Here is a 72,089-nt window from a genome sequence, read left to right as displayed (position 1 = left end):
ACCCCAAATCTGTAAATCGTCGGCCGAAAAAAGGTAAAAACTTCGAGCCTTTCTCTTTTTGTTTTGTTTTTTTAATAAAAAAAATAGAACGAGTAATATAATATAAAAAAAAAACCTTTTGAATCTGGATCCTTTTGTTTTCAACACTTTTTTTTTATTCCATTTCTCTTTCAAAAACCCCCATTTACAAATCTGTTCTATGGCTTTTATAACCATTTCATACATTTTTTTATATTAATTTCTACTGTTCTTGCATTTCTTGCATGTTCTTTGCTGTCCTTTTTCCTTTTTTCTTGCAGGCAGTGGTTGAGGGTGGCGGTTAGCGTTGGGGACCTCGGGATTTGAGCATCTTGACATGGTGAGGCGCAACGTATTAGGGTTTCTAGTTTACTAAAAATAGTTTAGGTTGTGGGCCATTTGGCATTAGGGTTTTAAATTATTTTGGGCTGTTTTGAGGTTCTGTTTTTTTGTTGTTTTTTTGGGCTTGTAATGGATTGTTTTTTTTTATTTAAAGCCCAGGAAAAATTGGGCTATTACAACATCTATTATAGTTTACAATATCGTATAATTTTAAGTTGTGATGTTATGGAATCATGCATACTTTAGTAACTTAAAGTAGGTACAATATATAAATTGTGAAGAGCATATTCATTAAGAAGTGATATTCTAATATCTTGTGATCACATAAAGGAAAATGACATCAAATTGTAATTAACCATATTAAGATAGCCATTTTATCCATAAGGAATACTTATAGTTTATTGATTAATAAGGATGAAATGAATGTTACTTTATTTTCCTAATTTTTCCACAAGGATTATGAAATTTGAGTAATATATAGTTTCATCAAAAGAGAAAAATGGATCATATTACGCGATATTTTTGCCCATGAAGAGATACTATATGTAGGTTCATTTTGTTGGAAAATTTTGGTTTAGAAATCGATTTTGTTGCATAGTGGAAATTTAATTTTTTTTTCTAAAACTGAGTCGTGTTATTTATAACAATAAACCCTTTACCAAATTAGTACATGTGCTTTAGGTTAGGTGGTCTAAGTCATTTCTAGAATTTCTACCAATACAATTTTCTCTACTATTCTTGAACTCTTGCCTTGCTTAAAGTGTGGGCTCTAAATTCATGAACTAATTAACACAATAAAAACTTTATTGATGTTCTAGTGAGGAACATCAATATCACTTTATGGGCCAGAAACCAAAGTTGCACTTTCTCGAAAAATAGAAATTTTTTGTAGAATAAACCTCTTTATAATTGGACAGAGTAACAACATTCAATGTCATTTTTTTTTACCTAGCCCATAGCCTTTATTTATAGAGAAAATCACAAAAGTTTTAGTTGAACAAGAGGTAACAAATAATAATAATTTAATAGAAAATACATAATTCCACTAGAAGTACACATGCTGGCTAACGCCATCCTCTTCTGGGACCAGGTTTGCTATCCATCATGTATTAGATGGGCTTGTTGGGCTTATTCATGTATTAGATAAGTTTCTTGAGATCATTCATGTATTAGATAGGTCAAGATTCCCTTTTGGATGGAGACACTCAAAATTGTTTGGCTTCTTCGTAAATAAGCTAAGGATTCATGGATTGTAGGCAAGAAGTTGGGCTTAATAATGTCACGTGATGATGAAACCATTATTCAAAAATTGATGGAATTAGAAGGTGGAATCTAAAAGAAGACTTGACATCTAGGTACATGAGTCAGAGCTTTAATGTAACACCCCAAAATCGGTCTAGATGTTATGACCGAATCTAGTGGTGTCACATGATAGGGTGTTTGAAGACTAAGTTTCTACTATAAATCCTTTTCCGTTTCATTACTCTTGTCGACTCCAAAATCACTTACTTATTTACTCAATTGTTTGAAAACACAATTCATTGTGGAAGCTTTAGAAATCATTTAATTTATAAAAAACTGAGTTAATTAGGTAAATCTGTTCATCTTAGAAAAACTCCTTTGTTTTAATGAAAACCATTTGTTCGTTGAGTTCGCGAAAACAGCCTAAAATCCAAAATAAAAGCAAACAGTCCAAAAATTCTATTTTATATAAAAAATAACCAAGAAAATAATTAAAAAATAAATACCAAGACTGAAATTAAAACAGTTTAAAATACGTGTGGCCACCGTCGAGTCTTCCACTGCACCAATCCGTCAAGTCTGCAGATTACCTGCACACATTAAACAGAAGGGCTGAGTTTACGTAAACTCAGTATGTAATCCCCACAGAAAACATGTATTCAGTCACATAGCAGTAAACAGTCAAATGTAGTCTGGGCCTAAGCCCATTATAGTTCTAGTGATTATTTGGGCCTTAGCCCATTTTGGTTTCAATATCAAATATGCACTAGGGCCTAAGCCCATCATAGAATCAGTAACAGATATAAAGTATTTAGTAACAAAGTCCTACCCAACCAGCTTCTACACACCATCTCCGTCCAACCCTACACTCCATGTAGGGATTAAATCAACTCACCCATCCCTTCACTGCAGATAGTACCGAATGCGGCACATAAACAGTAATTTGTAGCTGAGCTGCTAGATATTAGACTTAAAGCCTTTCAGTACACTTCCTCCAAATATCATCATCCCAACCCAATACAATGCAAACATACAATATGTCATACGTATACATGCATATATCAGTAATCATGCATAATTCATCATGCATCATATAAACTCAGATCATACATTTAGGGGACCCTACAATAGGTTCACAGTCGACTTGGGTGACCCATGCAACCTTAGGAATCATTTTAGATAAATGGGCTCACATGCCCATGTGGTTTGCACGTGTGAGCCCACACGTGTGGCCCATACGATCCAAATTTTCCTTGGCCGTGTGATCCCATAATCCCACACGCCCTTGTGGGCCACACAGTCAGTCGAGCCCGTGTGTCGCATACGGCTTACCTGGCCATCACACGGCCATGTCTTGTGCGCACGGCCTGGCCTCGTCAATCACACACCCGTGTTGTGTCACACACCCGTGTGGCATTGACAGTGGGGTTTTTATTTTTCGTCGAAACCTCATTTTCTGTGTAATCGAGTACACACTTGTATCGTCTTTGATGCCTACACACTTCCGAGCACTCCAGTACCTATAATTAACCAATATTTCACTCAATTATCACTTAACCAACTGAACTAAACTAATCTTGAAACGAGATAAACATCTTTCAAACAACGATAAATAACATGAATTTCACGCCCTTAGAACGTCGATGAACTATAAACAACCCTTTGATAAGCCCCTAATCACCAAGCAAATCCTTATTAACACTTGTCTAAATCACAATTATAGTTTGATCAAAAACTAGACTTACCAAAAGAGCGACGAGGACGTTGTGCAGGAAGGAAGTAAAAGAGAGGTCAAAACAAGAAAAATAGCAGCAAGAGAAAGGAAGAAAAAGGTGGCTTAGCAATAGGAAGGCAAAAATCGGCAGCAATGGGGGAAAGGTGAAGAAAACGACAGAGAGTTTTTGAGAGAAAAGAAGAACCGAATTTTTAGAAAAAATGAAAAACTACCAAATATTCCCTAATCCCCTAAATCACTCCACTACTTCCCACTACATCCAACTACTCAGTTTTTTAATCCAACACAAACTCTTCTAGATAAGTAAGCAAAAATAATGTTCTTGCCCAGACTCGAACACAAGACCTCCTTCACACTAACACTCCACTCAACCACCAGACTAGTAGGCCCATTCTGTTAATTACTTACCATCTTTTATTTAAAAGCTTATCAACCAAAGATTGGACCTTATTCATAAAATACCAAACTTTGCCCAAGTTATGGCTTGAAATTAGGACCTGCCACACACACCTAGAACATATAACCACTGAAGTAAATACACATTTAAGTCAATATTTACAAGAACAAGAATAAAAAATTTGGGGCGTTACAGCTTTATGGACTTTTCATTAGCTTGTGGTGATGTTGCGCTATTTTCTTACAAATATGAAGATTTGGTACTGGAGGAAGAGTTTGAGAAGCATGGTAATATTTCATTATGGAAGGTTTGGTGTTTGCCTATGGTTCCAAGCATGGTCTTTTGGTTCAAACTTGGATTTTAAAACTTATAATTTTAATTGTAGTGTGTCTTATGCTAGATACAGCAACTTGCTATCTTTTCTTGTAGTTGAATTTTTATTTCTTGGATGCTTCTTACCGAGTTTAATTATGGAGTGTAACAACCTTGTTTCCAGTAGTGCTAGAAATTACAGTTTTGGGATCCTGTTTCTATAAACCGAGTCTGTAAATATTAAATAAAGATATTTATGAAGTTATTATCTATGTGAGTTGAAATTAGGATAGTTAATTTAATCGAAATTGTAATTAATTAAGGCTCAAGGACTAAATTGTAAAGTCCAATTGCTATAGATTTTTAACTAGAAATAGCTTGGGGACTTAAATTACAATTAACTAAAGGTTCCAAACAACAATTAAACAATGGAAAAGTAAGTGTTAGCGGAAAATATAATCATAGGGCCATTAACTTAATTAATTAAAGATTTATTTAACTAAATTAAGGTTAGTTAACTTAATTAAGAAATTAATTTCACTATATAAGTGAAATTTCGATAGAAAGAGAGACAAAACTCATCTTCCCGAATTGAATTAAAAGAAAAGAAGAAGGCTTGATGTCATTGTTTAGTTTTGGAAGCTTTTGGTCCTTAATTTAAGTAAGTCCCTAACCATTTTTCTTTGGTTTTTTAGATTTTTTTTTATCTTGAAAGCTTGATTAAGCTAACCCAAGGATCAGTTTGATCAATTAGTGAAGTTTTGATGAGATGTCATGGTTTAAAATTGAAAGTTTTAGTTGTTAAATTGATAGAAATTAAGCTTAGTTTAAGAAAGTGACTAAATTATAAAGCTTAGTTGTTAGTTTTATACATTACGAACCAAATTGAATAAAATATAAAATTGAAAGTAGGAATAATAATAGGAGGTCCCTAATGAGTAATTGTGAAATCAAATTTCAACCTGAAGCTTTAAATTGAAAGTTATGTCTACTTCAGGTTTAGGGACTAAATTGAATAAATTGTAAAATATGATTAATTTTGTGATTGGCCCTAATTTGAATGGAATTTGATAATATTATATAATTTATGATTTTATTTAGCTAATGTTGACATAGAATCATTGAGAAGGAAAGGAAAATCAAAAGTCGACGACGAATAGCTCGAAATTTTGGTTTGTATTTTTATGATTTGGGACCCATTTAATCACTGCATATCTATGTTATTTTGCATCATATATTATCAAGGTGAGTCATTATTGGATTACTGAATTGAATTGTTATGGTTTAGATTGAATACATAAGTAGGGACTCAATTGAATAGAATGGAAAGTTGTATGAATTGATTGATATGTGATAATTGGTATGAAATTTAGTTTATATATGCTCTATATATGATGAATTGGTGAATTGATGGATTATTTGTACATGATTAAATATAATTTGAAGTATGTTTATAATGAATCAAAAATTTGGTTACCTTGTTAGCTATTCGAATCGTGTCAGATATAGTTGGCATATCATAGGGTCAGATTATTGATTGAAAACCATAGTTTTTAGGCAAACCAAGGTAGTAGATTAATCAAATTGAGAAAGCCATTGTTGCCGGGCAATCTAGGATTGTATTATGTATATGTATAGCATCATCGTTGTTGGGCAACTTGGGATGACGGGTCTGCGTATCTGTACTGAGTTCGTGTCTAGTTAATAGGGTTATAAACATAAGAATCGATAAATAATATGCAAATGAGTAAATGAAATTGTAATTAATATGTGATAATATTTGAAATGAGCTAAAACGAGTCTTAAGGGTAGATCTAGTAATAATGAGCCAAAAGGGCTTGGGAATGATTGAAATGTGGTATTAATTGTGACATATTCTATACATGCTAAAAGTGATAAAATGAATAAGTATGAATCAAACTAGAGATGGTAAGTGGAAAAAAACCAAATGGTATTTGTAAATGGTAGGTGATCGATAAGCTTGTGTATATATGCTCAAATGAATTGGTTATAAGTTTGGCTATATATATACATATTTATGGTGCTTTGGAAATGAAAGTGTTTTGGCATGATACTTGGTTTTGGATTGAATTGATATGAATGTATGAATATGTTTAATTTGTTCATATTGTCTTGAATCATGGAAATACCATTGAGCTTATTTGCTTCGTGTACGATTTGTTTTTTCCATGCGTAGGTTTAGGAATTTCCGGTAGTTCAAACGATTATCTCGACATCTAGCAATTGATCCCCAACTTAGCAAAGTTCATATATTACTGTTTTGTTAAAGTGTGGCATGTACCTAGTTGTGTCAATTTTTGGTATATCATTATGTCTATGTAAACTTTTAAGTAGAAATTGATATATATATATATATATATATATATATATTGAGTATTTGAATTTCTATATGTACATAAGTAAATCAAATGATTTGGAATGTGTTATATGTTGCAATGTAAATGGTTTTGGTGAATTTGGTATGGATTGATAACTAACTTGTAGGTGTTAAGACTTTAGTATATTGATAAATAAGGTAATGTAGCTCATAATCATTGTTTGGGAATTTCATAGGTTAGCTGGTCATTGAGGTGAATATATATAATCGTTGATTGGAAAAAGAAATTACATGTCATAGTTCTTTAGAAATTGCAGAAACAATATGTGACGTTGCGACATCGTGAAAGTGTTGTTGCTATGAGATCATGACTCCAAGCCACAGTGCGATGTTGTGCATGGACGAGACCAGACAGTATGTTGCGTTTTGATGAAGAACCACTGACGTCGCAACATCAACTTGAAGTTTTGCCAACATTACAATTAGCCTTGTTTCAATCTCGAGTTAGCTTTAGAGCTTTCGTAAGCTCGTAAAAGACCCAAAGAATGATTATATGTCGTATTATATACTTATATTAATTTTATTTACATTTTAATCGGTGTTAATTGAATATAATTTGATCGTAGTTGCTTTGGCAACGAATAGGGCACCTTGTAGCTCAGACCCGATGATCAGGTCATGTATAGGGTGTTACATGAAGTGTCATATGCTTTATGTTTTGTTGGTGTTTTACCTTCGTGGGCTTCTTTTGCTACTATGGTGAACTTTGTTCGAATCTTCTCTTTATTTTTGATCGAAAGGTGGTTTCAAGTTGAAGGTGTTTATCTGGTTTAGTTTATTGAATTGACAACTTAAGATTAGTTCAGCAGGTTCTTTTTAGCTAAAAGATGGGATTCTAGCAATGCTTTTCCTAGTTTTAGTTACATCAAGGAGAATCGTATAAGTTTTTTAAGGGGTTCTTTCAATGGGGTAAGCCTATCAGCTAATCAAAGGACTAGCTCGAGAGGTTGTTTTGGGACTATGCTCACAAGAAGGTTAATGGTGATCTTGGGTATGGAGGTAATTAGGAGTGTAGGTTTATATTTGCTTGCTAGATCTAGGTGCTATGGTCTTTTTTGCATGGCCTATTCAATTTAATTTGTTTTTGGTATTCTTCTATTTGTTATTGAGTCTTCTTTTGTCTTATGCTATCCGGTGACTATGAGAGTTGGGTTGATGTTTTAGGTATGTTTTGATTTGGGGTTTTTAAGAGCTTGTTTGAGATTTTCTCTTCTTTTTTCTTTTGACATCCCCAACATTGTAATCTTATTTTCGACATTGATTATTAATGAAAATTTTATCGTTTTAGCAAAAAAAAAAATACATATTATTTTTCTTCTTACTTTACATCGTATTGTCTCGTTAAAAATATGTTCTATTCTAATAGAAAATTGAACGAAATAAAAGAATATAAACCGGGTTTTAAAAAAAAAATTCCTTTAATTTTCCGAAACAAAGTCTTAAATTTTGGTCTAGGTGAACACAAACGCAAAGTGTTTTTTGCAGTCAAGTTTGAAAAACTAGTAAAACCAAACATGTTAATTAATTTTTAAGAAAAATCCAAAACAAAAGAAGACGATGTATAAATTACAAAAAAACAGTCGTGGAGCTCAAACATAGGGTTCACAAGTTGCAATTCTTTTTTTTCTTTTTATAAAGTTTATTCTAGTTAATCACATGTTCTTTTATATTGAAAACAATTAGAACATAAAATACTCGTTCCTATTGGTTTAAACAAAAATACTTTGATAGGTTTAATTTATATTAATTTACAATTTTACGGACATTTTCACAAATTAACTCAATCAATGTATTAATAGAAAACTTAAATTATGAATTGAAAATATATAATTATAAAGAGATTAATATATTTTACTTTTCTTAAAATTAAAAATAGCTCTTTTCATAAATACTGCACTATATTTTCTATTCCCCATCGATGCTTTTTCTTAATTTTTACCCATATAATAACTATATCATAGTTTTAATTAGAATATATATATCATAAATTAAACCTTATAAATATCAAAATAGAGTTCATGCATGCTAGTAATTAACGTACGTATGATCAACCGACCAACCAATAGAATCTCATTCGCAAGCAAATTCTGTCATTGTAATAAAATATCATATAATTAACTAAACAATCAAATCACTAGGGTTTATGGTTTACAAGTTTGGTGATAAGATAATGATAAAATATTGATAAATGCTTATCTATTTGTCATCGTGTGTTATGTACTGTTGACAGAAGCGTGTGGGAAATACTATATATAAAATTGTGAATTGGAAATCAAGTTTTTAATTCGTCGACGGATGATAAGATGTAGAGATACGCCATGGACATCATAACTAAGTTATTGTTGATCCAAATGTTGATAATGAAAGTAAATAAAATAAGAAAATGGATATTTTTATTTTAATATATGAAAATTAAATCCATACATAATTTGTATGAAATAAAAATTCAACCTTTGCTAACAACGCCAAGGCGCCTTTGGCAAATAAAAAAGATAAGTATGCATATTTATAAGATTATGTACTTTTTAAAGTTTTTTTTCTCTAATTTTTTAACTATTCCAAGAAAGGAAAAATATTTTTCTTGTATAAAAAAATTAGATATTATCATATAGTTTTATTTTGGACTTTCAACTAAATTCATAGGTTGAAAATAAATAGACTCGAACTATTAACATCAGTCACAAGATAAACCACCGTCTCTCAAACTCCTAACTGAATCTACTATAAAAGTCAATAATAGATAATAATTTCCCCTGAATACAACTTACAATTTTCATTGTACCTGCTATCTAAAAAACAACTCTTCTCAAAATCTCAAAAAAATGTTGAGATGGAATCCCATTTGTTTAACAAAGGGTTATTATGCTTCCGGAAGACCCGGCTAGAAGACAAGAAGGAACGATGGAGAATTTTGCCCCCTTCAACTTTTTTTTTTTTAATACATAAAAGTAATAGAAAAACCAGACTATTAAATAGTGGCTATTTCCATATCCTTCCTCAATAGTTTTCGTACTTCGTCCAAAGGCCTTGTATACTCCTGGAGGCCTAGTGCCTGATGTCTTGTTGTTTTAGCCCTATAGTCTGCACCTGAATTTACTTCTCGATTAACATGTTGAACTCGAACATGAACAAACGTACACATTAACTTTTGAATTCTTCGGACCAAAGGAAAATTTTGAGCATCATTATTTTCCTTTAACAACATATTTACTACCTACAAATTATCACACTCAACTATTACTCGTCTGAAGTCATATTTTTTTACTAGCATAAGTCCATCAAACACTGCCCACACCTCTAAAATTAAAAGCAAACAGCACCCTATATTCCTTTCAAACTCGTTTTTTTTTCTTTTTTGCCAAGTACATTAATATTAATAAAAAGAGAATAAATACTCTAAAATTATTGTAGGACAAATTGAATCTTACCATATACCTACAAAAACATTAATAATTTAAAAAGTCATATAAGATGCAAACTAAATTCAAAAATATTAAAAGCAAGGACTAAATCATAAATAAAAGAAAACTACGAATTTAGGTTGGAATTAAAATAAAATTTAAAAATGAAAGACCTACATAACAATATCTCAAAACACAATAGTTGTTTCCCTCCCACTCTCGTGAATTGAAAGGTTTGCAAGGTGTAGTGTGTTGTTTGTGCAACACCTACCTTTTTATTTTATTTTATTATTTTAATAATAACTAAGGATGGTGTCCCCCAAACATGTGCGATACCCAAAATTACTGCAACTTTCTTATTATTTTGGTAAATAATTTATAATTTATTTTATTTTTCATATTATTTTAATAAAACCCAAGGTTTTGTTATGGTATTGATGGATATACTTTACTTTTTAGTGTTAGCAAGCACTAATATTAGTGCGCTTTGATGTATAATCAAACGTAATTATATACAAAAGTATCCTTCAATTGTATATGTATAAATATAAAATTATTAATTATTAATTAAAGTTTGCATAATTTAATTTCATAATTACATTTTATTTTAAATATAATTATAAGAAAATTGAATATTTATTTGGACTGATATGCATCAATACTTACTAATTTTAATGAATTCAATTGAATCACACCAAACCATTCAAACAAACTGAAAATTTTAATTAAAAGGGAATTTATGATAGCCACAACCATGATTAGAAGATGACATTCATCATTTTAGAATTCAATTTTAGTAACATTCTTTTAATTAACTGCATTGGTATATATATTACATTTTTAATGAGAGAATATAATTTTGTATCTTAGAGACAACATTGTTTGTATCTTAGAGATGAAGATACCAAAAAAAATTCTGTGTTGGTTTTCCTGTTAATTAAGGACTGAACATGCAAGCAAACAATGAGTTGGCCAGTTGGGAATGAATGACAGTAGTGCGGGTTTTATTCATGAAAAACAGACAGTACAGGTGCCAGCTTGCGTAGTCTTTTACATCTGCATAATAATGGCCTCTACAGTATAGTCTAAATGGTTCAAGTTAAAAGTATACAATGGAATAAAGAGAAACTAAATGTAGTATATTTGAGAAGTTCTAGCGTAGGTTGCGGGTGGCAAAAGGGGATCAATCAAAGGGTATATGTTTACTTTGTTTCCCTCTCAAAACCCAAGCTTGCCAAAATCCAGTATAATAGACCTGCAGAGAAGAAGCTGAAAAACCAAGCATTGTTGTATATGACAACAAAAGCATCTGAAACTGATGATAGAATCCCCACTTTTTGCAAGAATCCTGGGATTACTGGCAAAATCCCAATTACTAGAGCTGCCAATGCTGCCAAATTGAAGCCTCCACAATAGTAATAAGCCCCCTCGGGACTTAAAGAATACAAGTCCTTGAGGCTTAATTTGGTTTGCCGAATAAGATAATAATCTGCTAAGACAATGCCACCGATTGGACCCAACAACGCTGAGTATCCCACTAGCCATGTATATACAAAGCTTTCACTAGATTTTAGCAGTCTCCATGGCTGAAACGCAACGCAAAACAATGCTGACAGCAGAGCACCTGTTCTGTATGTGAGCTTGGAAGGGTAGAGATTGACCAATGCATTTGCTGGCGCAACGACATTGGCCGCAATGTTGGTTGCCATTGTGGCTAGGCTTATTCCTAGAATGGCTAGTATCATTGTTGTCAATCCTCCAATTTGGCCAAGAAGGTGAATTGGATTAGAGATAACATGGCCGAAAATAATTTGAGTAGAAGATGTTACAGCTAGGCCAACAAAAGTAAATAATCCCATGAAGATAGGAAGGCCGGCCTGACCAATAATTTGATCCCTCTGAGTCTTGGCAAACCGAGTAAAATCTGGAATGTTGAGTGCTATAGTAGTCCAGAAGCTTATATTAGCGGTGAGGGAAGGGAAAAACAAAGACCAAAACTCCGAGGAGGATAGCCTAGAGGACATGTTTAGTAAGTGGCCCAAACCAGCAGCCTTGACATAAGCCCAAATGAGAAGAAATGATGTGAGCATGATCAGTGTGGGAGCTGCGTACTTTTGGAAGGCTTTAACCCCTTCCATACCCTTCAAAACTGCGACCAGCTGGACCAACGAAAAGGCAATAAAACAAGCGAATTCAAGAGGGGAAGTGCCAAGCCATGGTAAGGGTTGAGAAAACGAAGATTGTTTAATGGAGTTTGGGAGAAAAAGGTAGATAGCCTCACCTCCAATCCAACTCTCTATCCCATACCACCCACAACAAACCAAAGCACTAAGCGAAGTAGGAACATGTGCACCACGAATGCCAAAAGATGATCTCGCCAGGACAGGGAAAGAGATTCCATATTTGGTGCCAGGGTGACCCGTGAGGACTAACGGCACTAACAAAATCATGTTGGCAGCAACAACAGTGGCAATCCCTTGCCACCAAGCCATCCCCAGCTCAACAAGACTACCTGCCATGTAATATGCTGGAACACCAACAACAAGACCAACCCAATGTCTGGCCATTTGCTTCCAGTGGTAGTTCCTTTGACTTGGTCTTGTCGGCTTGAGGTCATCATTGGTGAGAGTTGGATGAGGATCAAATTCATAAACCTTTTTTCCAACACTGGATTGACCTGAAGACGATGATGATGCCCTGGGGACTAAAATGATACATCTTTTCGTAAACGAGGCCTTAAATTTGACTGGTAAGGATAAGTTAGTGGGAGGAAGGCGTGAGAAGTTGGGATGTTGATGAGGTATAGCAGAGTGAAGAGAAAGGTGGGGATACAAATGGAGATGGGAGACGATGCATTTGGAAGCCATGACTCAAAACTAATTCCTAGAAGTTTGAGGCTGAAACCGTGGGGTATAAGTCGTTTCCAGATAAATAAGATGAGTGGTTAATAGAAATATTCTATGATAAGTGATTTAGTATAAGCATCTTATAATCATACACAATTTGTAACCGTTAGATCAAATATGTTCATGTGAACCACTTAAACAAAATTAAATTGATAAATATAATTAACCGGTGAATTACTAAACGGCAGCCAGAAACCAAAATGACCGTATTTGGAATTTTTGCTTTCTCTCTTATAATATTCTTTTTCTTTTATTTCTGGTCACTTCTTTTTCTACTTTTGATATTACTTAACAATTTAAGCTGTGATGATATGATATGTTTGGAGTTCAGATTTTGAAACTACAGTGAAATATATTAGCACCCTGACATGCTTATCATTGCCTCTCGGCATTGGGGTTATAGCTACCTTTGACACATAAAAAGCTAGTTTGTAATTTGATTATTGCAGAGCAGGACAAGAATTGATAAGCCATTAACCGTTCGCCACCTGCTAGAATGCGTGTCATGCCGTCATTGATTGCACCAGATATTGTGGACAAAATGTTTGATAAGCTTCAGATGTGATGGACGTGATGAAGTTATTTGCTTGGTGGAAAGACGCTTTTAATTAGAATCAGATGCTAAAGACGTCAATGTACTGACCTGGACTGATCAATCTTTTTCTTTCAATAAGAACATATTCATTTTAAAAAAATAAAGCCAGCTACGGAAAAAAAAAAAAGGGAAAAAAGTCCGAAAGGAAAAAAGATACGACAAAGTTTAAGGCTTGGTTCAACCAAAAACCAGTCTTAAAGAAAACCTTAGTTGTCGTCAGCTATTGTCATCACCACAGTACAAAGAGGAGAGGGTGGGGGCTTCAAGAGAGACTGAGGATGAGAGAGTTCTTTAATTATTGAGGATTAAGAACGGTATTTTAACTTAGGGGGAAGCGAGAAATTTTTTGCTAAGGAAGATTGAAATTAAATTTTAATTTTTATTAGTCTATATTTTTATAATTTTTAAAAGATTAAATTAAATTTTTATTATTTTTTAGGTGACAAAATTCAATTTTACCTAAATGGACAATTTTCTATTTTAGAGGGGACCGGGGCCTCTGCTACCCCTCTAGATATGTCACTACTCTAATTCTCAAAGAGTTGAATACATATCACTAGCTCTAATTCTCAAAGGGTTGAATACATATCACTAGCTCCAATTCTCAAAGGGGTCACGAACGTATAATGATGCAATTTATTTACTTCTATATTCCTGGAGGGTGAGAGACTTCTCTAATTCTCAAAATATCGAGAACAATACTCTGATTCTTGGAGGGTTGAGTAAATATTACTAGCTCTAATTTTTGGAGGGGTTGCGAGCGTATGTTGATGCATTTTATTTACTCCTGTATTATCGAGAATTCTCTAATTCCCTGAAGGGTTGAGAACGGTACTTAATTCCAGGAGGGTCAAGTAAACATTACTAGCTCCAAATCTTAGAGTCTTCGCAAGCGTATATTAATTCATTTTATTTACTCCCATATCCCCGAAGGGTGGGAGAGTTCTTTAATTCCCAAAGGGTCGAGTATATGACACTAGCTTCAATTCTCAAACCGGTTGTAAGCGTACATTAATGATAATATATGTATTCGTCCTTGAGTCTGCATTTGATTAACATAGACTAAATAATAAAAATGAAATGGGATCAATATCTTGATAATGAAATGTGGTAACATGACACAATTCATTAATACCATGGTTATTGCATTAAAATGTATATTGCCAATGAGATTTGATGCTTATAGACAAGCTCATTAATGATATTGTATAAATACCTTGAGGGTGGATTGATATATAGACTTGTGGATATATGCTCATTATTATACAAGTGGAAACTTAATTTATATAAATTTATATATACATCTTGATGCTAAATTAGTACATTTCCTTTCTCAATGCATTTATGAATTGAATTCAAATTGTATTAGCGTCACTGAGCTTTTCATGCTCAACGTGCGGACATGTTTATTTATGTGTACAAGTATCAAATGGCGTTCATTTGTGCCTGTATAGTTCGTTGGCACCCAAAGCCATATATTTCAAATCACTAAAATCTTCCTAAGATTTATGGAATGTTTGATAAGTAATGACATGTACCTAAGTTTAGGAGATCTTATGAGGCTTACATGATGTTTAGAGTACTTGATTAACATGTTCAAAGGTTGTAAATAATGGTTATGTTTGTGTACATTAATGATTGGGATAATGCACTAGTTTACATAAGTTTCTTGTAAGTTTCATGTAGGTATTCACTTGTAAGCGATTGTAGCATGTTTATGCCCGCTATGTTTGGAAATGTTTTGGTGTGTATTTTTTATGTTTTAAACTTGAATTATGAGTTTCCTAGGTCCATGATTTGATACTAAGCTTGTAGGTGCCAAAACAAGTAAGTGTTGAAGTGATTTTTAGATCACAACATAGTTGTATTAGTATTGGGGCCCAGTTGTATCGCGACAAGTGTAATAAAATGCAAAAAGCTATAATAACAAGGAGATGTATCGATACATTTCCCCACTTGTACCGATAGTGGAGTGCACCTACAAAGTGTCTTTTTAAGCTCCAAAATCAATCGAAGATTCATGGCTTCTTTCGTGGGCATGACTTGAGCCAATACATGTCATAAAAATCATTATAATATAATTTTAAATTCTTATAATTGTATTTATTTTCATAACATTATAAAAATGTTTTAAAATTTAATCTCTTGACTTGACTAATGAGATGAATGATTGTTGTTCGAGTTGTTCCGGCAATGGATGCTACATCTGGCATTCGAATTCACCATTCAAGACGGGTGTGTTGGAAAAATTGGTTAAGAAAATGGTTTTACAGTTACAACGAAAGATTTAAAAAGTTTCAAAACCGAGCCACTTTGTGATTTAGGTAAGTCACACCATGAACGTCACAAGTAAATTAATTCACAAACGGATCCAGAATTAATTCAACTTGTGTAATGGCCTAAATTCAAGGTTATCGGAACAATGGTTTCGTAACCATAGATCCGATTTAAAGAAAAATTTATTTTAATATTTTTGCTTGAAAATTTATATGATAGGAAAATCGTATGAAAATATTGATAGGAAAATTTTATCGATTTAGTGATTAGTTCGAAAAAGAAATTATTGAAGAAATTGGGTAAAATAAGGTATCGGGACCTCTATCTCGTAAAACCGAGTCAAAAATAATTTTATAAATATTTATGAAATGTTATTAATGTGGTATTAAAATTTAGTTAGGAAATTTTAATGTTTGGGTAGTCAATTAAATGAAAAGGACTGAATTGTAATAGGTGTAAAAGTTGCTAGAGTGATTAAATAGCTTATTAGTCTAATGAGAAAGGATTTAAAAGGTAATTAGACCCAAAAGTTATTTGGGCTGGCCGGCAAGGGTATGCAATCAGCAGAAAAATTGATAAATTAAGGGTAAAATTGGAATATTGCAAAATTAACTAAATAAAACTAGGACTAAATAGGAAATATCTAGATTTCTCTTCATTTCTCTTCAATTCCAGCAGCTAAAAACACCATAGGAGGGTTCTCTAAGCTGGTATTTCATAATTTTGCACCAAGTGAGTTAATCCTTGCCTTTTTCTTGTAATTTTGTGTTTCTAAGACTTTTACAACTAGATCCTACTATTAAATTCATTAGTTTTGATTTCATGGATGAAATTTAAAGTCACCATGGTTGAGTTCTGTAAGTTTATGATGAAATAGAATGAAATTAAAGCTTTAATTTGTTTATGAGATGATTTTATTAGGCAATTTCAATGGAAATTGATTTTTGGGACCTAATTGTGAAAATGTTTGGAATTAAAGTCTATTGCTGAAATTCTGATTCCTAAAGGTTGTAAACTAGTTTAAGGTGATAGAATAAAATGTTAATTGAGAAAATCAGCTCAATTGAGAGGCTAATTGAGTAGGGACGAAATTATCATTTATTAAAAGCTTAGGGAAAAATGGTAATAAACAGCTTGCACTAAAACAGTTTGGACAGCAGCAGTAGACTAACTTTGAAAAATCACCAAAATTGTAGGAATCGAATTAAAAGATGAACAAAATATGTAATTAAAGCTTATTGAGTCTAGTTTCTCATAGAAGAAATATTGTAAGCAATGGATTTGTAAATTTTGAGATATAATGAATTTTGTGAGACAAGGTCAGAATGAATTCAGGCTCCCTGTTCTGACTTTGAGAAATTATAAAAATTGAATAAAAATAATTAGGGACTTAAATTTATATGTCTAGAATTCTGAATGAGTCTATTTTAATAGAAACAAACAAGAACATCATTTGAATTCTGTATAAAGAGATAATTTATTTTTAGTGAAGAAGGGTCAGAACTGTTAGACAACAGAACAGGGGTGACTTTGAAGAATAAACTGTACTGATTGGCTAAATCAAAATTCTGAAAATTTTATGGTAAAAATATATATGAGTCTAGTTTCAGGAAAATTAACAGATCTTAATTTCGAGTTCCGTAGCTCAAGTTATAAATAATTTAGTGACTATGACTCAAGTAGACAGCTTTGAATGAACTATAAATAATAGTTGAATTATAGAGAATGTTGCATATGAACATGAAATGTATTAAATTGATAATTAAATTTATTTATTTAGATCCAGAAGATTCAAATCTGAAGCTAGATCGAGGAAAGGAAAAAGTTCGGGATTAATAGATTTTTACTGCTTTACAATCAAGTATCAAGGTAAGTTCATGTAACTTGAATTATATTCTTAAATGCTTGAAATGCATGTTTTGATATGAATATGATTTGAATGTTCATTGTATGAAAATTTATGAAACATTGATATATTTGATAAAATGGGAAGAAATCCCGTTTGAATGAAAGGAAAATTCGATGGATCTCGAAAAGGAATTGACGGTAAAAGGATCTAGCCCGGACGGGTGATCCTATCTGATATAGCCCTCCAAAGAATATGTGTAAAATGGATTTAGCCGGACGGTAATCCGAATTAGGGTCTCAATTTAGCTTTGGACTGTAATTCGGATCCAAGCTCATTAGAGTAATTGTCGTTGCGAGATTTAGCTTTGGGTAGTAATCCCGACAATACTCTATGAGTTTATATTGCGAGATTTAGCTTTGGTGGTAATCCCACCGCAAGGTTGAGGTTCATGAGTGTGCTCTCTGAAATGGAAATGTCGCACATGAATATGAATTGACGGACCGAATTGTACACTAAAAGTGTACCTCTGAAAATCCATTGAAATTCCAATAAATTCAATGGGATAAATATGAAAATAATAAGGAATGAAAATCATGGTATTGATGAGTACATCAATCATTGTATATATATATATTATTGATACATGGAAATTATTGTACTAACTTGAATGTTGAGTTTGTGCATGTTAGGGTAATAATGCATTGAATGGATATATGAATGTTTATTATATTGTATTGAAAATATTAGGTAAGTATAATTCTTGTTACATGAGCTTACTAAGCACAAAGTGCTTACCCGCTTCCTTTTCCCTGTTTTGTAGTGTTAAGAGCTCGGAGGTCGGATTTGGTGGGAGACACATCACCTGTCAACCTCGAGATTTCGGTATATAAAGAAACTTTATTTTGGAAATCAATGGCATGTATAAGCTAACAAAGTAAATGTTAACGTGAAATGAATGTAAAGTTAGCCATTAGTATGGTTAACAAACACAGTTATAGATATGTGATGACGTTATTTTATATAAATGCATGAATCTATCATAAAAATATGTTGAATTGATTTGGTTGATGTGGATTGGTCTCGATTTAATATTACGGGGAAGGTTAGATATTTATAAAAGGGCTATATTGAATATAAAAAAAAAAATTAATTAAGAAACTCGGTAATGCCTCGTACCTATTCCAAGCAATGAATACGGGTAGGGTATTACATTTATTAATATCGAGCTACGGTTTAGCGGTTCTAGGACCGATGTAGCAAATACTGGATTAGCTATACATGCCATTTAAATTATTATTGATAGTGTGATATCTCCGACCATTTAAAATGTGTTTTCTTATAGTAATGTCATCCGACCGAGCTCAATCTGAGGAAGTGGGAGTCATGCTCCGACTTCAAACAAAAGAGAAGAAACTAGCGATAGAAGGCCCGAGATGGAGGGTCGAGGGGAGGAGGCAAAACAACCTTCTTTCAAATGATGAATGAATGGTTTAATCAATACTTAAGAACTAACCTCAGTAGTGCGACAAGTTCAAGCTTCCCTCCTGCTCCTTCACGGTTCCGAGATCCCACAAGGTGCAGTCTTGAATCTGTCGAAAAGGAAAGCTCCAGATAGATAAAATTCGAAAATATGGGGTAGAAGAATTTGAGCAGCGATTGATGATGATTCGAACGAATGAATTCGGTTAGAAAATACTACTCGGGTTCGGAAGAATTATCTTGTACACCGAAGAATGTCCGAAATGTGCCGTCTCACCGCTAAAAGATACACTTACCATTGGTGGAATACTAAAGCTTGAGTTGTTCAGAAGAAGAAATTACATGGGAATTCTTTCGAATCGAGTTCGAAAAAAAATATATCACCGAGAGGTTCCTTGACCGAAAAGAAAAGAATTTCTTGAGCTAAAACAGGGCAATAGATCGGTTTACGAATATGAAAGAGAATTTGTTCGATTGAGTAAATATGCTCGAGAATGGGTACAATCGAAGTGAAATGTGCAAGCGATTCAAGAAGGGTTGAATGAAGACATTAAGTTCTTGATCGAATTCTTGAAATTGAGCTACATTGGCGAGAGAGCTTATAAAGCGAAGAATTGAGCAAAGAAAAGAAACAGTGAGAGGAAGCTCGAATTTTAGTAAAAGACCGATGGGAAAATCCAGGTTTTACGCTTCAAAGAAATTGAAGAAATATCGAGGATCGTTCTACTTGACCATTGGGTATTCGGGCAAAGAGCGAGGTTCTCAACGCACTAATCCAAGGCCTTCTACTCCATCGATGACCAATATTGGCGGTGTTGGCACTCCTAAACCGAGATGCCAAGATCTTGTAATAAAGCTCATTTTGGTGAATGCCGATTTAAGAGTGGGGCTTGTTACCGATGTGGTTCTTTTGACCATTTCCTCGAGATTGTCGAGAAAGGGTTGAAAAGAAGTTGAACATATATCGGCCGAGTAATCTAGTTTGAGGGGACCACCTCGACCATCCGGTAATGTCGTTGGTAGTCGAGGAGCTACAAAAGATACTATAGGTAGGCACGAGGTACGAGCACTGCTAGGACATATGCCATTCGTGCGGAGAAGATGCTTGACACCGATGTTATTCTTGGTACATTTTCTTTACTTGATCTTGATATTCTGCATTGATTGATCCCGGTTCTCGCATTCATATATATGTGTTAAACTTGCAATTGTTAAAATTTATCTGTTGAACCTCTTGAATTTGTGGTTAAAGTCTCAAACCCCAGGCGATCTGTGTTAGTGGATAAAATTTGTAAAATTGTCCACCGATGGTAAGAGGTTATTGTTTCGGTGATTTGATGTTCTTGCCATTTGATGAATTTGACGTGATATTGGGTATGGATTGGTTAACCCACATGATGCGGTAGTAAATTGTAAACAAAAATATATTGTGTTAAAATGTCGAATGGTGAGTTACTCGGGTGAAATCTGATCGAACGGAGGGTTATCGATATGATTTGATAATAGCGACCTGAGGTATGTCAAAAGGGTATGATGCTTACTTGGCTTATGTACTCGACACCAAGGTATCTGAGTCAAAGATACTGAGCGATTCGATGGTATGTGAATTTTCGATGTGTTTCGGAAGAATTACCAGATTGCCACGAAAGAGAAGTGGAATTTTCTATAGATTTGATTCCGGAACTACTCCGATCTCCATAGCTCGTCATGGGATGGCTCCTATAGAATTAAAAGAGTTAAAGACACAATTGCAAGAGCTTGTTGATGGGGGTTTTGTTCGACCGAGTCATTCACCTTGGGGTGCTCGGTTACTTTGTGAAAAAGAAAGATGGGTCTTTGAGATTGTGTATCGACTACCCAGACTTAAGTAACCATAAAGAATAAGTATCCGTTACCGGATTGATGATTTATTTGATCACTGAAAGGTGCTACTATGTTTTAAAGATTGATCTTGATCGGTTATTATCGATTCTGGGTAAAGGAGTCGGATGTGCCAAAAATGCCTTTAGAACCGAGTGCGGGCATTATGAGTTTCTAGTTATGCCATTTGGGCTAACTAATGCACCTCTGATATTCATGGATTTGATGAACCGGATATTTAGACCGTACTTAGACAGATTTGTAGTAGTATTCATTGATGATATTTTGGTTTATTCTCGGGATGAAGAAGAACATGCGAACATTTGAGAATTGTGTTGCAAATTCTACGAGAGAAGCGGTTGTATGCTAAATTCAAGAAATGTGAATTTTGGCTTGAAGTGAGTTTTCTTGGACACATTGTATCTGCCCAAGGCATCGAGGTAGATCCAAGTAAAATCTCACTATTGTCAATTGGAGTCCACCAAGAATGTATCCGAAGTTAGAAGTTTCTTGGGTTTAGTGGTTATTATCGGAGATTTATGCGAGGATTCTTTATGATAGCTTCTCCAATGACTCGATTATTGCAGAAAGATGTAAAGTTCGAGTGGACTGATGAATGTCAACAAAGTTTCAACCGATTGAAAGACCTATTAACGAAAGCACCTATATTAGTGCAGCCTAAACCGGGTAAGGAATTTGTTATTTACAGTGATGCCTCATTAAATGGTTTAGGTTGTGTTTTGATGCAAGAAGGTAAAGTAATAGCCTATGCTTCAAGACAACTTAAACCACATGAAAGAAATTACCCATACATGATCTTGAATTAGTCGCTATTGTATTTATATTTGAAGATATGGCGGCATTACTTATCTGTGGTGGCTTGAACTAATAAAGGACTATGATTTGATTATTGATTACCATCCGTAAGGCTAATGTTGTAGGTGATGCTTTGAGCGAAAATCTCTGTTTGCTTTACGAGCTATGAATACCCGGTTATCATTGGTGATGATGGTTCAATCTAGCTGAATTGAGAGCTAAACCGACATTTTACAACAAATATGTGAAGCTCGGAAGAATGATGAGAAGTTACTGAGTTAAGCAGGCACAGATGTGAGTCGGTAATGATTCGAATTTCATTGGTTCGATGATTGTTTATTATTCGAGGTAGGGTATGTGTACCTCGAATTGAGCTCATCTGAGAAGATTCTCGCGAGGCCCATGTAGTACTATGTCGTACATCCGGGAGTAATAAAATGTATAATGATCTGAAAAAGATGTCTTGGTGGTCGAGAATGAAACGTGATATCTCGAGTTTGTATTAAGGTGTTTAATATGTCAACAAGTTAAAGTGAACATCGGGGACCTTGAGGTTACTTGACCAATTACTATCTAGGAATAGAAATGGGAAAGAATCACTATGGATTTTGTATAGGGGCTACCTTTGTCTCAGGAAAAAGATGCTATTTGGGTGATTGTAGACCGATTGACAAAGTCACTCACTTTATTCCGAATGCGTATGGATTATTCTTTAGATAAACTAATTTGAACTGTACATATCTGAAATTGTCGGGTTACATGGAGTGCTGTCTCCATTATATCGGTAGAGATCCCGATTTACGTCTCGTTTCGGGACAAATTGCAAGAAGCCTTGGGTACTCGGTTGTATTTCAACCTTGCATTTCATCCTCGAGACATGATGGTCAATCTGGCGTGTAATTCAAGTATTGGAAGATATGCTCGATGTTGTATACTAGAGTTTGAAGGTAATTGGGAGAGGTATCTACCTTTGATTGAATTTGCTTATAATAACGATTATCGTCTAGTATTAAAATGGCTCCGTATGAAGCTTTGTATGGTAGAAAATGTAGAACACCGTTATATTGGAATGAGCTCGATGAAAGGAAGATACATGAGGTTGATTTGATTTGGGAAATGAAGAAAAAGTAAAGGTTATTCGAGATAGTCTAAAAGCGACTTCCGATCGTCAAAAATCATATGCCGACCTTAAGCGAAAAGAGATTAAATTTCAAGTCGGTGACAAGGTATTTACGAAAGTGTCTCATTGGAAGAAAGTTCTTGATTCGATCGAAAGGGTAAATTGAGTCCAAGATTTATCGGCCCTATGAAATCATAGAAAGAATTGGACCGATTAAACTTATCGATTGGCATTACCACGGAACTTGATAGAATCCATAATGTTTTTCATGTATCTATGTTACGACGATATCGATCAGATCCTTCACATGTTATTTCTCAAGCGAAGTAGAGATTCAACCGGATATGACTTACGGTGAAGAACCGGTCAAGATATTGCACGGAGACAAAAGAGCTTAGCAATAAAAGATAAATTTGGTGAAAGTATTGTGGCAAAAGCACGGATTGAGGAAGCAACATGGGAACCGGAGGAGGCAATGAGGAAACAATACCCAAACCTCTTTACTGGTAAGATTTTCGAGGACGAAAATCCTTAAAAGGGGGGGAGAGTTGTAATGGCCTAAATTCAAGGTTATCGGAACAATGGTTTCGTAACCATAGATCCGATTTAAAGAAAAATTTATTTTAATATTTTTGCTTGAAAATTTATATGATAGGAAATTCGTATGAAAATATTGATAGGAAAATTTTATCGATTTAGTGATTAGTTCGAAAAAGAAATTATTGAAGAAATTGGGTAAAATAAGGTATCGGGACCTCTATCTCGTAAAACCGAGTCAAAAATAATTTTATAAATATTTATGAAATGTTATTAATGTGGTATTAAAATTTCGTTAGGAAATTTTAATGTTTGGGTAGTCAATTAAATGAAAAGGACTGAATTGTAATAGGTGTAAAAGTTGCTAGAGTGATTAAATAGCTTATTAGTCTAATGAGAAAGGATTTAAAAGGTAATTAGACCCAAAATTTATTTGGGCTGGCCGGCAAGGGTATGCAATCAACAGAAAAATTGATAAATTAAGGGTAAAATTGGAATATTGCAAAATTAACTAAATAAAACTAGGACTAAATAGGAAATATCTAGATTTCTCTTCATTTCTCTTCAATTCCAGCAGCTAAAAACGCCATAGGAGGGTTCTCTAAGCTGGTATTTCATAATTTTTGCACCAAGTGAGCTAATCCTTGCCTTTTTCTTGTAATTTTTGTGTTTCTAAGACTTTTACAACTAGATCCTACTATTAAATTCATTAGTTTTTGATTTCATGGATGAAATTTAAAGTCACCATGGTTGAGTTCTGTAAGTTTATGATGAAATAGAATGAAATTAAAGCTTTAATTTGTTTATGAGATGATTTTATTAGGCAATTTCAATGGAAATTGATTTTTGGGACCTAATTGTGAAAATGTTTGGAATTAAAGTCTATTGCTGAAATTCTGATTCCTAAAGGTTGTAAACTAGTTTAAGGTGATAGAATAAAATGTTAATTGAGAAAAATCAGCTCAATTGAGAGGCTAATTGAGTAGGGACGAAATTATCATTTATTAAAAGCTTAGGGGAAAAATGGTAATAAACAGCTTGCACTAAAACAGTTTGGACAGCAGCAGTAGACTAATTTTGAAAAATCACCAAAAATTGTAGGAATCGAATTAAAAGATGAACAAAATATGTAATTAAAGCTTATTGAGTCTAGTTTCTCATAGAAGAAATATTGTAAGCAATGGATTTGTAAATTTTGAGATATAATGAATTTTGTGAGACAAGGTCAGAATGAATTCAGGTTCCCCTGTTCTTACTTTGAGAAATTATAAAAATTGAATAAAATAATTAGGGACTTAAATTTATATGTCTAGAATTCTGAATGAGTCTATTTTAATAGAAACAAACAAGAACATCATTTGAATTCTGTATAAAGAGATAATTTATTTTAGTGAAGAAGGGTCAGAACTGTTAGACAACAGAACAGGGGTGACTTTGAAGAATAAACTGTACTGATTGGCTAAATCAAAATTCTGAAAATTTTATGGTAAAAATATATATGAGTCTAGTTTCAGGAAAATTAACAGATCTTAATTTCGAGTTCCGTAGCTCAAGTTATAAATAATTTAGTGACTATGACTCAAGTAGACAGCTTTGAATGAACTATAAATAATAGTTGAATTATAGAGAATGTTGCATATGAACATGAAATGTATTAAATTGATAATTAAATTTATTTATTTAGATCCAGAAGATTCAAATCTGAAGCTAGATCGAGGAAAGGAAAAAGTTCGGGATTAATAGATTTTCTTGTTTACAATCAAGTATCAAGGTAAGTTCATGTAACTTGAATTATATTCTTAAATGCTTGAAATGCATGTTTTTGATATGAATATGATTTGAATGTTCATTGTATGAAAATTTATGAAACATTGATATATTTGATAAAATGGGAAGAAATCCGTTTGAATGAAAGGAAAATTCGATGGATCTCGAAAAGGAATTGACGGTAAAAGGATCTAGCCGGACGGGTGATCCTATCTGATATAGCCCTCCGAAGAATATGTGTAAAATGGATTTAGCCGGACGGGTAATCCGAATTAGGTCTGATTTAGCTTTGGACTGGTAATTGATTCAAGCTCATTAGAGTAATTGTCGTTGCGAGATTTAGCTTTGGTGGTAATCCCACAATACTCTATGAGTTTATATTGCGAGGATTTAGCTTGGACCGGTAATCCATTGCAAGGTTGAGGTTCATGAAGTGTGCTCTCTGAAATGGAAATGTCGCACATGAATATGAATTGACGGACCCGGAATTGTACACTAAAAGTGTACCTCTGAAAATCCATTGAAATTCCAATAAATTCAACGGGATAAATATGAAAAATAATAAGGGAATGAAAATCATGGTATTGATGAGTACATCAATCATTGTATATATATATATATTATTGATACATGGAAATTATTGTACTAACTTGAATGTTGAGTTTGTGCATGTTAGGGTAATAATGCATTGAATGGATATATGAATGTTTATTATATTGTATTGAAAATATTAGGTAAGTATAATTCTTGTTACATGAGCTTACTAAGCACAAAGTGCTTACCCCGTTTCCTTTTTCCCTGTTTTGTAGTGTTAAGAGCTCGGAGGTCGGATTTGGTGGGAGACACATCACCTTTATCAACCTCGAGGATTTCGGTATATAAAGAAACTTTATTTTGGAAATCAATGGCATGTATAAGCTAACAAAGTAAATGTTAACGTGAAATGAATGTAAAGTTAGCCATTAGTATGGTTAACAAACACAGTTATAGATATGTGATGACGTTATTTTATATAAATGCATGAATCTATCATAAAAATATGTTGAATTGATTTGGTTGATGTGGATTGGTCTCGATTTAATATTACAGGGAAGGTTAGATATTTATAAAAGGGCTATATTGAATATAAAAAAAAAAAATTAATTCGTAAACTCCGGTAATGCCTCGTACCCTATTCCAGCAATGAATACGGGTAGGGGTATTATAACTTGGCTCTAGTATGATGTATCATCCTTCTAATGAGTACATTTATGTCTGTACTTATGGAGTCAACTACTTCAATAACCAAGGCTAATCATCTCTCTAATTGAAATTGTAGGCGGCATGATAATCCGTCTATGTATTTGAATCAAATGCTCATTTTGATTTTTTTTAGGGGATTACAGATTTGTTTAGATTAGCTACTAAAGTAAGTTATCTTTCTCACAATGTAAATGTTCTTATAGTGTCATTTTTCATCAACTTGAACTTAGACAATTAATAAGACAATTAATAAGCTAATATTTGCTTGTCATAATTTTGCTATGTATGCAAAACATAAAAGATAGAAACACAAAAGATATAATAGTGAAATGTGAAATTAAATTAATTTATTTATCCATTATTAAAATACATAGCAAATAATTACATGTTTATTACAATATGGACAGATTTCCTAACGATCTCTTAAAATGTATGGATTGTAACATCATTTGTCTAGTCCCAGTTTATATTAAAATCCTACATTTGCTTTTATTTTAAATTAATAAATAATTAATGTTTAAATAGTCAATAATTGTTTTAAAAAAAATAGAGTACGGAAGTGATGGCAAAATGTTGAATAGAAGTGTTAATGAAAGTGAATACTTTAGATGACACTACGATAAGCCAACAAAAACAAGAGGTAAGAAATTGTTTACACAATTCGATTTCTCTACGCCTGTGATGCTTAGCTCAATGAGAAAATCCACTATCTTTAATCCTAATACAACAAATGATTTAAGTCCTATCATACCTTCGTATAACAACCTCACTATTATACCTAAAAATCTAGATCTTACCTCTAAGTTCTTCCCCTAAAAACTTAGGTTGTAAAACCAAGCAACAAACTTGTTTTATGCTCTCAATGCACTCCTAAATACAAGTTTCTCAATAAACAAGTGTTGTATGTAACTACTGCTTTCTAACTTACACAAGTCTTTAATATATAAGGGTTTAATGCTTGCTAAGATAAAGATAAACTACAATCAAGATCCAACTAAAATAGCTTCATAAAAAGGCCTTATATATAACCTCATAAAGTCCACAATAAATCAAATATCTCCAAGACAAGTTTTCAAATTAGTCAAGTTAATCTCCACAAAACAAGGGCTTCGATTTGTTTGATTCGGATTGATTCAATCTTCAAAGATTTGTTGCTCCACAAGATGAATATTCAAATATGAGCTAACACAAGTCCAGAAAATCATCCAAGTCATGGCCCGACTAATTTTGTTGAAAAGATTGCTAACTCCAAAAATGGCAAGTTATGTTGTTTGTCGCAATGCTAACTCTAGTGGCCACTATTGTTGGCATTTCAATAGCCATTTCAAAAAAAACTTGCCTCAACAATATAACATCTATCAATGTCGAAAAAATCTTCTATATTTAGAGCACGAATCTATTTTCACAAAGTAACCTTTAATCCATCATGGTCTGCCCAAACCTCATCAAATCAATGATCCTTAATATAAAGATACAGAAGATCATAAAGTCGGCCCATGTTTTCTTGGAGTACATATCTCGTTATTTAAGATATGTAGAGCACATAAGAACCCTTCAAAAATAACTTTACTTGATTCAACCTCTTCTCTAATAATAAACACGAAATTAGCTACACAAAATCCTTAAAAAAATGTAAACAAATAATTAAAATATTTTGATCAAACATGCTAATAAATAATAAAATTCGTGTGTCTAGCACAATGATAGCTGTAATATTTACTTCTGTTGGCACATAGGCAATCACTTAAAAAACTTACCTTTACAATCAATATAATATTACACATAAAAAAAAAATTTTAATTTACCAAAACCTACCTTGACTACCATACTTTTGTATCCCAAACCCATGGTGTAACACTGAATTTGGTAGAAAATATGTTTAAAACTCATGTTACAAGAGACGATGAATGTTTCAACCGTAACGAATCCAACATCCAAGGTTGTAAAGTTCTCGAATAATCTACTAGTTTAGTTAAGATGTATAAAACAAAATAGGAAGGAAGAATCGTGTTGTATATTTTACCACACAGGTACCGGTTCACGACATTATTGACTTTCAGGACATATTTATCGTTATTTTGGAGTTTTGTCATAAATCGGTGACATATTTGTTGCTACATAAACGAATTGATACATTGAGGTATGACGCGTGTTGATAATTTTGATACTATTGGTTGATGAGTTGTGCCAAAACTTAACATTTGTCATTCAAATATTAATCAAAATATTATTATGTATGGATATTAAAATTTGTGACTAATTTATTTTAATTAATAATTTTTTTTTAAAGTTAATTGATATTTGTAGAATATAAGTAACTCTGTCATATATACAGATATATATAACTGTTCATGGGTCAGGTTATTCATCTAGGCCTGAAAATTTGAAAAGATCTGGGCAAAAATATTAGACCTGAAAAAGGGGTCTAGACAAAAAAAATAAGATAGTTTAAAATATGGGTCGGGCTTAGAATTGAACATTCAAGGCCCAAGGTCGGTCCATTTTTAAGCTTATAATATTTTTTATTATAGTAACGTAATTTAGAACATATTAAAATAAATAAATCTATACTAAATAAATAACAATATTCTAATGTAAACATTAAAATAATATTAAGATGATTATATAAAAATTTTAATAAATAAAATATGTATAAAATTATTAAATATTAAAATAAAATAAAATATATATATATATTTAAAAATAACATAGACGGCCTAAAATGGGCTTGGATTAATCTTTTACAAATATGATAGAGCTTGAGTAAAATTTTAAACTCATATTTCAAGTCGGGTTAGAGCTTAAGCAAGTATAAAGTATATTAATATTATGTTTAGGCACGACTAGGCCTCTGAAGACTTGCAATCACATGATTTTTATATCATTTTCTGACTAAACTCTGTTCTTATATTAAAATTTATGTTGAACATTGATTTTAAATTATTTTAAGAAAAAAACAAACAAAAAAAAAAAACGACTTTGAAATATTTTATTTCAGTATTTAATAATAAATTGATTTATAAGAAACATAAGAAACTAACATAAAATTTTTTATTTTATAAAAATAGTCTTCAAAAATTAAAAATAAAAAGACAAAAATGGATATCCTCTACTCTTACCCTTAATAAAAATAATTAAAATACTTATTAAAATTATCATTTTTATTAAAAAATTAAATTGTAAAATTTGAAGTTAAATGGAAAATTTTAAATTTAATATTAAGGATGGTGGTGCCTTTACAAGCAAATCCAGATTATAAGCCTAATCCAACTCTTAAATTTTCACTTGAATGGAAATCTTGGGTCCAAATTTTTTGGGTCTGAAATTCTTGATCCAAACTTCAAAATGCAATGGACATTATTGATCAATTATCTTAAACACGAACCAACAGAAAATGAAGTTTTGGCGCAGGTCACGCTCTTGCTCTGCCAGTTTCTTTCATTTTTCTAATCTCAAGAATACATCTGTTTCTGTTTATGTTTATGGATAGGAAACCCGATCACGCTCAAAAGTTTACTTTAAATTTAAAAATATATAGATAAAAATATTAAGTTTGAAAATAATTTGGGGCAAAAATTTAGATTTATTTAAAATATAAGTCATACCGGATTTAAAGATTTAAGGCTCGAATCTAGTCTGGCTTATTTTAAGTTTATAATAGTTTATATATTATTTAATTTATAAAATATTAAAAATAAACTTATATATAATATTATTCTAACATAATCATTAAAATAATATTAACATAATTATATTTAATAAATTATAAAAAATAAAATTATTAAATATTAAATTAAAATAATATAAAAATTTTAAAATAATATGAATGAACTTAAAATGAGATTGAAGTTAATCTTTTATAAATATAGATAGGCTTGAACAAAATTTTAAATCTATATTTCGTACTGAACTAGATTTGAACAAATCATAAAATTAATTAATATTATATTTAAGTCTAAGTCTAAATCGAGCCCGACTCCACCCATAATCAACTTTACTCGAGAATCGATAATATTTTGCCAAAGAAGGTACTGATTGGGATTTGGGACCTTGTGTTTGGACTTTGGAGCAGTCTGTTGGAAACGGCTTGATTTTCGAGGATAATTTTCAGGAGTTAGAGGGGATAATTGGTAAAAGGTTGCAGACTGAAAGAAGAGGTGACTCGGGACTTGGATGGAGGCTGGTTGGGAGAAGCCTCCTGAGAGGTGGCACCAGCTTATTTCGGATGGTGCTGCTGTTGCAGGTGGTGTTATACGACCGAGATTATCGGGGACCTTGGGTGCAGGGGTACACCAGAAGCATTGGGGTGTGCTCTGTCCAGGAACCACTGATCTGGGGTGTGTCTGATGCTCTAACTCTGGCGTGCTGCTGGATGACAGACTGCCAGCTTCTTTCTTTTGGTAACAATCAAGCGTTTCCAAGTATTAAAATAGTAAGCCTTTTAGACATTCTTTCAACAAATAAGGATTGTGCCTATATGATAAAATGATGTGAGCTCCCTTCCAATTCCCTATACGATAAATGATCTGCTCCTGCTCTGCCGGTTGGAGTTGGAAGATAGAAGTAAATTTTGGGTATAACTGCTTTACGCTTAAGGACTGCTAAATTTCAAACATCTGCTATTTGCAGTGCTCTGATATAATATAACAGATGGCCTACCATCAGAATATTGGATTCATATAACCAAAACCGTAGGTTGCTTATTGTAGGGAGTCTCACCTCTTCATTCTCTTGCAATTCACTCTCAATCGTTGCTGTACTATGGTTACCAATAACATTATTGAAAACTTTGTATGTGCGAAACTAACTTCTTAAAAGAGCTCAAGTAAATGAGAGCTTTATCCCAGAATTGGAACATTTCTCAGGTAATCTTTTGGTGGGGCTGGTTCATGCATCAATTCTTAAAAGGTGACATTCAACAGTGTTCTCACTGCATCCTTTCTCTTACCCAACAATGCAACCTCTTTTCTACTAAAAGTTGCAAGCAACTCATGACTTGGCCACTTAGTGATGATACCACTGCAATTTTTTATTCAATGAAGTAGCTTGACACTAAAGGTGACAGCTTCAGTATTCTTTTTACAACTGCATAGATAATGGTCTATTTCCAGTCTTTAGAGTGTAATGGTTGAATGTGCTGATTCACCATAAATTATGTACACTCTCAATACCGTTTGCAAAGTGAAAATATACAAAGGAATAAAGTTAAAGACAAGCCTTGCCTTAGGATTTTGTTGGCAAAAGGGGATCTGAGGGTAAAGATTTATTTTGTTTTCCTCTCAAACTTGTCAAAATCCAATATAACAGACCTGCAGAGAAGAAGCTGAAAAACCAAGCATTGTTGTATATGACAACAAAAACATCTGAAACCGAAGATAGAATCCCCACCTTTTGCAAGAATCCTGGGATTACAGGCAAAATCCCAATTACTAGAGCTGCCATTGCTGCCAAATTGAAGCCTCCACAATAGTAATAAGCCCCACCGGGACTTGAAGAATACAAGTCCTTGATGCTTAAATCCGTTTGATGAATAAGATAATAATCTGCTAAGACTATGCCACCTATTGGACCCAACAAAGCAGAGTATCCCACTAGCCATGTATATACAAAGCTCTCACTAGATTTTAGCAGTCTCCATGGCTGAAAAGCAATGCCAAGCAAAGCAGTGAGCAGAGCCCCTCTTCTGAATGTGAATAGAGAAGGGCTTAGATTAACCAATGCGTTTGCTGGGGCAACCACGTTGGCTGCTATGTTGGTTGTGATGGTGGCTAGGCTTATTCCTAGAATGGCTAAGATGGTTGTTGTGAACCCTCCAATTCGGCCAAGAAGTTGAATTGGATTAGAGATCACTTGGCCGAAAATTACTGTAGTAGATGATGTCACAGCTAGGCCAACAAATGTAAATGCCCCCATGAAGATTGGAAGGCCAGCCTGACCAATAATTTGATCCCTCTGAGTCTTGGCAAACCGAGTAAAATCAGGAATGTTGAGTGCTATAGTAGCCCAGAAGCTTATATTTGCGGTGAGTGCAGGGAAAAATAGAGACCAAAACTCAGGGGAAGATAGCCTAGAGGATAAGGATAACATGTGGCCTAAACCATTAGCCTTGACATAAGCCCAAATGAGAAGAATGGATGTTAGTATGATCAGAATTGGAGCCGAGTATTTTTCAAGGTCTCTAATTCCTTCCATTCCCTTCCAAACTACGGCCAACTGGACCGACCAAAAGGCAATAAAACAAGCAAATTCAAGAGGGGAAGTGCCAAGCCATGGTAAGAGTTGAGAAAAGGAAGATCGTTTAATGGAATTAGGGAGAAGAAGGAAAATTGCCTCACCTCCAATCCAACTCTCTATACCGTACCACCCACAACCAACCAAGGCTCTAAGCAAAGTAGGAACATGGGCACCACGAATACCAAAACATGATCTCGCCAAGACAGGGAAAGAGATTCCGTATTTGGTGCCAGGGTGACCCGTGAGAACCAATGGCACTAACAAAATCATGTTGGCAACAACAACAGTGGCAATCCCTTGCCACCAAGCCATCCCGAGATCAACAAGACTACCAGCCATGTAATAGGATGGGATACCAACAACAAGACCAATCCAAAGACTGGCCATTTCCCACCAGTGGAAGTTCCTTTGACTTGGGGTTGTCGGCTTGAGATCATCATTGGTGAAAGTTTGGTCAGGTTCAAATTCATCAAACTTTTCTCCAACACTGGATTGACCTGAAGATGCCATTGGAGTTAAAGTAGCACATCTTTTGGGAAACGATTGATAAATATGATAGTGGGAGGTTTTGATTGCGGCAGTTTTGACAGCTGAGAACAAAGTGGGGGCATGGCGTGATAGTTTTGGATTCTGGGGGAGTGCAGAGTAAAGAGAAAGGTGGGGATGGGGATGGAGATGGAAGCTGATGCATTTGGAAGCCATGAATCCCAACAACACTCAAAACCAAATACAAAAGAGTTTGAGGCTCAGAATCCGTGGGGTATGAGTTGTTTGGAGATAGATAAGAATGAGTGGCTCAGAAATGAGATTCCTTGTTCTATGAGTTTACTTGGTTGATGCTACGACAGATAAAAGTCTTCCATTAGAAATTCAATTATTTGTTTTCTGATTCTGAATCTAAAGATAATAATAAAAATTAGAAGAAAGTCGATTATTTGTTTGTCAATAATGCTTTCTCCCGCTTTTGATGAGGAAATAACATGGTTGAAACTTCAATATGCTATTTGAATAACATGTACATGCGTTGAAGTTACGACATAGACTTGGTCAGTGACGCGAAATAAATAAATAAATAAATAAATAGTTTATAAGATTTAATTAAGAGGTGAATTCCGCTTGTAGAGAGTAAACAAGAATATTCATGTAGATGTAGTTTTTGCATTGTTTAGTTGCAGAGTCCTGGGCTAAGCTGAGTTGAGTTCAAAACTCTTACTCCTCACTCCATACCAACCTCAATTTGCTAAACGCTACTTAACAACCATTTTGGTCTATAATTTTCCATCAGGCCTTATTTATGATTATGTCCTAAAAGCCCTATCCATATATCATAATATTAACGAATTTAGATATAATTTAAATACAGATTTTCTACTTTACAACATCATATCTAAAATAAATATTTAATTTTTTCAAAAGTATTTTTTATAACAATACTAAACACCTAAAACTTTTGAAAATCACTTTTCTTTTTCACAACATATTTTAAAAGTATTTTCAATCTCAATGATAAATTGACCCTTAATATTATTTATATTCGTAAAACAAAAAAAAAAAAGACCATATATTTAGACTCTCCATTATACAAACATGTATATATAAATTGTCAACAACCCTAGTTAGATGGAAGCACAAGTTAACGAAAGCATGGATATTATTTGGATCCTCGCCCTTTCACTTATGAAGGGTAGAGAAAGAAATTATTTGGTGGAGCTACTATTTTCAAAGATAACAATAATATTTTGATAATGGTCTGTCAAAGATTGCAAGTTAAAGCCCATTTCCAAGATAGAATCCTTCTCGTACATCTTATCCTTCTCTTCATGCGAGAACAAGGGATCAACAAATTTAAATTGATTAATAGGAGAAGAAATGGAGTAATTTAGTGAACAAAAAATCTAAATAGGGATTAAAAGATGGCCCAAACTTTTATTTATATTAAAGTTTTAATGAAAGATTTCGTTATAATAAGATAAACATAAAAAGATAAGTTTAGGTAAAGAAGTAATTAATATGACATCAACTTCAAATGATTTAAAGATTCGTTGTGAGGCATTATCGATCTTTCTTATAAATTTTGTGTAGTTTACAAAAGAAAACATAAACAAATTGTAAATTCATATTTTCTATTTGTTAATCTTTATTGTTTGGATCATTTGAAAATCGATATAAATAATAATATTAATTTAAATTTTAAAATTAATAATATGTGTGATGTAAGTGTTGAGTAATAATTTTGTTTGTGTAGAATTGTATTTAAGGTAATTTTAATATGTTATTTTAATTAATGTTATTACTAAAAAATATAATTATTTTTTAGTTTAAAATTAAATTAATAATACTTTTTTCTTATTTATTGAAAAAGAAATATGGAAGTAGAAGATTACATTCATGGTTAGACTATATGTAATATATTTCTAACATCCATAATAATAAAAATATTGATAATGGTTCATAAAAATATTTAATGTGTAAACACGTTGAATTATCTATTTCAAATAAACTTTTTTTCGATGATGATATTTTTTATTTGTTTTAATGTTATAAATGGCTTAATAATATATTTTTAAAAAGTATTAATAATATGTTGTTTTAATTAGTATTATTGATAAAATAAATATAATTTTTTAAATATTATATTAATAATAATTTTATCATATTTATTAAAAAATATAAAAGTAGAAAAGTATTACATCCACAATTAGATTATATGTCGTAACATTGGTATCGACTCAATTGTCCATATTGAGATGCAAGCAACACATGATAGATTACTTTTAGTTTAGGGTTTAGGAATCAAGTTTTTAATAATAGAAAGCGAGGATAAAGAGTATGAGCGAATTTAGAAGAAGAAAAAATTAGGATCTTGACCTTTCTCAAATGAAAATATTATCTTTTAATTTCTTATAAATGGTTGTTCAAAAATAATAAAATCTAACTGTTTGAACCATATAAAAGATTTCTTACTTTAAAAAAAAATTGGATTAAAGGGATAATTAAATGGATGTAAGAGTAGCATGTAGAGAGCGGTGACTTAGCCTTGATAAAAAAACAAGAATTGGACTGCTAAATGCATACATGTATGTAGACAAGGTAAGGCAGCAGCAGATTGTATGGCTAAAAAAGGGAGTTGAATACAATCCAGGTCTTGTACGTTTTAATAATCCACCTGAAGAAATCATAGCTGCTGACCCAGTAGGTTCTGCTTGTAATGTTAATTGTGACTTGAGTATTTCGTGATTGAATAATCTACTACTTTTACCCCCCAAAAAACATTAATTTTGCCAAAAGTTGTTTCTATATTTAACAAAACGTACTTGAAGTGAAAAGAAGGAAAAGCAATAAAGAAGATATCCACAACCAAATTGAACTTAAAATGATAGATCTACAAATCTTGGTAACAATTCATCACAAAAAGAAAAATGGGTTTATTTAATTAGTCCTATGAATTAAACAAATAGAAGGGAGCTTTGTTTCTTTATGTAAACCGCCCATGTGATTGATGGACCCATGAAAACTATAAAACAAACTCCACCCAATGACTTTGCTTTTCTTTTTTATAATTTCTTGATTACAATGTACACCTTACAACTATGCAATAATTAACATTTCTCAATTCTTGCATTATTGACCTTTCTTCACAACATACACAGAGAGAGGAATTTGTTGTTAAAAGGGACCCAATTCCAAAAGCCAAAACTTACTTTACTTCCCCCTCCCCCCACCCCACCTTTTTTTTTTTTGTTTTTTAGGACTCCCCCTAACCAAATTATGATACCCTGCATAAAGGAGTTAGGACAATTGGACAAATTCAAAGACCCCCAAACAATTGTAATCTTTTTTCTTTTTTGGTAATAAATAAAGAAATGGGTACTTGGTTTTTTTTAGTGGAATTTTTAGGAGCCAAAAGGTGCACGGTGAGGGATTCCTTTCCTTCTCCTTGCACTTGAAGGAGGTGGGGGAGGCGTGGGCGGGTAAATGTCTTGTTGTGAGCCTTCACGCAATTCTTCTTCTTCCTTTGATATGCCTTCTCTTCTAGTTCTATCCATTACCACCACCTCATTCTTAGCCTCTAAGCTAAAACTTGCATTCCCATTTCTCTTTATTCCTACAAGCTAATTTCATATTAAAAATGGGATTAAAATTATAATTCACTGTTTTAACTGCTTAAAACCATTACTTAATCCAACCACAATTTATACAATTGTTTGAAATATCAAACAATGTGGAGCATTGGCCAGTTAATATATCTTACGGAATATCATATAATCATGATTGATGATCAATGCAGTGGTAGTTGGGATCATGATGCTTTTATATATGGGAAACGAATGAAGAAAATCATCATGTTATACCATATGTTATATATGAAGGTTGATGATAATGTAACCATATATACATCTGATGGGTGGTGAATGGTAATGGTGATGATGATAATTAATGGGAAGAAAGGATGAAGAGATATGAATTAGATAGAGAAAATGCTATTTACCTTACATCCCAAGGAACAAAAGCGAAATGGGTCCAAGAGGCTTCTTCCACAGATTTCGCAGATATGAGCTACACCTTTTCCAGATTTTGGTTGAGGCCTCTCATTCAGAAATAGAACCCTGGCACTGTTTATCACATATGTTTGAACCCCACTTATATCCAATACCTTTTGAATCTCTGTGACCCTCACTACATCATGATATGAAGATCTCCTTATCTGAACATCAAAACCCAAAAGAAAAACCAAAAAACAGTAAGGTTTTAACTTATGTACATTTATCAGAAAGTAAAATTTGTTAATTCCCATACATAGAGATTACCTGAATAACTTGATGATCTTTGTGTTTAGAAGAGCGGCAATAAAAGCAAAACGCATCCCCTTTACAGTCTAAACAATACATGTTACATTCACCCCTAGCTGCATCTCCATGTGTTGTGCAAACTGTGAAAAAGGCTGTACTTAGCAATGACTCTAGCCATGGCGGCACCGCCATTGTCCCCTATCTCCACAAAACCAAAGAAAAAGGATAATGAGACAAAGAAAACCAAACCAACGAAGAAGAATGAACAAGAAAGAAACAGTTAATATTGGGGCATTGATGGCAATGCCATTACCATTGATAATCGAAGCAAAGCAGTGGGATTTTGCCAAGGAAATGTATGAAGCTGGATTAATTTTTGCTTTGACGATAATAGAAGAGAAAAATTTAAGATCAAAAGCCAAAGAAAGAGAAAGAAAGAGAGAGGGAGAGAGAGAGAGAGAAAGAGGGAGGGGGTAATTAAAATGAATTTGCAACTTAGAATTCAACCAACAAAGCAAACGCCTGAACTAAGGGACAAGGCTCATAAACAAATGCAGCGAAGTAATGTGGGGGAGTTTGGACGGCGGAGATCAAAAGTGGTGGCTGAAGTTGATGTAGAGCCGCTGGATGGACGGACAAGGATGGGTTTGGCGCTTACGCTACTTTTGGTTCTTTGTTTAGCGTCTTTACGTAGGCAGAAGGTCGGGCATCGGCCATTGCCTACGCAATTCAGCCTTCCAATTGAATATAGCTGTTCACACATGTTGATCACCACCTACCTTTGTGCCACCTGTGCAACCTTCCACCTGGCTTAATCACCATGGCTTGTTTTAAATAAGGAGGGGTCCCATCCTTTTAAGAAGGATGTATCTTTCTACTAATGGCATTGCCAATGATGATTGCCTTCTCATAACTATTCTGAAACTAATTGGATTTTGTACCATTATTTCTTGTTAAAACTTTTTTTAACTAACTATTTTTTATCCAAATTTTTGAGTAATTAATTGTTTTATTCAAGTAGTTAACGAGTTTAATTGTATTTCTTAAAAATAATTATTTTTAATTGGCATTGAAAACTAAATTTAAAATTTTATCTTATTTATAAAAAAGTAGGTAATATCGAAGTAGTAAAAACTTCAAATTTAAATTTAATTATTAAACTATGTATGCTTTTCTGGCAAAAAAAAAGAAACTATATATGCTTTAAATATAATGTAATGTTTACGATTGAAATTAAAATGAACCCTCGATATGATAAAAGATTAATATATGACACCTTTCTAGAATTTATCGTATTAAGTAAAATTAAATAGCCAGTTGTTTAATTATTTTAATATATTTTAGGTTACAACATGTTAATAAAAAGTTCAAACTTTAATAAAATTAAAATGTTGAAAATTATAGTATTATAAGTTTGAATCTTATTAAGTATAAGTTTTTAGAATTTTTATAATTTAAAATGATAAAAATACTCTCTTATTAAGTTATTTTATTTTATTTTAAATAAATAATTAATATTAGATACATACCTATACATATTTTAACATCACAAGTATAATTAAGAAGTTCTCATTTGTTATATATATATATATATATATATATATATATCAATTTTTTTGGTAAAAACACCTCCTAATCTTTCTAATTTTGATGCTCAATTGTTTTCTTAGAAAAATGAGAGTAATTTAATTTATGTCAATTTTGAAAGTGAACAAACTAAATATAATTAATTACAACAATCCATGTTTTCAGTCAATTGTACATAAGCATTATTGATATAATAACAAATTAAGCCCTTAATGTTTACATATTCTATTAATTTGGTCTTGATATAAAAAACTATCTTAAAATTATATAATTTTTAAAAAAATCTAAACATAAAAAGAATATATAAAAAAATTAGGTTAAAAATATATAAATAGATAATATATGTAAATTTTGAGAGCTAAATTTATTATTATACCAATCAAAATTGTGTAAATTTGATGGAAAACATTAATACTGTGATTAATTATCCTTAAATAATCACTTTTAAAATTGATAAAGATTAAATCACTCCAATTCTTTTTTAAAATTAATTTATTTAATATAAAATTAAAAATAATCACAGAGGACTTTTAGCAATTTTTATTATACCTTTCGGCCCCTTGTTATCACCCCACTTAACCCCCTTTTTCAAATAATTCTTCTGTGTATAATACAGTTGTAGAGTCCGCCGGCAGCACAGTGGTAACTATTGGTGGTTCCAGCGGTAGCACAAAATATATAAGGAAAATATCTTTAAGGATTTAAAATCAAATCATTCATATATTATGTGATTTATTAAAGTATGAAAATTAGAAAATGACATGATCTGATAATAAAAAGAGATTCATAATCTTCGGAATTAAAATGAACTGCCCATCACTACGGATACATAACTTTATTTTTCAGCCTTACTAATCAAATTTAATTTATTTACTATATGAAATTATTTTCATGCATATAGCATTTCTGTTAAAGAAAGGTTTGCCTTTTTAGCATTTTGTGAGAATAAAAACAAGTATCTTAGGTTGAGAAATATTTGTAGAAAAGAAAAGTCTTTGAAGTAGGTTTTATTATTTTATAATATCTTATTTTTGGTTAAATTAGTGTTACAAATCAACTTGAAATCAACTCGATTAAAGAAATTATCGGATAGTATTACTCGTAGTAAATGTTCACATCTTTGGAGGGCTCTCTCTAATATATGGCCCTTATTTCGGGAGAATTTAGTTTGGTCAGTAGAAAATGGTAATAGCATTTCTCACTAGAAGGATTCATGGATTCCAACAATAGGTCCTTTGATAATATGCTAATCTTGATTTGGATTGCTTTTTTAGTGAAATAGTTACACCGGATGGAACTTGGAATCTTGACCTTTTCTGCATCTAGCTGTCAAAGGATGTGGTCAGGCAAATAGTAAGTATTTCACCTCCTCACCCTTCATCAGGACCGGATAGGGTTATTTGGACAAGTACGACGTGAGGGTCCTTTTTTGTTCAAAGTTCCTTTTGGTCTTTAAAGGAAAATTCTTGGAATTCTAGAGATGATTCTGAGAGAGCATGTGAAAATATCAAGGGCTGCAAATAGTCAAAATTTTCCTTTGCTTAGTATCTAAGTAAAGGCTACTTACTAATGTGAAGCGTACTAGGCGGGGAATTGAGCATAATAGCTCTTGCTCATTATGCGAACTTGAAACAGAGGATACCATTCATGTGCTACGGGATTATTCGGAAACGAAGGAAGTGTGTATGCATATTGTCGCAATTGATAAACAACACAAGTTTTTTTTTCTGGGACTCTACAGGATTGGTTAACTTCTAATCTTTGTTGTCCTACGAGGTTGCCTGGATGAGGAATAATTTGGTCTTGTTTTTTGGGCTAATCACTTAGCACATCTGGAAGAATAGAAATTTGTTTATCTTCCGAGGAATTACCTAGAACGCTCTTGAGATTGTTAAAGTTTCCTATAATTGGGCACAATAATATGAGTTAAGTCATAATGAATACAAGCAAAATGAGCATACTTTTGCTACTTGAGCACCATTGACAGGTAAGTGGATACACTTATTCACCAATGGTGCAGTAGATAGAGGATCTGGAAGTGATTTTGTTGGTGAACTATTGTATGGCTAGAATGAGAATTGGATCTTGGGGTATAATCACCACCTGGGAAAATGCACAGTTTTTGATGTTGAAGTATGGGGTATTTTTTATGGTATACTTATTTTGCTTAGCAAAGGTTCTAAAAGAGTTACGATTCAAACCGATAATCTGGAGGTGGTCAAAGCCTTACAAGGTAGTATGATGGTAGATTTAGGAACCACAGTACGCAAGAGGGTCTAACAGATTATGAGAACTGAAGGATAGTGGTAGATTAAGTATATTCCTAGGGAAGTTAATCAAGTTGTTGATTGTTTGACTAAGCTAACTTTAGGATGGAAGACAGGCTTGCAGGTTTATGATGACGCCCTTAATAAAGTCTTGAAAGTTCTACAAGAAGATAAAGCTAGTGATACTTTCAAACAATTTAATTTGATGTAACTTTGTTATTTGTTTATCACCAAAAAATATTAATAAATATAGATGTTTTACATTTTCTTATTTTTATATAAAATTTATAAATATTCAAAATAATATTCAAGTACATGGATTTAAGTTACACTTCAACCAAAACTTCATTATTTTCTTAAATAAATTTTATTTTTCACCTATATTATAAATGTGTCATAATCTAATTATTATAATTTATTTTATTTAAGTGAATATTAAATTTAGTGTTGACAAAAAGTTGAAGTAAAATTTTAAACAAAGACAAAATTGAGATTAAAGTAATCAAGTATTATTTTTAAAAAATTACCTACTTTTCATTTTAGAAAAACAATATCAATATGTTGAATGTTCAAAAGATTATAAGGAAAAAATCGTTTCATTTACATCATTGTTATACCAAATTCTAGTTTATATAAAATAAATTATCTAATCCAAATTTTACAAAAGAAAATAAAACAATGATAGGTGGTTAAAATAATTGGTCAAAACATGTTTCAAGTTCCAATAATTTACCTTTTTTTATACTTTTCAAATGAAAAAATGAGACATGAAAATATGTAATTGACTTTTGAGATAAAAATGTGCTTCAATATGATCAAATTTATATTCTATTGTATTGATAATAATGTCAATATCAATTAATTTAAGATTCAATTAGTATGGATGTGATGAATTCTAATTTTATGTGTAAATATATATTTATATGTATATTCTTGAGAAAAGTAGGTAGGTGTGAGCCAAAGCTTTATGCTTAAACAAACAAGTTATTAAGAAGAGAAAGAAAAAGAAAGTTTTCTCCAACACATCAAACACCATGTCTTAAGGACTTCCTCAACAAATGCTTTTCTTGATGCGCATGTTTTGAAGATGGCAATTTTCAACTAAATTCCTGAATTCCTCCCCAAAGGTAATTAAAGCCAGTAACACGCATTTGTGACAGAATATAATACAAAACAATAAATAAAATATTATAAATTAATTCATAAATATTATATTCATATAATAATTCCAACTCAAATCCGTAACAACCGCAACATTAGAATAATTTAAAAATAATTTATTATCATAATCAAAATGCTGAAAATTACATTGTTGCCTCACAATCATCATGCTAAACTCTTACCCACGAAATTGCCTTTAAGAGCCCTAATAGACCTATCACATTAGTAATGTACAAAAGACTAAGTCTAAGAGTCTATCATTCTCCTCATCATTTGAAATTTGAATTTTACAAACACCATCATCGTACTATATCATGATAAAGCCATTTGAAAATGGTCTCCGATAGATATAACAACACCCTTGATAAAACTCATATATACACTAGAACATGACTAGAAATTAAAAATTAAAACTAAAATTAAAACTATCATTGCTTTTAAGAAAAAAAATAGAATAGACAAAATAAAACCACAAAAAAAAAAAGTGTGGACAAAAACCACGATAATTTGAATTGAAATTTAAAACAAAAGTAAAATTAAAGAATATTGTTAAAGAAAGTTGCGTTGTTGTTAAGACTTTACCCTTATTTTATAATTCACCAAAAAAAATTGAAGATATTAACATAAATATTGTGTATATAATTAATCCGCTTTACTATGATAAAAATATAAATAAAATTAATGTTTTAACATTTTAGTAAAATAATAAAAGCAGATTATTTGACTGAAATGAAGGTTAACATGAATGTTGATATTTTGTATTCAAAGTTTATTATGGGAATATGTTTGAATTTTATTTAAATTTGAATATATTTTGATTTTTAATTTCATTATGTTTTGTAAAAGAAAATTTAATCCCTAGACAAAGAGGCTTAATAGTTTATAAATATATTATTAACTTAAAACTTTCCACATGCCTCTTTTAATAATTTTAGTAACTATTTTGAAGGATATTTTTAGTAATTATTAAAAAAAAAAGCAGAAAAAGGAAAATTGACATCATAGCATAGCTAGCACTAATTACATGCATATGATAGTGAATTGTATAAGGTTCAAGTTTGGTGGAGAAATTAGGGCAAAAAGCGGAATTGGCGAAAGCATGAGATTTTTCAAATTTATTTTAATTAAAAAGAAAATACAGAAGAAAGAGTGGGATGGGTTTGTGTAGGAACCAAGGCTGGCAAAGGGAATGTGAATCATGGCAAGCTCTTTTTAGTTGTAAAATCATGAATTAATTAATGTAAATCATAATTTTAATTTGCATGTTATCATTGATTATCATCCAATCATAAAATATTCCATGTTACCCTCAGAATCGAAGAGTTAAATCAAATAATAATAATTAAACTATGAGTTGCCCAGCATATCATATGAACCCACATGCCACTACTTTTTAATGTTTCTTGATTCAATTTTATTTTGAAACTGAAAATGTAATTGCTAATAAAGCAAAAGATTATTGTCAAATTTGTATAACATCATGACCTTCGAGCTACCAAGACTGTGACTTTGATTTTGACATTTCAATTCCATAGCCCCACTAATCTCCCTATTCAATTCAAATTTTCATTTTCAGTGACAAAGGAGAACAATGTTATGAAACTTCATATTATTCCCATTAATATAGATTAAACATTCGTAATTTCATCCTTTTATTTTATGAAAATTAAGAAATTAATCGTTTTTTATTTTAATTTACCTGAATTTGCATTTCATACATAACCAATATATATATATATTAGAGAGGAATCGCTCTCTCTCTCTCTCTGTGCAAATGTTAACAAAGTATAAACAAAATGTGATAACTTAGAGAACAATAATTTGTCTTATGTTCATTTCTCCTTTCCAGGTATTGGAAAACTGCCCATTTCCAAGTTGAGTTTTGTACCAATGTGTCTATTTCTCAGTGAAAATGATAACCCAATTGTGGTCCTCCTAAAAGCGGGATTGTCCCATCCTTAAAACAAAGCAAATTGAAGGGACTTTTCAACTTGTTATCAAATAAACACAAACAAAGGACTGAGTTAACTAAAGTAATTCATGTATATGCTTCACATGTTATATTTCTTCTTCTTTTTTATGACAACCATACAGATAACTATGTTTTCTTATGCGATTTACAATGAGCATGAAAATGAAGTAAATATGATAAATTTGGGTGCTTAATTTTGATGGACCACCAACATAAATGTTTAAGTACAAAATTTTGGCATATTGTAAAATAACCCCTCAAAAAGGGACTTCCATGTCTTTCGACTTTGAGTTTCAAAAAGTACTAATAACTGCGTCTATTGTCCTTATACTTGACAAGATTTAGTGATTATCCCATGGCAGACATTGTTCTGTGATTATCCCATGACAGCAGCTTTTTTCAATGTTCAAAAGTCACTTTTTATCTTAATTTATTTTAACTGAAAGTTAAACTTCTCCTAACTAAAAATATTATGGAGACTCCAGTAATAAAAATTAAATTGTATTTTATTTTTCCACTAAAAAATTAAATTAATTCATGTATATTAAATAGAATAAAATTTTGATTATTTTGTTAAAATTTTATTTATTTCTGTTCTTGAAAACTAGTCCTTAAACATTAGCATGAGGTACAATAACAAACCATGTGTCATTGTCTAATTATTTCACCATGCATTTTAGTTTTTAACAATATAAATTGATAAAATTTTTAATAGAAAATATCAATTTGTTCTTTAATTTAATATGCAAAGACTAATTTACTTATTTTTCTAATAAAAAGGTAAAATACAATTTAACTCTAATCCATACCATAGTCCTTTATGATATTTTTACTTTGATATATGTGAATTTTTTTAATTTTATTTTTATTTTAATTAACTTATTTAAAATTAGATATTTAATCACATTATTGAAAAAAAGAAAGAAAGAAGAAGTTGAACCAACATAAAATCACCTGAATCGGTAAAAGTGAATTCAATTGACAACCTTAAGTTTAATAAATTAAACTTCAATTATACACTGTCCCTAAAGTTAAATTCAATTTAGTACAATTCAAAAAATTTATAATTTAATCTTGATACCTAATAAAAAAAATTTATGTAGGCAGTGAATTTTGATTTTAAGTAATTTGATATACAAATCTATAAATAATTTATTTTATTAATTAGTTAAGTTGCCAAATAAAATATAAAGTATACATATATATATATATATATATATATATTAAGATTATTTTCTTTTATTTATAATAGGAACTATCAAACTTGTAGGTAGTTTGAATGGAAATATCTCAAATAAACAAAATAATTTAAATATTAAATTGAAAATAGAAAATAGAAAAAAGATAACATATGCCGTAAAAGAAATAGGCAATTAACTTAAGGTAAACTATCAAAATAGTCATTTTTGTTTACCTCAAGTTGTATTATAGTCACTTATATTTGAAATGTTACGTTTTAGTCACTGAGCCATTAATTTTTGTTAACGGTATAACAGTAAGATGACGTGGCACGTTAAATCATCATTTCATATAAAAATTTTAGGTTAAATCATACAATTAGTCCTTATATTTTTTTTATTTTGAGTAATTTTTATTTTATTTTATGTTCTTTTTAACTTTTAGAATAAACAAATAAATTGCATTGGATCAATATATATTCAATTTTTAATAATGTATTGAATCAAACTCCACATTTATCTAAAATTTTATGAGATGCAATGGCCTCATCAAAAAAGAAAACAAAGTCAAATTGATATAAAAAGAAGCAATGGATCGATGACATCTCTCATTATCATCTGGTAAAATAAGATCCTTCCTATCTTCAAGAATAATTGTCACTCACTATGAGAGACTCCACCATTTATGATGTAATTAGTCATCAAAGCATTCAACTCTCGCTTTTATCATGATCTCTGACCTCAAATTCTATGAAGAAACTATAATCATTCCAGGCTTGAAAATCAATGTTATTCTTCCAAAGTAAACAATTATGGGTACAATATTAATCACGAAATGTAAAAATAGTATCCCATTAAATACATAAAAGAAATAATATATAAAAGTCATGGTTAAAAAAAATCAAAATGAAAAGACTAAACTAACTCATTTACTTCCTTTAAAAAAATTTAAAATGAAATTATAAGATTAAATTAAAATGACGTTTATAACCCTAATGGCCAAAGAACAAGAAGCTAATGTTATATTAAATATAGAGCAGTTGAACTTTTGATTGCAACTTTTAAAATTTCCTTTTGGGTCCTTAATGGATGAAAGAACCTTTTAACATCTCCATGCATATAACGTGTCACCTAATCAACCTATTATGGGAAAATGATATCTTATTCTCAACACTCCAACTAATCTAACGTTCAATAATTAAAGCTGATGATTTTTATTGCATCATTTGCTATTGATAATTACACCCTAATATCAAACTATTTCCAACATTAATCATTATTTAAGTCATACAACAATTTCTAAAATTTCTTAATGGACTGTTTTGAAAAGTAATAAATAAATAAATAAATTTGGAATTTGGAATTTGGAATTTGGAATTTCTTTAGTTGAATAATAAATAAAATTTAAGTCTAATTTTATAAGAGTTAAATTTTAAATTTTAAAATCTATTTTCAAAATCTAAGATTGATTAAAAACATGAGAACTTTTTGTTCTTTCTTCTTTCACACTTCCTTCAAAATTAAAATAATAAATATTTAACTTTGTTAGGATTTGATAATCTGTTTTTAGGTTGTTTGGATAATAAATCCTGTTTCTTTAGGGATAGTTATTTGTTTGATTTATTCAAAGTTGTTAAGTCATGGGCTCCTTTTCTTTCTCTTTTCAGTTGTGATGTACGGCTATAAAACGTAACGGCCCGATTTTGGGCCTAGTCGGAATAGTGGTCTCGGGACCACAAATCCGGATTGAATAAATTATTCCATTATTATTTTGATGTTATAGCATGATTATATGAATGCATGAAATATTTGGTGAAGTAATTTTAATATTTGTGAGCCTAATTGCAAAAAAGAATTAAATCACATAAAGTGTAAAAGTCCTGAATTGATAGCTAAAGGTGTCAAATAGCTAGGGAATAAATATTGGGGGCCTTTAAAGGGCAATTAGACCCTTAGAAATAGGGTGGCCGGCCATAGGGGGCAATGAATTGAAAATTTTTAATGTTAGGTAATTGATTTTTGACTTTTTGACTAAAGTAGAAATAAAATAATCAAAGGATGATATCATCTCTTTCACCTCTCCTTCTTCACTGATTTTACCAGCAAAAATAGGGCTTTGGGAGCTTGAAATTTTAGCTACTTAGTTGACTCACAAGTAAGTGATTTCCATACCCTTTGTTGATGATTTTTGCATTTTTGATACCCTTGAAGCATAAGCTTTCAAATGAAGGTACTATTTTGCAAAATGGTTAAAAGTCTAGGGTTTTTCCATGAGAGCATTTAGGGTGTTTTCTTAAATTTTATGGAAGAATATGAAGCTTAGTTGGGTGATAAACAACTTTTCTGAAAGGATTTTTCATGAAAACACCTAAAAGGACCATTTTGCATAAGTTGTAAAATAGATGTTAAATATGTGAAATAGTGGGAATTTGGAGTTGTTATAAGAGTAAAAAAGGTTCGGCTAAGCTTAAGATGCGAAGAAATTCGATAAAAATCGATTTTCAAACCTAGGGGTAAAATGGTCATTTTGTCAAAGTCTAGGGGCAAAATGGTCATTTCACCGAAGAAGTGAAATTTTGTTTGCCTAATTTTATTTAGTGTCTAAATAAGTGCATTTTGTTATTATAGATTAAGAAATACCGAATCCAAATCTAGACCAGGGGAAAGCCAAGCAAATCGACTAAATCGACTAGTCACCACATTTTGTAATCCGAGGTAGATTGTATGTAAATAGTAAAACTACATAAATAATATATGTATTTGAATTGTATTGAAATTATTATAGCATAAATTGCTTGATTGTGGAAATGAGAAAATGTGATAAGAATAGAGATAGTAAATTTCCTGATTGAACCTTAGGAAATAAATCGGATATTCATGCCATGACATTTGGGTCACTTGTGTGAGCTAGTGTAAGACATGTCTGGGAAATGCATCGGCCACATTTTGAGAGCCAGTGTAAGACCATGTTTGGGACATGGCATCGGCATTGAGACGAATGCTAGTGTAAGATATGTCTGGGACATGTTTCGACCTCGAGACGTAAGCCAGTATAAGATATGTCTGGGACATGCATCGTCTACGAGATGTGTCAGTGTAAAACTATGTCTGGGACATGGCAACGATACAAATATGCTAAAACTTGTGTAAGACCATGTCTGGGACATGACATCGGCACCTGACCCCATGTTTAAGGCTAAATGAATATCCGATAATGTTCCAAATGGTTCAATGGTGAAAGTATGATTTCAAGTTAACAAGGAAAGTATAACCGTGTTGTGAGTCGTATAGGTACCTATATGGTATATATGAAATGTGAGCTCGATATATGCTATATGAGGTGTATTGAATATTGATGAGTAAGTTTTGCTTATGCCACTTATGTATTATGATACTTGTTGATGAACGGTAAAGTTATATTGTATATTTATTTATGTGCAACTTACTAAGCTTTATGCTTACTCCCTCTCCTTTTTCATTTTCTTTTAGTGCCGCCTATCTAGCTCAAGGACCAAAGGAAGTTAAAGATATTGATCACACTATCAATAGAAGCAGTCGGTGTAGTTTGATTTATATTTTTGAATATGGCATGTATAGGGCTTAGACTTTACTATTTCTGTGTCATTGAGAACCAACCAAATGTGTTGGCTTGGGTTGGAAACCCATCATTTTGTATTAAGCCTCAAATGATGGCTAATATTCATTTTGATTTATATGCAAAGATATTATTTTCATAAATGAATAAAATGCACAAATGGAATGTTGTCTATTGTGGCTGATTTGGTTGCTTGAGATAGTCTTGTCTTGATTGTGGTTGCTATTATGTAGGTTGTGTAAGTAAGGGTGGCATATAGGCTTGGTAAATAGCCTTATATTGTCCACACGAGTAGACATACGAGCGTGTGTCTAGGCTGTGTGTGACGCACGGTCTGCCCTATGGGCATATGGTCCGACCGTGTGTCCCTTGCACGTAAAAATTTCAAGTCAGTATGCATGATAGTAAACACACGGGCGGAGACACGGTCGTGTGTCTTAGCCCTGTGATGGGCACGGCCTAGCACACGGGCGTGTGCCTTAGCCATGTGACATTTTGGGGGTGTTGATGTTAGAAACAGAATATCCATGTTTTTGTACACGAGCTAGGACACGGGCGTGTCATGGCCGTGTGAAGGACACGAGTCAGGGACATGAGCGTGTGCTAGACCGTATGAAAACCGGTGTGCATTTAGAATTAATTCCACACGGGTGGAGGACACGGGCGTGTCTCTGTATTGCTTAGGCCGTGTGAGTTACACAGGCCAATAGCCCGACCGTATCGAATTGGTCACACAGGCGTGTTGCCATTCCACATGGGCGTGTGCTTTGTTTTAAAGTCAATTTTTCTATAGATGGTTTAAGGACCCGGGTTGATCCCGAATAGTATCCAATGGCCAATTTAGGACTCGTAGGCCTATGATAAGAAGTTTAAAATAAAAATTAAAAAAGTTTTAAATTGAGTCGAGTTTAATGACTCGAAAATGTATGAAAGTTTGAGTTTAGAGTTAAGTAATGCCTTGTATCCCGTCCCGACGAAGGGTACGAGTGTGGGGTGTTACATAAAAAGTCATTTTCTCCTTCAATAATTGATATATTCAATTCTTTTCAAAATTCTCTTTACCTTGCAAACTTTACCTATGATATATCATCAACAAAGCTCAAAATTTTTAGAATTGGACCGCTAGGCGAACCTGTCAGAGCACCAATTCCCAATTCAACCAGTTCGATTGATCTAATTGGTGCGATTGAATAAATTATTAAAAAATATTTAAAAATAGGTAAAACTAATTCAATTATTGGTTTGATCGGTCTGATCGATTCAACCAATTCATGAGCCAACCAATCTAACCCCTTATTCTGGACTGGTACATTAGTCGATTCTTGATCCAATTAGTTTGACCGGTTGATCCGATTCTGAAAATGATGAAGCTTCATGCATTTAATTTAATATAGTATAAATATTCAAAATTTTAATTTATACCATAATTTCCACAATTTTAATTTTAAACCCTTGACTTTTTAAGTAAGTCCACTTATGCCTAGTGCAATCTGTTTGACCAGCAAGTCAGATCTGATTTTTAAAACCAAATTGGTGATTGAACTAATTAGCCACTGTTTTGGTCCAACCAGTTTGATTGGTTTGGCTAGTACGATTAGTTCAAATGTTCCGCCTAGTTTTATTAAATAAAACAAATTTTATAAATTAAATTCAATACTTAAAAATTTTCAACGTTGTCTTTTTAGTACTTAATTTTTAATTTATCAAACTAAATATTATTAAAATTTTTTATTTAATTAATTTTCATATAATAAAATATTTATATATGAAAATGTCTCACTTATTCTAAGTTTGAAAAAAATTATATTTAGCTTGATAATTAATATAAATATACTAAAAATAAACTTCGAAAAATAAAAAAATTATTTTGAAAAATGAGATTAGAGTTTGATTTAATTTGTATATGGTACAATCGATAAATAAAATTAATTTTGATCTCAATGTATTAAAAAGTATTAGTTAACTATTAATTTTTAAATTTAATGTAAAAACATTAATTTCAATTTGTTTAATTGTTTTACTATTAAAACTAATTTCTTCATCATTTTATATTTTAAATATATTTTAAATTTATTATAAATAAAAATTATTAAAAGGTAGATTCAAATTGAATCAAATACATAGATCGTAAAAGCTAAAATTTTGGCAGCTACTATTGTCACCGCTATATATCTATATTGTTGTAGTGTAAAAATAATATTATAATAAATTTAAATCTGAAAAAAACTAAACTTCAAATGTAGAAAGAGTATAGATGATAAGCAATAATTTTTTTGTGAATCAATATTATACATTATACTATTCTATATAAAATCATGACATAGTTTGCATTGCAATTTTTATCAACTATAACTTCGGTTGAGGAAAAAAAAAAGTTTACTTCCTTTCTTTTAAAACAACATAAGAAAACATAAGACAGTGAAAGTAAAAGGTTGGTGGTATAGATGCCATATCCGAAAGGTCAGTCCAGAATGATGGTGCCATTGTCTCCAAGCAGAACTTGCATAAAGCAATAATTCCAAATATTATTCTGATTTGCATTCTTGTGTCCGCCCAACAAAAAGGTATCTTCAGTGTTAGCCGTATTGCCATGAAGCAAACACACCTCTTTGTTGGAGTTGTGTATAGCCACTACTTGTGCTCCTGCTCCTGTTTTGCAAATTATTAAGATGATACTTAATTGAAATAATACTACATTATTGGAAACACATTCATATAATGGTTGCTTTTACTTATCTCCGATCTTCATCCTCCTTACCAGTTTACAATCGCTCTTGATTTTTATTGAAATATAAAACTATGACTAATAACAATGACTTTCCCGAGAAAATTTAATCTAAGTAATTAAATAAACAATCCCAAAACATTCAGTATGAGCACTGTCAGAATCATGTGCTTATGATAATCACATAAGATGTGCTGCTTTTATGTTTCTCGAATCAATAACGTTGAAATAAAAAAAAAATTAGAATTTTGTTTATACAAATATCAAGGAAAATACAACATAAAAGAGTATAAGAATAATTAAGGATTGAGTGAAGTGATAAAGTAAATGATTGGAAGGAAGAATTATGAGCTGGACAAAAAGATACCAAAATAAATAATTATATCTTTGTAGAACTTAGATTTAGTTGGTTATGATTCTTTTCCAATAAACTCTAGATAAATTTTATGTTTTCCTTTTCAAGATTTTAATTGAATATGAATGAGTGTGTTTTAAAATTAAATTTTTAAGGCAAGTTAGTTATCCCTACATGTTAAATAAATATATATATATATATATATATATATAATTTTAAATTGTTTCTCATCCTTATGTAATAAAAAAGCTCAAAAGACATTTAAAACGTTGTTGGAAGTTAGGAAAGAGATTGAAAATATAATGATATTAATAAAAGAAATATTATATCCACCAACTAACAGGTTTGAGTGGTTGGAATGTTGACATCAATAGGTACTTGGGTGGGGGCATGCCCAGATTTGACACATTACTTGAACATATTTTAGATTGATTTATGACACAGCTAGGAAAATGGGCAACGATGGCTGTCCTTCATTCATAAAATATTGCTTTTTTATTCGATAAAGCCCCTTAGATTTAACCCAAATATGGGCTACATATATGATCCAATTTTAGCCATTTGGATCTGAGTCTATCAATGAACTTTTAAAAGAAACACTTATGGGAGGTTACTTTTAAACTATGTCATTACCATTTATTCTACATATTTTCCCCAAGCTGCTCCTGTTGTTTTTACTTCTAACTGCAGGTTTCTCATTGGCATGGATTTTATAAGTCTCCTAGTTAGCATTATTCACAAATTGTTAAATACTAGAACACGAATTCCTTGCATGAACGACATGTTCCTGATCTTGCATTTCATCACAAACTGAATGTCTGCCAAAGCACTTCCTTTCATGCTTGCCTTTTCCATCCACCAATTTCTTGAATTTTTTAAGCAATTTCTGTCTTTTGGAGCTAACTTCGCCACCTTTTGCAACACCAAAGCGAGGCTCCACCATTTTTGGACTGCCTAGCTGCTCTTCTATTCTAAATCCTACACTTTCTCCACCTTCTTCAAAGTCTTGTTCCAGCTGATCCTTGCTCCCTTGGATATACTCTTGCAGCAGTTGATATCGCTTCAGCTCGTATCTCAAGCATGCATTGCACCATCTTAAGTACGTAAGCTCCGTTAATTCATCACTTCTTTCCTTTTGAACTTGTTCATATTCATTGGCAAGTTGCGTGTATTCCTCCCTGGTTATCCCCTCTTCTGCACTCTGAAAACACACAAGTTGGGTCACAGTTAGAGGATATGCGTACTTAAATGAGGAGTCGGATTAGCATAGTACAAAAAGTATGTTCCTAAAATTAAAATTTACGAACCTTTGAGATTGATGAATCTGAAACCTCTGCTAATTCCAACTTCTTTGAAAGCTTATCTTTCTGATCCTGCAATTGAAGAGTCAAGCATTTGAGGTCCCTCATTTCATCGTCTAGTTTCTTGATAACATTGCTTCTTCCTTGTAGCTCTTCACCATTTCTTCTAATTTCTGCATCTTTAGCTTGAATCTTCAAATCTTTTTCTCCTATGAGTTTTTCTAGGCCTTTTGTTTTTCTCAAAAGCCTCTTTACTTTTCTCTCAAGCAACCCATTCTGTGATTTCCAATGCTCAATCTGCTCCACAACTCCTACAAATTCCATAACTATGTTTTCGACCCTTTTGTTCTCGGCCTCCATGGATGAAATTTCTCGATCCATGAACTCAACACACAAACTCTCCATCAACAACATGTTCCTAAGCTCCATAAGCACAGATTCTTGTTCTTTAAGATCAACGAAACGAAGAAACTTCCTTTCTAATTCCCATTCTCTCTTTTGAAGCTCTTCGACTCGGGATCTTAGGCCTAAAATCTCTTCTTCATAAGCAATTCTGTTCTGAATTTCAGAACTTGTAATCATGCTTGTAAAGTCAGTACTTGTACAAATATTTTCTCCATCATCTCCACTTGTAGAAGATGTAGGATAAAGTATAGCTTCACTTGATCTAAACTGTTGAGGATCAGTTTCCAGGGGACTTACCTGGGTTTCCATTGAAGAAACTTGTAGGTTTATTCTTCTTTTGGCAATGATCCTGGCATAGATAAAACCTGCAACAGAGAGTGCCAAGGGAATGCCAGCTTTAAGAAGCATTGGCTTTATTACTTCAGCTCTTGATGATGAACTTTCCATCAAAAAAAAAAAAAAAAACCCCAATTTCTGAATTTGAATGTTAAGTCTGATTGTAAGCTCTCTTTCTGTGCAAAACAAGGAAAATTTGGGAAAGGTTTATTAGAGTTGGTAAATGATAAATCTGTGCTTAAGTGATTTATATATAAAGGTATAAAGAGAAAGATTCTTAACCTTTATGTTTAACATAACTTTTCTTGGCTTATAGGAATAGGTTAAATGGTGGTTGCTTTTTGACTACTCTAAAGCCTTAGTTCATAACTTCATTTTCATTTTGTTATCTGGAATCTGATTCCTTTTGTGTTGCTTAAACGTTATTTTTCTTTATGTTTAGCCAACTTTCATAATCAAACAATTCACCCATCACACCTTATCATCTTCCTTCCATCAAATTTATTATGTTGTTAAATAATATTTGTTGTTCACCCTAATTGAGCCTTGAATCAATTAATACAATTATTTTTACAATATATAAGAGCACTTAATAATTAATACCAATACATGATATTTACTTATGTTGATACCTAAAATTTCATTTTTCACTGTCATAACATGGTTGTGGATTACACTAAAAATAAATATATATAAAAGGTCAATGCTACTCTGAGAAGAGTTGAGAGGGTACTCGTAGAGTAAAAATTAAATATATAAAAGGGGTTAAAAAAGGTACTTTGTTAGTGTTTTAAGTTTTTTTTTTTGGTATTTTTTATAAATTTTAGTTTTTATACTTTTATTTTTGAAAATTTCGTTTATTTTATTTTTCAGATTTTGAAAATTAAATTTAATTATTAATACTGATTATATTTGTTGGTGTAACATTTTAAAATAAAAAAATGCCCACTTGATAGTTATATAACTAAAAAAATAATATTGCAATGAACCCGAGTTAATAAAATTATTTAATATTAACAATTAGACTCGAATTTTGAAATATGAAATGTAACACCCTACACTCGACTTAAACGATGGATTCTAAAGCAAGGTAGAAATTGGGTCATTAAATGAAAAGTAGAGGGACTAAATTCTTAGGAATTTAAAGTAAAAAGACAAATTTCTAAAATTACGAAGAGTGCAAAGACTTATGGCATAGCTTAACCTTAGTATACCTACAACCAACACTAAAATAATTATTAGGGCAAACTACACTCAAAGTTACTAAACTAAAAGTAAGTTTACGTTTTAATCACTTAATTTTAAAAAAGTTACAAAATGATAATTGAACTATCCAAAAATTTTTATTTAAGTCGCTAAACTATTTGGGAGTTTTTATTTAAATCACTAGGTTATTAAGTTTTTTTTTTTTAAAGTTTGATGATCAATATGATGGTTCAGTACTTATTAATGAGTAGAAGAACATAATTTAGATCCAGGTCGATTTGATGGCCAATGTTAGAGACCGGAGAAGAAAGTTGTTTGGAATTTAGTTCATAAATTTGTGACGTTCAAAGTTGTTTCATGAAAAAAATTGTAACAACTCGCCTGAAGAAGTCTCTGTATCTGATTATTGTTTGGTGTGTTATTGGTAAAATAAGGATATATATGAGTAAGTAAAGTGTTTGTTTTGACTAAATATAAGATTTTGTGTGATGCGTCATTTGACGAACTCTTTGTTTTAGCGTGTTTTGTGGTTTGACAGACTTTTCTGTAAGTATTCACCCAACTCAGATGTTTTGGGCGAACTCAGTAAGTTCACAATTGTTTAGATTTATTTATTATTTAAGTATGGTAATTTGAATTAGTTAAGTTGAGACTTAGTTAAAACAAAACTAAACTATTATAGATGATAAGACTTAAATTAAGTTAAGAGCACTTAATCACGGGAATCAAGAGAGTTAGTGAAATTATCTGCTTTTTCCACTAATAATTGTCTCCGAGTTTAAGTAAATAAGGATAGCGGTGGTCTTTCTGAACACTTTTATGTTTTCTTCTTCTTTCTTGATTTTTCTTTGAAAACTCTTTCAAAACTTAAGTTTAGAAAACCTCTTTGAAGTAAGGTTTGCAGTATTCAACTAACTCATACATTAGTACCAGCGTATTGCTCAAGAAGATAATGAAGGTCCAAGTGATAAGGGAAAGGACCTGCTTTATAGATTTGTGTTAGAGTTTTTAGTGAGTTCTTTTTATTTCCATGTAATATAGTTTCTTTATTTTATATTTCGTATAAGGTAATTATTCTTCCTTTGTAAAGGATGAAAAGTGTGTGAGTGAAAAATGAATGAAAGATGTTTGTGTGGATAATGGTTATCCATAGTTATCAGTCTGAGTACAGTCTGTCTGTAAAATGAAGTAAGTGTCATTATTCATGCTTAAGTCACTACCATCTGCTTTTAATATGTATGATACGATATGATTCGATATGTGGTGACGAGGATGTGGAGATATGTTTGTGTAGCCTCCAGTAGAGTAGATATATTGCAAACTAGATTGACAAATCATGATAAAACATGCTATTTTGAATGGAAATGATATGAGGAGTTAAGGGGGAGAATGATTGTGAATAAGTCTGAATGATATGCTTCTGATTCTGTATTTTGGGTACGTGGCTGGCATGAAGATGGATTTGTCTGAGTTATGTTAAGTTGGCGTACAGTATACGCCTAAAGAATAAGTAAGCTGGCATGTTGAGTCTATCTGTGTTCTGTATACGCCAGTGAGTGTACTTTATGTAGTTCATGTATGATCTTCAGGAATGTTTGGTTAATGTACTAAGTAATGTACTGTATAATTTTTTTTTTCTTTAAAACTCACTAAGTTCAAACAAACTTATTCTGCTATTCTTTTTTCCTTTTCAGGATTGCTGATAGAAGGAGAAGTCAATTCAAGGACTACGCCAAAGATATTTTATAATTTTAATGTACTTTACTTAATATAAAAGATATTTTTATTGTGTAAAAAATTGTATATTAAAATTTAAGAAATTACAATTTCATTCCAAACTCTTCAATTTCTTACACTTTTAATCCCCATTAATTAATGTAATTAATGAAAATTCTATTGTAATTAAGTTCTATTTCAAATTCTTCATTTCTTTAAATTTTTAGGCATTTTTCAATTCTTTAAATTTTTAGGCCCAATTAATTAATATAATTAAAACAATTAATGGAATTTAATTACAATAAAATTTTATTTCAACTCTTCAATTTTTAAACTTTTACTCCCCATATAAAACTTTTTTAAAGAATAAAAATATGACAATGTCGCAATCTTTTGTCAATGATAAAGTGTCTTTGGCCTTTTTAAAAAATTGTATTGGTCTCGACAATCAGAGCATGCCGACCAAATTTTTTTTCAAAAACCACATCGGTACTGGCAATGAGAGCATTGATACCAAAACAGAAAAAAGTTATTTTTTAAAAAAAAATTGAACTGGTGCATGCCGGCAATGTGAATGTCAACACAAAAAAAAAATTCAATTTTTTTTAAAATTTGAACCGGTGCTGGCAACGTGAACACCGACATCTATTAAAATATTATTTTTTCTTTTAAATCTCAAAAAAAAAGTACATTTAAAGTGTATTTGAAAAAAAAATACATATTGATGCTGGTGAACATAGTACCGACAAAAAAAATATTATTTTTTTTATTGATTGAGCAATCATCGAGTAATCATTACACGATGATAAAAGGTGGTGTTGGCGGTGAGATAGCCGACACAAACATGCTGTAACACCCCGAACCCGAGACCGTCGCCGGAGTCGAACACGAGGTGTTAACAGACTTCAAACCACTTATTGAGAATTTCCCAGACAAGCTGCCAATCTGTGTACTAGTCGCTTCAAAAATCATAACTTGAGTTTTACAACTCGAAAATCAATTTTGTAATTTTTCCCTGAAACTAGACTCATATGTCCATCTAAAGATTTTTTTCTAGAATTTTTGGTCGAGCCAATTAGTACAGTTTATTAGTTAAAGTCTCCCATGTTACAGGGTCGACTACATTGACCTTAGTGCGTTACAACTGGAATAACTCCTGTGTAGGGATTCAATACTGATGCCGTTTGTTTCTATAGAAACTATACTAAAGAGGAATTTATACATATATGGTATGACTCCTAACTATCTCTGGTTAATTTATAATGAATTTTCAAAGTCGGAACAGGGAATCCAGAAACTGTTCTGGCCCTGTCTCACAAAACCCAAACATCTTTTAACATACAACTCATATGACCGTTTCGCTTCTTCCATATGAAAATGGATTCATCAAGGTTCATTTACATAATTTATTCACTATTTAATTCCATTCCTACTATTTTTAGTGATTTTTGACATCCACGTCACTGTTGCTGCCAGCATCTATTTCTAGGGCAGACTTTCTCTAACACATAGTTTCTATGATTCAACCACCCTTTTTCATATATAGTCCAAAATATAATCATGATGACCCATTCTAATGGCTGGTCGTTGCCAAACATTTCCGTACTTCTTAATGAGCATATACATACCAAATGATTATAACATTATGCTCAAAACATTTATAAGCCATTTTCGCATGGCTATTCAAAATATTTACATACCAAGCTCAAACAAACATAATAGCCTATACATGCCGAAATGTACTCCAAGACCAACTACGAAGAAAATACCAAAAGTTGTTAACCGGTGTGATGACTTCGATGATGGTCCCGAATACGCAAAAGTCGAGTCCAAGAAACCTAAAATAGGTGACAAGCAAACACCAAATGAGTATATAACTCAGTAAGTCATAAGCAATGCACTACCAATCATTAATAACATTATCGCAAGAGGAAACAAAATGGAACGAGGCTAATTACTCCATTCAAACCGAACTATACCATAGTTCCTTAGACCTTTCGACTCAATCACATACAAGTTACACATTCACATTCCATATACAAATCAATAGGATAATTGAAGCATCTCTATACACCATTTTGTTTTCGTCACAATCATACATCTACATGACCTTTCACTCATTCCACGATAATTCTTATGTACGTGACTTCAATTTACATTGTCACATAGGTTCAAACTTACCAAGCTCAACCCCAAATATAAACATAGCGCCTATTAGCCATGAACTCAAGGCTCTTACCCGATCCGCTGTCCGTGATCAACTCAATAGTGTCGCACACTCAAAGTGTCAATAGTGATTCAAAAGCATATAGTGAGTCCGCACACTTAGTGCTATATAATCAACTCGCACACTTAGTGCTATATGATCAAACTCGCACACTTAGTGCTGTACAAGTTTTAAACCCGCACACTTAGTGCCATTCTCATGATCACAATTGTTTATACCCGCACACTTAGTGCCAAATCAACAACTCAATACATCTCACCTCTTTTCCTTTCATTCAATACCTCCATCACCACATACACACATGTATATAAATTCATCATTCCTTTCGCATAATTACATAGACATTATGTCTATTCAAATCAATACAAAATATATGCTTAGTGACTTACCTTGTGTTGGGTAAAACAGTCCAAGTCGGCTACTCGATGACCTTCGTCTTTCCCTTGCTTGATTCTCCTTCTTTAACTCCTTGAGCTTAATCAATAAATCAACTAGTTTAACCATCTTGCTAAACATTCATAATTCAATTACACATGCATATGTATGTTTGTATATTCGGCAACCATCCTCACTTATTACCCATTTAGTCAACAATCTAAGCCAAGATAAGGCTTCAATATGGTTGCCTCTAACCGAATACATGCACACCAATCTACTTCATTTGGCCGAATATGCATGTCTATGTTGAGGCCAATTTTACACTTAATACTACACAAAAAAACAGCATACATTTTACTAACTAACGCATTACATATTGTAGCTCAATACACATCTCTCATTTACTTCATAACCAAACAACATCACAAGCAAATATACACCTTAAAATAGTATATGTGTCATACCAATTCATCATGTGCAAACATATATTCATGTAGGTGCAAGGGCGAATCTCAAGTTGTTTATATCCAAATATAAACACATATCCAAAGCTCAAATCTTACCTACCATGCAACATGCATGAATCATACTCATGGATATACCATGACCGAATACATCACAACACCATAATTTTGGTCATGATTAAGCAAAGAACTTAATGTCTTACTCAAAAATACAAAAAAGAAAGTCCAAGAGCCATCAATCCACCATCACATGTATCATTATCAAGCTTGATATTTAGCATGCAATGGCATTAACACCACATTTACTTTGGCCGAATTTCATTCCCATGACATAGCAAGGATTTGAACCATGGGCTACCAAGAACATCAAGCTAGCAACTAAAACATGCATGAATCTCATGGCACAACCTCAAACATACCTTAATCTTGATGCAAGTATAGCCAATCTCTTCCTAATCCTCTTCCAAAACAAACATGAAGCAAAATTCCTTCCTTCCTCTAGTACTTTCGGTCAAGAGAGAATGAAACGATGGATGAACAATTTTTTTCTTTTTTTCTTCCACAATACACGGCAATGGGGGGTTTCACTCACACACACACATTTTTTTTTCTTTCTTTATTACCCATACTTATTTGTTTATTGTTTCTCCCTAATGCACCAACAAAACATGTTTCATGACATGTTTAGCCCATGATTCCTTGTCATGGCCGGCCACTACAACTTGGGGGGGAATTTGACATGCAAGTCCTCCCCTTTGACTACATGCACTATTAGGTCCTTATAGATTAGCCTTTCACTTTTCAAAAGTGTCACACAAGTCCTACTAACTGAATTCACATGCAATCGGCTAAATCGGAACTTGAAATTTTCACACATTCATAATTACATATTCTAGACAATAAATATTACATTCAAACATTTCGGTGACTCGGTTTAGCGGTCCGAAACCACTTCCCGACTAGGGTCAATTTTGGGCTGTCACAACTCTCCCCCACTTAAGAAATTTTTGTCCCCGAAAATCTTACTGGTAAATAGGTTTGGGTAACGCTCTTTCATAGAGCTCTCGGGTTCCCAAGTAGCTTCTTCCATCCCGTGTTTGAGCCATAACACTTTTACTAACGGAACCATTTTGTTTCGCAACTCCTTCACTTCACGAGCTAGGATACGAATCGGTTCTTCTTCATAACTCATATCGGATTGAATTTCAACCTCTGATGGACTAATTACGTGCAACGGATCAGATCTATAGCGTCGAAACATTGAAACATGGAAGACGTTGTGAATCTTTTCGAGTTCGGGGGCAAAATCAAACGATACGCGAATCGGGCCAACTCGCTTCGAGATTTCAGACGCCTAATGAATCTCGGCTCAACTTGCCCTTACGGTAGAATCTGAGTATCTTTTTCCAAGGCGAAACTTTAAGAAACACTTTATCTCCCACCGATACTCAATGTCCTTTCGTTTCAAATCCGCTTACGATTTCGACGATCTGTGGTCGACTTTAGACTTTCACGGATTACTTTTACCTTCTGCTCAAAGATCTTTAATCAAATCCACTCAAAAATTTTGTTTTCACCGAGTTCGGTCCAAAACAATGGTGTACGGCATTTACGCCTGCACAAAGCCTCGTAAGGCGCCATCTTAATACTTGATTGAAAACTATTGTTGTGCGCGATTCAATCAAAGGTAGGTACTGCTTCCATGAACCATCGAACTCGAGGATGCAACATCTCAACATATCCTCAAGTATCCGAATTATCCGCCGGATTGACCATCGGTTTGGGGTGAAAGGCGGTCTTGAAATGCAACTTGGTACCTAAAGCTTCTTGCAATTTCTTCCAAAATCGCGAGGTGAACCTCGGATCTCTATCCGACACCACGTAAATCGGTACCCGTGTAATCTCACAACTGAGAAACGCATAATTCAGCTAGTTTATCCAATGAAAAATCAGACGACGGGGATAAAGTGAGCCGACTTAGTCGATCTATCAACAACAACCCAAATCGCATCCTTCTTGCTCACGACAATGGCGGTCCGGACACAAAGTCCATTGTGACTCGATCCCATTTCCACTCGGGTATCGTAATCGGCTGAAGTAATCCTGAAGGCACTTGATGTTCCGCTTTCACTTGTTGACATATTAAACATCTCGAAACAAAGTCGGAGATGTCTCGTTTCATTCCATGCCACCAAAACCGACATTTCAAATCGTTGTACATCTTCGTACTCCCCGGGTGAATTGACATTCGGCTACAATGAGCTTCATTCAGAATCATCGAAATGAGTTTTGAATTTCTTGGAATACACAAACGGTTTCTGAACCTCAAACAATCGTCATCATCAATTTGAAACTCCGATTCCTTGTTCGGAACACACTCGGCCTGTTTTGCAACCAACTCATCGTCAACTTTCTGAGCTTCACGAATTTGATGAGTCAATAATGGTTTGGCCTTTAATTCGGCTACTAACACATTGTCGGGTAGAATAGACAAGTGTACATTCATTGCTCGTAAAGCAACAAAGATTTCCGCTTAAGGCGTCCAGTAACCACATTAGCCTTTCCGGTGATAATCAATGACAAGCTCATAATCTTTTAACAACTCGAGCCAACATCTTTGTCGCAGATTTAAGTCTCTTTGAGTCATCAAATATTTGAGACTTTTGTGATCCGAATACACATGGCACTTCTCACCAAATAAGTAATGTCGCCATATCTTTAAGGTGAATACGATGGCAGCCAATTCGAGGTCATGGGTCGGATAATTTTTCTCATGTGGCTTTAATTGTCTCGACGCATAGGCCACAACTCGACCTTCTTGCATCAATACATAACCTAACCCAAGTAGGGATGCGTCACTATAGATGACAAACTCTTTGCCGATTCGGTCAGTACTAGAACCGAGCTTCCACAAATGAGTTTTCAATTGGTCGAAACTTTTCCGACACTTTTCCGTCCATTCAAACTTGACATCTTTCAAGCGGTTTACCATTGGTGTGGCTATCATCGAGAATCCTTTTACAAACCGTCGGTAGTAACCTAAGCAAGTCCCAAAAAGCTCCGAACCTCGAATATTTCTTGGAGGTTTCAGTTAAGTATGGCTGAAATTTTGCTCGTCGACTCGAATACCCGATCGCAGATACCACATGACCCAAGAAGCTAACCTCTCTTAACCGTAACTCACACTTGTTGAACTTAGCATATAACCGCTTATCCCGTAATATTTGCAACACTAATCTCAGGTGCTCCACATGTTCGGTCTCGTCTCTTGAATAGACCAAGATGTCGTCAATGAACACAACTACGAACCGATCCAAATATGGTCTGAAGATCCGATTCATCAAATCCATAAATACCGCAAGGGCATTAGTGAGCCCAAATGGCATCACTAAGAACTCGTAGTGACCATATCTCGTTCTGAAGGCAGTTTTGAGTATATCCGAATATCGGATTCAAGAATCGATAATAGCCCGATCTCAAATCTATTTTTGAGAACACCGAGGTTCCTTCAGCTTGATCGAACAAATCATCGATACGCTGTAACGGATATTTGTTCTTTATTGTTACTTTATTGTCGACGATAGTCGATGCACAACCTCATGGTTCCGTCCTTCTTTTCACAAACAACACCGGTGCACCCCAAGGTGAAAAACTCGGGCGAGCAAAACCTCTATCCACCAACTCTTGCAACCGAAGTTTTCAACTCATTTAATTCCGTTGGTGCCATACGATACTGAGCTATCGAAATCGGTGTGGTCCTGTACAAGCTCAATACCAAACTCTATCTCCGAACAGTGGCAAACCCTAATTCTTCAGGAAAACATCCGGTATTCACGAACCACCAAGACAGATTCGGTTTTATTTCTAACTCCTTATCATCATACATATGCAAGGTATGCTTCGCACCCTTTCTCACATATTTTGGGCCAACATTGATGATATTACAATGGCAACCCTTTAAATCCGTAGACTCAACTCGGATCATCTCATTATTTATGATCTCAAATCAATACTCTTGCTTTTGCAATTCACAACCGCATCATGCACGGTCAACCAATCCAACCCAAGAATAACATCAAATTCATCGAACGGCAAAAGCATCAAGTCCGCGGAAAACAGAACCTCGAATTACTAGGGGCATTTCTTACACACTTTGTCGACCAAAGACATAACGACCCAAGGATTTGACACCAATTACGAACTCAAGAGACTCAATAGGTAAAGTCTTACCGGATGCTAAGGTTTCGCATATATAAGAGTGAGTAGAACCAGGTCAATTAAAACAATCACATTAGTATCAAAGAGAGTGAAAGTACCGGTGATAACATCGGGGAGGATGTTTCCTCTCATGCACGGATGGCATATGCCCTTGCAGAGTACGGTCTCGGATCGAACAGCCAGATCAAGGGCCCTCTCTCGACTACCACCCCTACCTCCCGAAATTCTTGGTGGTCTACCTCTAGTCGTCATTCCACTAGGTCTTGCACCTTGCACCCTATTCTTCTCATCAAGCTCGTGCAATCTCTAATGAAGTGGTCCTTCAACCGCATCCGTAACAAGCCCTATTGGTAGACTTACCCCAACATTCACCTATGTGTCTTCTCCCACATTGGGGGCATTCAGTGTTTCTCTTGACGGTTATTGCCCACACTAGCTACCAAGTAGCTCGAGTCCGTCAATGGTCGTGCTTAATGGAAATTCCGTAGTCGTCCTCGATTTATTGGTGTCCTCCCGAACTTCTTTACAGCCGAGAACGGAGCTTTACCCGTCGATCTTTTGCGATAGTCTCTAGCTTCAAATTCAGCCTTCTTCTTCTCCTTTCCAAGTTCCTCCGCCTTGCGGGCTCGTTCAACTAGTGTTACGAATTCTTTTATCTCCAAAATACCCACTAGTAGCTTTAGATCTTCATTCAATCCTTCTTCAAACCTCTTGCACATAGCAACCTCATCAGCCACACACTCCCGGGTATACCGACTGAGTCTTACGAACTCATGTTCGTATTCAGATACTGTCATACGGCCTTGCTTGAGTTTCAAGAATTCCTTATGCTTTTGATCGATGAACCGTTGACTAATATATTTCTTTCGAAACTCCGTTTGAAAGAAATCCCAAGTAACTCGTTCGTTTGGAATTATGGAAATCAAAGTCCTCCACCAATAGTAAGCTGAGTCTCGCAACAAGGATATAGCACACTTTAGACATTCATCGGGTGTGCATAACAGTTCATCAAACACCCGAATGATGTTATCAAGCCAGAACTCGGCCCTTTCGGCATCATCAAGAACTATGGCCTCGAACTCTTCAGCCCGCTTCCTAATCAAGTCTACGGTGGCTTACTCAGCCTCACAGGTCGATGAATCGATGGCATTATGGGCTCTTGGGGTGGATTATTCAAATTCGGGAATTGTTGGATAGCCGGATTGGTTCGGGCATATTGCGCGACCCACTCATTCATCATGGTGAAGAAGGCTTGTTTAGCCCCCTCACCCTGATTATTCGCAGATGACTGAGGTTCAACAGGCGGCGTCCCTTGTGCAGGAGCAGCCGCTACACTTTCAACATCATCCGCCAAGGTTCTCTCCACACCGGGATCCATTTACTAATCAAAACAATAATTTTAACCGTCAGAAGTCATCACACATTTAAACATTAACATTAAGGCATGTATAGCTAGACTCATACGTGCTATGGTAGTCCTAGAACCGACTAAACCATAGCTCTGATACCAATAAAATTGTAACACCCCGAACTCGAGACCGTCGCCGGAGTCGAACACGAGGTGTTAACAGACTTCAAACCACTTATTGAGAATTTCCCAGACAAGCTGCCAATCTGTGTACTAGTCGCTTCAAAAATCATAACTTGAGTTTTACAACTCGAAAATCAATTTTGTAATTTTTCCCTGAAACTAGACTCATATGTCCATCTAAAGATTTTTTTCTAGAATTTTTGGTCGAGCCAATTAGTACAGTTTATTAGTTAAAGTCTCCCATGTTACAGGGGTCGACTACATTGACCTTAGTGCGTTACAACTGGAATAACTCCCTGTGTAGGGATTCAATACTGATGCCGTTTGTTTCTATAGAAACTATACTAAAAGAGGAATTTATACATATATGGTATGACTCCTAACTATCTCTGGTTAATTTATAATGAATTTTCAAAGTCGGAACAGGGAATCCAGAAACTGTTCTGGCCCTGTCTCACGAAAACCCAAACATCTTTTAACATACAACTCATATGACCGTTTCGCTTCTTCCATATGAAAATGGATTCATCAAGGTTCATTTACATAATTTATTCACTATTTAATTCCATTCCTACTATTTTTAGTGATTTTTGACATCCACGTCACTGTTGCTGCCAGCATCTATTTCTAGGGCAGACTTTCTCTAACACATAGTTTCTATGATTCAACCACCCCTTTTTCATATATAGTCCAAAATATAATCATGATGACCCATTCTAATGGCTGGTCGTTGCCAAACATTTCCGTACTTCTTAATGAGCATATACATACCAAATGATTATAACATTATGCTCAAAACATTTATAAGCCATTTTCGCATGGCTATTCAAAATATTTACATACCAAGCTCAAACAAACATAATAGCCTATACATGCCGAAATGTACTCCAAGACCAACTACTGAAGAAAATACCAAAAGTTGTTAACCGTGTGATGACTTCGATGATGGTCCCGAATACGCAAAAAAGTCGAGTCCAAGAAACCTAAAATAGGTGACAAGCAAACACCAAATGAGTATATAACTCAGTAAGTCATAAGCAATGCACTACCAATCATTAATAACATTATCGCAAGAGGAAACAAAATGGAACGAGACTAATTACTCCATTCAAACCGAACTATACCATAGTTCCTTAGACCTTTCGACTCAATCACATACAAGTTACACATTCACATTCCATATACAAATCAATAGGATAATTGAAGCATCTCTATACACCATTTTGTTTTCGTCACAATCATACATCTACATGACCTTTCACTCATTCCACGATAATTCTTATGTATGTGACTTCAATTTACATTGTCACATACGTTCAAACTTACCAAGCTCAACCCCAAATATAAACATAGCGCCTATTAGCCATGAACTCAAGGCTCTTACCCGATCCGCTGTCCGTGATCAACTCAATAGTGTAGCACACTCAGTGTCAATAGTGATTCAAAAGCATATAGTGAGTCCGCACACTTAGTGCTATATAATCAACTCGCACACTTAGTGCTATATGATCAAACTCGCACACTTAGTGCTGTACAAGTTTTAAACCCGCACACTTAGTGCCATTCTCATGATCACAATTGTTTATACCCGCACACTTAATGCCGAAATCAACAACTCAATACATCTCACCTCTTTTCCTTTCATTCAATACCTCCATCACCACATACACACATGTATATAAATTCATCATTCCTTTCGGCATAATTACATAGACATTATGTCTATTCAAATCAATACAAAATATATGCTTAGTGACTTACCTTGTGTTGGGTAAAACAGTCCAAGTCGGCTACTCGATGACCTTCGTCTTTCCCTTGCTTGATTCTCCTTCTTTAACTCATTGAGCTTAATCAATAAATCAACTAGTTTAACCATCTTGCTAAACATTCATAATTCAATTACACATGCATATGTATGTTTGTATATTCGGCAACCATCCTCACTTATTACCCATTTAGTCAACAATCTAAGCCAAGATAAGGCTTCAATATGGTTGCCTCTAACCGAATACATGCACACCAATCTACTTCATTTGGCCGAATATGCATGTCTATGTTGAGGCCAATTTTACACTTAATACTACACAAAAAAAAAAACAGCATACATTTTACTAACTAACGCATTACATATTGTAGCTCAATACACATCTCTCATTTACTTCATAACCGAAACAACATCACAAGTAAATATACACCTTAAAATAGTATATGTGTCATACCAATTCATCATGTGCAAACATATATTCATGTAGGTGCAAGGGCCGAATCTCAAGTTGTTTATATCCAAATATAAACACATATCCAAAGCTCAAATCTTACCTACCATGCAACATGCATGAATCATACTCATGGATATACCATGACTGAATACATCACAACACCATAATTTTGGTCATGATTAAGCAAAGAACTTAATGTCTTACTCAAAAATACAAAAAAGAAAGTCCAAGAGCCATCAATCCACCATCACATGTATCATTATCAAGCTTGATATTTAGCATGCAATGGCATTAACACCACATTTACTTTGGCCGAATTTCATTCCCATGACATAGCAAGGATTTGAACCATGGGCTACCAAGAACATCAAGCTAGCAACTAAAAACATGCATGAATCTCATGGCACAACCTCAAACATACCTTAATCTTGATGCAAGTATAGCCAATCTCTTCCTAATCCTCTTCCAAAACAAACATGAAGCAAAATTCCTTCCTTCCTCTAGTACTTTCGGTCAAGAGAGAATGAAAAGATGGATGAACAATTTTTTTCTTTTTTTCTTCCACAATACACGGCAATGGGGGGTTTCACTCACACACACATATTTTTTTTTCTTTCTTTATTACCCATACTTATTTGTTTATTGTTTCTCCCTAATGCACCAACAAAACATGTTTCATGACATGTTTAGCCCATGATTCCTTGTCATGGCCGGCCACTACAACTTGGGGAGGGGAATTTGACATGCAAGTCCTCCCCTTTGACTACATGCACTATTAGGTCCTTATAGATTAGCCTTTCACTTTTCAAAAGTGTCACACAAGTCCTACTAACTGAATTCACATGCAATCGGCTAAATCGGAACTTGAAATTTTAACACATTCATAATTACATATTCTAGACAATAAATATTACATTCAAACATTTCGGTGACTCGGTTTAGCAGTCCCGAAACCACTTCCCGACTAGGGTCAATTTTGGGCTGTCACACATGCACTATAAAAAAACATGTCATTTTCATGCAAAATTTTACACTTAAGTTATTTTTGTAAATAATTAATTTATTTAAATCAATTGAAAAAAAACTCATTTTATAAGTTAAGTTAATAATCAGTAAATAGTAACATGTTATTTTCGAGGTCTAAACATGTCGGGGCGGGTCAGGCCATGGACATCCGGCTCTAACGTCTAGTTCAATATATGGTAGCCCCAAACCCATAAATGCTACAAAGGCAAAAAAGGGAGGCTTGTTCCGGAAAGCTTTTAAAAGGAGCCCACTTAGAAATACTGTAATCGCCGATAAACAAACCTCTGAATTCTAAATATGCCAACAAATCTTGAAGTGAAAATGCTTTTTCTTTCCTATCAACTAAAAATCAAACAGCTTACAATTTTTTATTAGAGAAAAAGAAAAAAAAAAAAGCATCTTTAACCCTTTTATTAATGTTCCAGTGGTCTTTTTTTTATACATGATAACGCATTTGCAGTCAAAAACAATTAATAAAATTTCAACGGAATTAGACAGAACGTCTAATCTTTTTATTGGTTTTAATCATGAGTCATGTTGCATAAATAAATAAATAAAATTTAAAATTCTTTGTATTTTTATTTTTAAAATTTAATTTTTTTATTTTTTAATTTTTAAAATTTAAGCTTAATTATTAACTTTGTTAATTTCTTTTGTTAAATTTATTAGTATGACATTTTAAAATTAAAAAAAATCTCACAATCATGTAACATACAAAATGATATTGTGATGAGCTTAAATCTAACATAAATTTTTTATAATGTTAACAATTAAATTTATATTTTAAAATTAAAAACAGAAAAATTAAATTTTTAAAATAAAAATAAGACTAAATTTTAAATTTATAAAAATATAAATACTTAACCATAAAAAACCTTTTGAAACACCAAAAGTCCATAGGAATCAACTAGTTTTTCCATATTTTTTTAGAGGAAATGACATTTGTAGCATATTATGATATAGAAAATGTTAACAACCATGGTTTTAACTTTTTCTTTTTTTCCACATGCTTGGAAGAAAGTTTACCATTTATTTTTTCAATCTTTTGTAGGATTTTGACTGAGCAATATTGTCTCTTTTGCATATGATTGTGGGCCCCAATTATATATTATATAGACAATCATATTTCTGTCAGGTTCTATAAAAATGCCATCCCTCATGCTTACACTCAAGTTCAGTTATGTAATTAGTCTTATACACTGTCGTTTCTTGAGTTAAAATAATAATAATTTTGTTGATTCAACTCTCAAACTTTAAACTTTTGAGAGATTTTAGGAGGGACACCAGAATGAAAAATACTAAAAACTATTTTTTTTTATTAAATAATTATAGCTATTTTAATGCTATAGATAAATGCTGTAATTCTACATATGCTTATTTCTCACCTTGATTTATTTGTACCCAATAATAAAATAATACAATTTTAACAAAACACCTTTTGTTTGAAGCGGCCAACACAATATGCCTTTTTTTTTTTTTTTTTTAACGTATAGACACCAAACGCATAGAAAACCTTAACTTAAATCAGCAAAAAGAAATAGATCCAAAACTGATAGTTGTTAACTATTATACCTCTAAACTACATAACAAACAATTCCAAATTCGCAACTTGGTAATGAAGAACACAGAGGCCAATCTCCCAGCAGCACAGTGACACAAAATGGCACCCAACTGGGAGAGACCATGTAAAGTTATTACAAAAATAGGCTATGGGCCAATTTGGTTAGCCTAAATGGATGGAGAATGTGTACCCAGGAGTCTGCCTGAGAAGGAGGGTCTGTCTAAAAGGCAATTCTTTCGTTTAGGGGGCCAAGAGTCTGCCTGCCTGCCATGGCTATACCCTTTCTTTTAGGCAGGTTTATTGGTAATAATAGTGATAGAGAGCACTGATTTTAAATTCTTTTTTATTTCTTAAATTATTTATCTGAGCGAATCTGATAACTAATTCTTCGCATTTTATAGGCCAATTAAGACTACAAGTTTTAAACATATTACATACCTAAGAAAAGGATCGAACTCTCAACCACTGATAAATAAAGAAAAATATTATCACCTTACCTAACTCCCATAATTAAATTATGTTACACCTAATAATTTAAAAACACTAACAGAAGTTATAATGATGGAGTCAAGATTTTAAATTAGATTATGCTATATTTATGATTTAGACACAGTTTTAGTTGATGATTTTTATTTATGTATATGTATTTTTTAAAAATTTCTCAAAATATAAATATACTAATATAATTTTTATTTTATAAATAAAAATTATTTTTAAGGAAAATAATATTTTTATTTTATACAAAATTATTATTTCAATAACTTTTAAAGACATTTTTAGTATCTTTCTAATTAAAATTTAATTAACTCGTAAATCTAGTGTTTTTAAAAAGAAAAAGGAGATGATATTTTGGTGTCCTTTTACCTGCAGTACGAGGCTTAAGTCACGTGTGAAATATTAATTGGTTGCTTTGTACAGTCCAAAATTGCGCCAAACCAAAAACCTCTTATATATGCATAGTAATGTCCCGACCGAAGCCGCCCGACTTCTTAGAATAACACATTTTCCTTTTGACACGATTTTTCTTACTTTTTTTTTTTTTTCAAAAATTTTGAAGGAGAATGGAGGCTCTCCGCCTCTCACCACCTCAGACGCTACTACTCCGCCACAAAGAGAGGGTACCTCAGACACCCTTTGTTGGGTCCCACATTACGAAGAAATGTAACCTGCCTTTGATCAGAGTCGCTGTGTCTAAACCGACAGCTGAGATCTCTTCTCCCACCGTTACTTCTCGCGAAACCGATGTCGTTTCGTCAAGTTTTGCAGTCGCTCCTTCCGCGCCGCGTAAGAAGGTGCCTGCTAATTCCCTGCAGTATCCGTCTGGATACCTAGGTGCGTCACCGG

The 72,089-nt window shown here is 32.9% G+C and overlaps 5 protein-coding genes and 1 long non-coding RNA gene across 7 annotated transcripts in view; 2 read left to right on the top strand and 4 right to left on the bottom strand.

The window, feature by feature from the left end:
• Positions 1 to 10,821: 10,821 nt before the first annotated feature.
• Positions 10,822 to 12,853, bottom strand: LOC108456051 (purine-uracil permease NCS1-like). Its single transcript, XM_053019277.1, has one exon. The coding sequence runs from the start codon at positions 12,710 to 12,712 to the stop codon at positions 11,048 to 11,050; it is 1,665 nt and encodes a 554-aa protein (XP_052875237.1). The 5' UTR covers positions 12,713 to 12,853; the 3' UTR covers positions 10,822 to 11,047.
• Positions 12,854 to 31,304: 18,451 nt separating this feature from the next.
• Positions 31,305 to 33,439, bottom strand: LOC108454297 (purine-uracil permease NCS1-like). The gene has a single exon (XM_017752712.2). The coding sequence runs from the start codon at positions 33,227 to 33,229 to the stop codon at positions 31,517 to 31,519; it is 1,713 nt and encodes a 570-aa protein (XP_017608201.1). The 5' UTR covers positions 33,230 to 33,439; the 3' UTR covers positions 31,305 to 31,516.
• A 2,489-nt stretch (positions 33,440 to 35,928) lies between these two features.
• Positions 35,929 to 38,031, bottom strand: LOC108454298 (protein RGF1 INDUCIBLE TRANSCRIPTION FACTOR 1). 2 transcript variants are annotated; one of them, XM_017752714.2, is made up of 4 exons: positions 37,631 to 38,031; positions 37,336 to 37,519; positions 37,017 to 37,232; positions 35,929 to 36,639 (listed from the first exon to the last, which is right to left on the bottom strand). In XM_017752714.2, exons 2-4 carry the CDS (start codon positions 37,507 to 37,509, stop codon positions 36,421 to 36,423), a joined length of 609 nt encoding a protein of 202 aa, XP_017608203.1. In that variant the 5' UTR covers positions 37,510 to 37,519; positions 37,631 to 38,031; the 3' UTR covers positions 35,929 to 36,420. The 2 variants fall into 2 exon arrangements, with proteins under 2 accessions (XP_017608203.1, XP_017608202.1); XM_017752713.2 differs by having other exon boundaries at positions 37,336 to 37,515; positions 37,631 to 38,028.
• A 14,602-nt stretch (positions 38,032 to 52,633) lies between these two features.
• Positions 52,634 to 54,514, bottom strand: LOC108455970 (protein CHUP1, chloroplastic). The gene is made up of 2 exons (XM_017754554.2): positions 53,465 to 54,514; positions 52,634 to 53,358 (listed from the first exon to the last, which is right to left on the bottom strand). The coding sequence occupies exons 1-2, from the start codon at positions 54,308 to 54,310 to the stop codon at positions 52,903 to 52,905; spliced, it is 1,302 nt and encodes a 433-aa protein (XP_017610043.1). The 5' UTR covers positions 54,311 to 54,514; the 3' UTR covers positions 52,634 to 52,902.
• Positions 53,130 to 57,243, top strand: LOC128280804 (uncharacterized). Its single transcript, XR_008270967.1, has 2 exons — positions 53,130 to 53,256; positions 57,100 to 57,243. It is a non-coding gene; the product is annotated as an uncharacterized LOC128280804 (long non-coding RNA).
• A 14,412-nt stretch (positions 57,244 to 71,655) lies between these two features.
• Positions 71,656 to 72,089, top strand: part of LOC108454355 (threonine dehydratase biosynthetic, chloroplastic-like) — a 4,751-nt gene continuing 4,317 nt past the window's right edge. Inside the window, exon 1 of the mRNA XM_017752791.2 lies at positions 71,656 to 72,089. This exon is cut by the window's right edge and continues 173 nt beyond it. Within this exon, the coding sequence (XP_017608280.1) occupies positions 71,807 to 72,089 (283 nt within the window). The 5' untranslated portion in view covers positions 71,656 to 71,806.

Source organism: Gossypium arboreum, chromosome 9, assembly GCF_025698485.1.
Source record: "Gossypium arboreum isolate Shixiya-1 chromosome 9, ASM2569848v2, whole genome shotgun sequence".
Taxonomy (NCBI): domain Eukaryota; kingdom Viridiplantae; phylum Streptophyta; class Magnoliopsida; order Malvales; family Malvaceae; genus Gossypium; species Gossypium arboreum.
Note: the sequence above shows the minus strand (reverse complement) of the source record. Positions and strands in the feature narration are given on the sequence as shown.

Bases quoted from the DNA above. Each gene is read 5' to 3' on its own strand.
- LOC108456051 (XM_053019277.1), bottom strand. From the start codon at position 12,712: ATGGCTTCCAAATGCATCGTCTCCCATCTCCATTTGTATCCCCACCTT.
- LOC108454298 (XM_017752713.2), bottom strand. The intron at 37,233-37,335 runs GTAATCTCTATG...TTTGATGTTCAG, and splicing joins AAGATCATCAAGTTATTCAG to ATAAGGAGATCTTCATATCA. The intron at 36,640-37,016 runs GTAAATAGCATT...ATATGAAATTAG, and splicing joins TTTGTTCCTTGGGATGTAAG to CTTGTAGGAATAAAGAGAAA.
- LOC108455970 (XM_017754554.2), bottom strand. From the start codon at position 54,310: ATGGAAAGTTCATCATCAAGAGCTGAAGTAATAAAGCCAATGCTTCTT. The intron at 53,359-53,464 runs GTTCGTAAATTT...GTGTGTTTTCAG, and splicing joins CAGATTCATCAATCTCAAAG to AGTGCAGAAGAGGGGATAAC.
- LOC108454297 (XM_017752712.2), bottom strand. From the start codon at position 33,229: ATGGCTTCCAAATGCATCAGCTTCCATCTCCATCCCCATCCCCACCTT.